Source organism: Haematobia irritans, chromosome 5, assembly GCF_050003625.1.
Source record: "Haematobia irritans isolate KBUSLIRL chromosome 5, ASM5000362v1, whole genome shotgun sequence".
NCBI classification, from domain to species: domain Eukaryota; kingdom Metazoa; phylum Arthropoda; class Insecta; order Diptera; family Muscidae; genus Haematobia; species Haematobia irritans.
The window spans coordinates 56,518,909-56,590,997 of NC_134401.1; the positions used below are offsets into that span (position 1 = coordinate 56,518,909).

The window sequence follows — 72,089 nt, forward strand, 5'->3', positions numbered from 1 at the left end:
TGAACATTTTTTCGTAATCTTCCGACCATATCTGGAATATATGTAAACAAAAAAAAACTTTTGTCGAAGCAGGGATCGAACCCACGACCCTTGGCATGCAAGTCGGAAGTGGCAACCACTGCTCCACGGTGTCCAACTAAATGTATTTTTCTGTTAAATAAACTTTGTTTAATCGGCTCGTGGGTGCCGCAAGCTATGCTATATAAATATAACTTATATGTGTAATTGTCTATTGACATAGCTCAGTGGATAGTGTGTTGGCTTACAAATTGCATGGTCCGCGGTTGATTCTCCGTCCAGGCGAAAGGTAAAAAAAAAATTTTAAATTTATAAAATCGTATAATTTCTTCTACATTGTTTGTATTACAGAAAAAGGGGCTAAGAACTAAAAAACTTCGTGGAAGTGAGAAAGATGTGAGGGAAAATGCAATTAGCCAGAAAAAAATGTTTTTGAGTTAGTCTTTATGAAATTGTTTTTACATCCTGGAAAAGAATAAACGTTTATCACAAAAAGTATATACATTTCTTCCAAATACACTTCCTTTCAACGAAAAGCAAATGAGAAACGAACTTTGTTTGTCTAAAATTTCGTTTGGGAGGAAAGAATTATTTTTTTGCGTGTAATACTTTCAAATGATTAAATTGGCCCCCTCAGAGATGTAGATTATCTAAACCTGATGAAATATTTTTTAATTCCAAATTTCTGAATTGTTCACAGCTCAATGCAGTTTTCCTATTCCAAACTATATCACACAAAATTTGTAAACTAAACGTGGCTATAAAATTCAATGGTAAAAAGTTAAAATTCTATGACTTACAAATAAGTTCAATGTAAATTGGGGCCAAAGAAAATTATAGTATGATTCGAAGAAATAGTAAGAATGAACTACGGTACGGTAGGTAAATATGGTCATAATTTGGCACCAATAATTTTTTCTTTAGTTAAAAGTTATTTTTTTAATTAAAAAGCATGCCAAGTAATTTGTCGTTTCTTATTTTAACAAGTTGTTGTGGAATCCTCAAAAAACGTACGAGGCATTTTTCCCATACGCTTCCCTATCTGTCCATAACACTGAAAAACAGTAAACTCGTCTGGAAAGAAAATTTTAGTTAAATTTAAAAAAATTATATTAATTTTAGAAAATGTTAACTAAACTATATTAGAAACACAGATGCCACACCGATTTCACAAAAATATGTAAATAATTTCCGAAAAATTAAAAAAAAATTATTAGACAAAATTATTATTTTTCACTTGATAAAGAAAATTTCGTAGTTTGTAGGAAAAAATTAGAGTTAAAAATTGCAAAAAATGTCTTTAGTGCCATACAAAGTTCGAGATGAAAGCGTCCATCGCTTTCATCTCACAAATTTTAAGAAGTTCTGAACTATTTAACTAACGTACGCAAAAAATATTAAAGTCATGGAAACTTTCCTAAAAAATATGAACTGAAATACAATTAAATCGGCTTTAGTGAAATAAAAGGTTCACTTTTTTTGAGTGAACCACTGTAATCTTGAATGGAATATGGAAAAGATAGGGGACTACACAAAAAAAAGTGAATCCTCTTTTTCACAAAGCCAATTTAACTTTATTTTAGTTCATGGAATTATTAAGTTTGGAGAAAGTTTCCTTTACTTTACACAGAAAAAAAAATTCACGAAAAAATTTCCAATAAAAATTTTAATTGAGTTTTAAAAAATATTCAATTAAAAATTTAATTGATTTAACAAATTTTTTAATTGAAACAAAAATCAATCACAAAAATTAATAGTGTCAATTTTTTTTTTTTTTTTGGATTTTTTAATTGACCTTCACTTAATTTTTAATTGATACTATCATTTCTGTGATTGAAGAATTTCAATTAAAAAATTTATTGGATCAATTAATTTCGTGATTGAACCAGAAAAAATTTTTTTTTGTGTGTAATAGTTTTTTTTTATGTTAGTTAAATGAACTAAAACACGGGGAAAATTTTGTACAAATGAATCATAACGATGTGCTAAATTCGTACTTCTCACAAAATAGTTCATTATTTCTTTAAATTTGTAAATTTTTCGGCAAATGCGCCCATCTTGAACTTCGTATGGCACTAAAGACATTCTTGCAATTTTGAACTCCAATTTTTTCCTTCGAACTACAAAATTTTCTTTAACAAGTGAAAATAAATGAATTATGTCTAATATATTTTCTTGAATTTGTCGAAAAATATTTACTTATTTTTGTGATATTGGCGTGATGTCAGCGTTTGTAATACTGTTTAGTTAAAATTGTTCAAAAAGAATCTAAATTTTCTAAAAATAACTAAAATTTTTCTTCCCGGTGGGTTCATTGTTTTTTCAGTGTAGGTTTGGTCTTTGTAATTTTACTTTAAAATCCTTTGTGCTTTAAAGATTTGTTATACCAATACTTTCAAATGATTAAATTGGCCCCCTCAGAGATGTAGGTTTAGTTTTTTTTTTGTAATACTTTTGTAATACTGTTTAGTTAAAATTGTCTAAAAATAACCAAATTTTTCTAAAATTAACTAAAATGTTTCTTCCCGGTGGGTTCATTGTTTTTTCAGTGTAGGTTTGGTCTTTGTAATTTTACTTTAAAATCCTTTGTGCTTTAAAGATTTGTTATACCAATACTTTCAAATGATTAAATTGGCCCCCTCAGAGATGTAGGTTTAGTTTTTTTTTTTTTTAACAAAACCCCCTTTATAATTTAGAATAGTTTTTTTTTACTATTACATCTAACTGCTGACCTCAAAAGACTACTTAGCGATTATGAAAACAGAAAATTCTTATCGAACATTAGAAAATGTCCAGTCTTACGTGATACGCACGTAACATGCCAGTGAATCATAAAAGTTATGAATCGTAAAAGTTATTGCAAGCATACTCCATGCATGGTTATAGTTTTTCCATATTTTTAATGACTTTTGCTAGTGGTTGGTTTGTTTGTTTTTTATTTTTTTTATTTGAAGACCTATACAAAAACTCCTTCTAATATCGTTGCATTATTTTGTGAAACTGAAGGAATTCCAGAATTTTAATGGCCATCGTTATTCATGGCAGAAGAGTAGATTGGCACGTGTGCAAAATTAATGTTGTTTAGTTCATTGGAGTAACTCAAAATTTACACTGGCCCACAAATCAAAGAAACATTTTTAAAAGGGAGGATATATAATACAAGAAGGATACTTCCAGAGAAGAAACGTGATCACAGTAATAGGATAAACTCTAGTCAAAGGAAACATTCGAATAACCCAAAAATGTTCTCATTGCGTTACGTCTAGATGGAGTGCGTGTGTATTGTCTGACAGCCCAAAATACTTAACCTATATTTTCGCAAACTAACATTCTTGTAGCATGGTGTTATCATTTGGTTGAGCTAAAATTCAAATTTATATGGTTAGTAGTTTTAGTTTCGTATGCAAAGGACCATAGTAGAATCATAAATACAGGAAAACTGCAAACTAGAAACAACAATGCCGGTAATAAGCCAAGGCAAAATATTTTCATAGCCATTCCCTTTCTTACTCCATGAATGTTATCGGCCATCAAATAAAATTCCTCAAAAGATGGCCACAATGAGCCCACGAACAACGCTCGAAAAACCCTCTTAGCTAACCATCTCAGGGTAGATGAATTTCAAAACTCCTGCCAACCTGTTTCTGTGGTGTAGTTGGTGGCTATGGGACACCATACAAAACTTTGGCAAAAGAACTAATAACTGAATTTGGAAATTTATGATTTTTGGCATCAAACAGGCAAAACATTATCGCTTGCAACTTTCCAGAAAAAAAAAACAAAAGTGCCAACAGATGTTGTCACTGTAGAATCCTATCAGCACCCTTAACGTTGACCAAACCTGAAGAGAGTTTTTCTTTCTCAATGCCATAAAGGACATGGAGAAGCAACAGCAGCTCAAGAGTTTTGTTGTTCTCTCTCTTGATTGTCTATTGCTGCAACACTCGTCCTTAACAGCAGTCATCGTGCCAAGAAAATTGTTACCAATGGTGAAAAATTGTCCTGCTGTTCCCGCATTCTTCTTAGAGAAAATGGGACAGGTCAGCGGGTGTTGGGTTATATGTCCGGAACTGCAGTAATTTTTGTGAAAAAGTGTTTTGTAATTTAACAGAATTTTCCAGCGTCAAAGGAAATAGTCTTGAACGAAAAAATTGGCACATTGCATTATTGTTGTTTCGAGATAGAATTTATTTTTCTTCTTGCCCCTAAAACTATCCATATTCTCGACATGTTTCCAAACTACAACAACATATTAATTTGGCACCCATTGAGGTGATAATATAAATGAGAACTTCCGTTTCACCATCTATTACTTGTGTGGGTTTCACGTATAGTGAAGTAAAACACCAAAAGATTGGAAATAATTTTCGTTTTTGTTCTAATATAGGATATTTAATGAAATCTTGGCAGGGGAATGTTATTATTGTTCCACAGTGTGTCGCAGGGTATAAAAACACAATGAACCCACAGGAAGAAAATTTGGGTTCATTTTAAGAAACTCAAGATTATTTTTAGAAAATTTTAACTAAACAGTATTACAGACGCTAACATTAGGCTGATATCGCAAAAATAAGTAAATATTATTCAACAAATGCAAGAAAGTTTATTAGACATAATTAATTTTTTCACTTTCACCAAATTTAAGTTCAAAATTGCAAGAATGTCTTTAGTGCCATCAAGGTGGGCGAATTTGTAGAAAAATTTACAAATTTAAAGAAATAATGAGAAGTAAGAAATTATTAAGTACGAATTTATTAAGTTTTTATGCTTCGTCTGTGTATAATTTTTTCTATAAGCGTAGGATATAAATAAATAAAAACAAATAACATAAATAAAGTTAATTTTGTTGTTTTCTTTTCTCAAGTGGCGTTCTTTTTTCGACGACGAAAAAAGTTTTTTCACAAAGATCAAAACATTTTAGATTGTGATCATGTTCTTTTAACTAGAAGAAAAACATTTTTAATGAATACCATAACATTTTAAATCGTGACCATTGTCTTTCAAACAAAATTCTTTTTATACCCTCCACCATAGGATGGGGGTATTTTAACTTTGTCATTCCGTTTGTAACACATCGAAATATTGCTCTAAGACCCCATAAAGTATATATATTCTGGGTCGTGGTGAAATTCTGAGTCGATCTGAGCATGTCCGTCCGTCCGTCTGTTGAAATCACGCTAACTTCCGAACGAAACAAGCTATCGACTTGAAACTTGGCACAAGTAGTTATTATTGATGTAGGTCAGATGGTATTGCAAATGGGACATATTGGTCCACTTTTACGTATAGCGCCCATATAAACGCACCCCAAATTTGGATTGCGATTGCTCTAAGAGAAGCAAATTTCTTCTGATTCGGCTGAAATTTGGTACATGCTGTTAGTATATGGTCTCTAATGACCATGCAAAAATTGGTCCACATCGGTCCATACTTATATATAGCCCCCATATAAACTGATCACCAGATTTGACTTCCGGAGCCTCTTGGAAGACCAAAATTCATCTGATTCAGTTGAAATTTAGTACGTGGTGTTAAAATATGGCCTCAAACACCCATGTAAAAATTGGTCGAAATCGGTCAATAATTATATATAGCCCCCATATAAATCGATCCCCAGATTTGTCCTCCGGAGCCTCTTGGAGGAGCTAAATTCATTCGATCCGGTTGAAATTTGGTACATGGTGGTAGTATATGATATTTAACAACCATGCCAAAAGTGGTCCATATCAGTCCATAATCATATATAGCCCCCATATAAACCGATCCCGAGATTTGGTTTAGGAGCCTCTTGGAGGAGCAAATTTCATCCGAGTCAGTTGAAATTTGGTACATTGTGCTAGTATATGGCCGTTAACAACCTAGTTAGCCTGGTCCATATCGGTCTATAGTTATATATAGCCCTCAGATAAATTGATCCCCAATCACACAAAAATTATTTGTAGACTTATCTATACATAACTTTTTTGCCTAATATATACCACGTATGGACTAACTCACAATTTAGAAAACGATGGTAAAAAGTTTTAAGATACCACAACCCAAGTAATTCGATTGTGGATGACAGACTTTCCTATTCTTTCTACGCAATCCATGGTGGAGGGTACATAAAATTCGGCCTGGCCGAACTTACGGCCGTATATACATAAAAAAAAATTTTCTGATTCAATCACGAAATTAATTTTTAATTGAAATGTCTTCAATCACAGAAATGATAGTATCAATTAAAAAAAAAAAAAGATTAATTGAAGGTCAATTAAAAAATTAATTGATCCAATTAAAAAATTAATTGATACTATTAATTTTAGTGATTGATTTTTGTTTCAATTAAAAAATTTGTTGATTCAATTAAATTTTTAATTGAATATTTTTTAAAACTCAATTAAAATTTTAATTGGAAAATTTTTCCTGAAATTTTTTTCTGTGTACTTGTTATCAATATAATAACATTTCAGATGAGGACATTTATATTTTTCTTAGAACCATGTTCACTGAACCAACATGGTTGCAGGTGCAAATGTTACATGGTCGCCGCAAAAATAGCTCCTATCATATTATTTTGCCCTTCAAATATGATTGTGACAATCATGTTTCTTCTCTGCGTGTATGCATATAATTTAAGTGGTCATCATTTAATGACTACAATAAAAACTTTGTACATAGGTCAAAAGCTTCATCGACTGTGGGTGTATACGATTCAAGAGGGAATATATGTTTCAGTTTCAGTAATACATTTTTAAATTTTATTATATACAAATATGTTCACGTTCAAATTAAATTACATTATTTTTTCATATTGGCAAAGGAAATTAAAATTTGTTTAAGTGGCTCCATTTTTATACCCACTACCATAGAATGGTAACGGGGGTATAATAAGTTTGTCGTTCCGTTTGTAACACATCGAAATATCGACTATATAAAGTATATATATTATTGATCAGGGAGAAATTCTAAGACGATATAACCATGTCCATCTAGCTGTCTGTCTGTTCTAATCACGCTACAGTCTTCACTAATGAAACAATCCTACTGAAATTTTGTACAAACTCGTATTTTGTCTGCAGGTCAAGTTTGAAGATGAGCTATATCGGTCCAGGTTTTGATATAGTCCCCATATAAACCGACATCCCAATTTGGGGACCTCCCGTAGTTTTTATCCAATTCACCTGACATTGGAAATCTAGAGGTATATTAGGACCATAAAGAAGTGTGCTAAAAACGGTAAGTATCGGTCCATGTTTTGGTATAGCGCCCCATATAGACCGATCTCCCGATTTTACTTCTTGGTAGATTTTATCCAATTTGCCTGAAATTGGAAATCTAGAGGTATTTTAAGACAATAAAGGGGTGTGCCAAAAATAGAGAGTATCGGTGCATGTTTTGGTATAGCCCCCATATAGACCTATGTCCCGATTTTACCTCTTTGGCTTATAGAATCCGTAGTTTTTATCCAATTTGCCTGAAATTGGAAATCTAGAGATATTTTAGGACCACAAAGAGGTGTGCTAAACATGGTATAGGTCCATGTTTTGGTATGTCCCCCATATAGACCAATCTCCACATTGTACTTCTTGGGCTTATAGAAACCGTAGTTTTTATCCAATTTGCATAACATTTGAAATCTAGAATTATTTTAGGACCATAAAGAGGTGCGCCGAAAATGGTGAGTACCGGTCAATGTTTTAGTATAGCCCCCATATAGACCGATCTTCCGATTTGACTCCTAGAAACCATAGCTTTTATCCGATTTGCCTGAAATTGTAAATATACTGGAATTTCAGATTCACAAAAACGTGTATCGGATTTAGTTTTTATCGGATAAATCCGGAATCTGAAACAGTCTTCATAGTTAAAATCTTTAAATTTATCTTCGGGAAGTGTACTATTTAAACTGCTTTGTTTGGGAGAATATCTGTCATCAAATCCCCTGCCATTTCAAAGGAAACTATAATATTTGATTCATGGTGGTGGGTATTTAAGATTCGACCCGACCGAACTTACTGCTGTATATACTTGTTTAAAATAAAAAAGTTTAGAGTATAAACAGTCATGTGATACCATAAATTCCATGTAATCATAAATAATTTGAGTCATTTGGCTTAATTCGGATATTCTACATGAATGAGTATGACACTTCAAAATGTTTGCTTTCTACAACATTTTCATAAACGTACTGTAGTGGTTTATTAGATAGGCTAAATTTTATGGAATAAATTTGCAAAATTCATATAATAATCCTATGTAGAGCTTTCCCAAAAATATTCGCAGTCTTATGTCTATTCGTCGAAAGTGCCCAGAATATGGCTCATTATTCTTCAATTTTTATGTACATTCAAGTCACAACACAATGAATAATTTATGTTTAATCAGATAAGAAAATGTGCCTGTCGCATGTCATTACGATGGATGACTGATGTAGGAGCAAATATCGATGGGCAGAGACAGGTACACAATTTCATTTGAAAGGAAACCCTAAAAAGGATGTCACATGGTTGAATTGACATAGACATAGACGAAGTAGGCTCTACTAAATATGCGACAGAATTCTAGAATATTAGGGTGAAAAACTTATTAAGCAAATGTTGCAAAGAAATATATCTGCTATTAACCTTATAGAGCCGAATTTTTATTTATCTCATAAAATAAATCAATCAGGGTTTATTACCCAAACAAGAAAAATCGATATTATAAAGTACAGAAAAAATTTCACGAAAATTTTGAATAAATATTCAATTAAAAATTTAATTGATTCAACAAATTTTTTAATTGAAACAAAAATCATCCACTGAAATTAATAGTATCAATTAATTTTTTAATTGAGTTTCAATTATTTTTTAATTAATTTTTTAATTGAAACTGTCATTTCAGACATTGAAGAATTTTCAATTAAAAATTAATTTCGTGATTGAAGACAAAAAATATTTTTTTGTGTGTAAATAAAATCTCTTGTAAACTTTGAACTATTTTTTAAAACAACTCTTGTTGTCTTAATCTGAACAAAATATTGCCGAGAGGTGAAAGACTTCTTGAAATTAACAGTTCATAAGCAGTAACAGTTCAAACCCGGTTTATCTATTATAGAAAAATTTCTTTGCATATGTGAAGGCGTCACAATTGTCCGCTTGAAAACACTATGGTTTGGGAAGGATCAAGCACTCAAAATTATAGTATCATTTCCCAGCAAAAAAATTTGGAAGTTCTTCTAAAGGCACAACTTTAAAAGCACTTCCAAAAATGTCCTCCAAAGAATGTTGTTTATTTTAACTGAACAAGAAGTTAATTTAAGTCAATTTTTTTATAACTCGCTTTTTTCGTATTTTTAATGTTTTTTATTTTATTTTATTTATTTTTTTTTTTCAAATAATATGTTAAAAACAAAATTAATAAAATGGTACGAATTATTTAAATTTACATTTTGCCAAAAAATCTAAATCCATTCTGGAAGAATTGCCAAATAGTTGATGTCAAATGCTCCAGACGCGTTAGAAATCATTAAATATTATAAAGAAATTTAAAAGTTATTTGTCAAAATATCGTAACATTTCTTAATTCACATCCAAAACACTGAATTCGCATCACACCTTAAGAAGTGATGCAAATTCAGTGCAAGGGCTGTTAAAATGATGGGCATCCGTCCGATGGCAAGGCCATGTTAAATAATCACTTCTGCGCCAATTTTGCATCACTTCCGTATCCAAAAAGAACTTTTTCACTATTTGTTGGAAAAATTGCCAAATAGTTGATGTCAAATGCTCCAGACGCGTGAGAATGCATTAAATATTATAAAAAAAAAATTAAAAATTATTTGCCAAAATATCGCAACATTTCTTAATTCACACCCAAAACACTGAATTCGCATCACACCTCAAGAAGTGATGCAAATTCAGTGCAACGGCTGTTGAAATGGTGGGCATCCGTCCTATGAGAAGGCCACGTTAAATAATCACTTCTGCGCCAATTTTGCATCACTTCCGGATCCAAAAATAACTTTTTTGTTGGAAAAGCTATTTTTGTTGGGATCTGTACCGTTAAAGGGATCCTGGATTTAAATTTATGACAACTAGTACAGGAATTAGTTAAAAAAGTCTGTTAGTGGCATAACAAAATCAGTGACACAAAATTTATAAACCTGTTATTGTAGTTTATTACCGCATAAATATGTAATATATTGTTAATTGGGCCAGGTTTGGCTTTTAGAGAATAATAAATGAAATGAAAATTGTCAATGCCTAAAAAAAGTGTACGTTAATACTGTACCCCATACCTTTCCAGGCAGTTTCGCTATATCCTAATATTTCAGCACTCTAATAATAAATCCCTTAATACATCCCAAATGTCATGCAATTTGCTAATTCTATTTCCATATATAAATATTTTTATTGTTTTGATAATTTCTCAAATTTCTATGGAAAACGTTTTATGCCAATATGAATTCAATGTTATCTTCACTATGACAACGAGATTTATTACCAAAGCTAAAAGAAGCTAAAGGAATCACAAACATATTCCGATTAAGAATGAAAATAAACATTTTAATTAAATTATATACCGAAATAAATGATTGCATAATGAAAATTTTCTCGTTATTTTTGGGAAAAAAAAGAAAACAGAAAAACAAAATCCTATTAGCTCAGTATAAACGAAATTCATATGAAAAAGGCATTCTACTGGAGTTGTCATCGATGAAATGAAATGAAATGATTGGTTCATCGATTGGTTGGCTGGCAAATCATTGGAAATTTATGAAATAGTGCAACTCAATTACATGCTTGGCTGTGTAATTTTTCCATGGAAATGTATATATTTATGCATGTCAAACGTTTTGTTGTTATTGCTGTTAATATCTTGTTACAATTTAATAGGAAAATTACGTTGTAAAACGCATTAAGTTAAATAACGATCATGAACATGCAAATGTTGTGACTTTGTTTCTGTAGATATTCGCATGCATGCAACTTTTTTGTTATTTTTTTTTTTAATAAAATTTAATTGTTGAAGGTGTCCGATTTTGTTTGCATATGCAGGATGAAACAGGGAAATAATCTATGCCCTATACTTCAAAATGAGTCCTTCAAAGCTTAAAAACAAGAACCGAGGATAATAAGTTACCTTACACCAAATTTTCAAAAGATTTTACTGTGGTTTCCTCCTACATCCTAAGTCAACTATAATAGAATAAAATTATGTTGTATCAATTAATTATTTAATTTACATTTAATTAAATACAACAAGTAAGTAAAGTCGGACGGAGCTGACTATATTATACCCTTCCCCACCGTGTAAACCAAAATTTATTGTACCATCACAAATCCAACATATGTATTGGTAGATGTATAAAGGTCTAAATTAGAATACACATGTAATTCAAAACCAATTTACACCAAATTCTCTTCAATTAAAATTTAAATCGGTCAACGTCGTGGGACGAAACTCAATGTTAGTAAAAAATATGGGAATGATTGAGACATTTTTATGTAATTTGGCAAAAGTGTATTTATGGTTTATCAGAGCATACATATGTATTAGAGGTATAGGTAAATTTGAGGCATTTTTAATTGTTTTGCTACTTAGCAATGGCGATTTTATAAGGATATGGGCTAGATCTCGCCAAGATAATTGGTCAATTGTGGGTTTTGAGCAGCGTTGCCAGAATTGTTTCACCAAAAACCGCTAGATTTGCCCCAAAAAATAGCTTAAAAAAAAGCTAAATAGTAACTAGAAAAAAAAGCTAAAAATTTATTGTACTAAAAGTATGATTTTGATTGAAATTTAAGAATCTTAAAAGCTTTGTTTTAATTAAAATGAATATTAATTTATTTATATTAATTTTAATTGTACTTCTGTAACAATATTTAAGTCATATTAGCTCCGTTTGATTTTGGTATTGATTCAGAGTCAAAATTGAATTCATTCGTTTTTCCAGCTTTTTCTTCATGAGCTATCAAATCTTTAAAAACGTGCTAACGACAATATAAATTTCCAAATTCAGACTCGACTTCACACTGAAAAATATATTGTCGTGAGGTCAAAGTTTTCATGTCTTTAAAATACGAATGCAAATTTTGCTTAGCAAAGAAGACGCATTTCTCTAAAATAAAGTTATTTTCCTTGTCCAAAAGTCGATAAACTTTTCAATGAAGTCGTATTGTCCTTATAATTAAGTGATTTGACTTAAAAATGGGTATCTTAACATGAAAGAAAAAATTTATAGGCTAAGGTCAACTTGACTTTAATAATTGATAAATTCTTTAAATTTAATGAAATTTTCTTTAAATTCGTTGTCTTTTTGCATCTTGACTACAAAGCAAAAAATCGTTCAAATATAGGACATGTTCTTCAAAACTTTATTTTAAAGAAGTTTTTTTACTTCAAACATAGCATAATTTCTACTGGAAGTCGAGTCCTAATTAGGAAATAAAGTTGCCGTTAACTCGTTTTTAAAGGACTTTGATAGCATATGAAAAAAAAGCTGAGAAAGCGAAAAATTAAAATTTGCTTCCTAGAAGTAAGTACACAAAACCTACATTTAAAAGAGAATTGTGTCTTAAAAGTATCCTTACTTGTATTCTCCGCTTCTTTGGCTCGGAATCAATACCAAATTTTTTAAAGTAAAGACAAAATCTTTAGAACCGAGTATGCTTTTTTTCAGTGCAAGTAGACATTTTTCTATGTATCAAGTAAAAACGTCTTTAAAATAAAGCGTTGAAAACCGTTCAGTGGAAAGTGTGGCATTACATTGAGTAGGATATGACAGAGAGATTAAAAATATAAGAGGACGAAACTGTGAAGCGAAACTGTGTCAGTAGGTAGGTGGCAGTCATGAGGAAAATTTCTCTAAATTTAAACCAAATTTGGCATATATGGCTAAAATGTTAATTCTACGTTCAGTACAAAATTTCAAGTAAATCGGAATGAAACTTTGGCCTCCGGTGGTCATATAAATCTATATTGGAACTATATCTAAATGTGATCCGATTTCAAACGAAGTTGTCATACTTGACGATACTATCAATTGTACTCTTTGTGCAAAATTGGAACCAAATTAAGGTGGAACTCTGACCTCTGGAGCTTTATAAGTGCACGCAAAAAAAAATAATTCTTTCCTCCCAAATGAAATTTTAGACAAGCAAAGTTCGTTTCTCATTTGCTTTTCGCTGTAAGGAAGTGTATTTGGAAGAAAAGTATATACTTTCTGTGATAAACGTTTATTCTTTTCCAGGATGTAAAAACATTTTCATAAAGACAAACTCAAAAAAAAAAACATTGTTTTCTTGCTAATTGCATTTTCCCTCACATCTTTCTCACATACACGAGGTTTTTTAGTTCTTAACACCTTTTTCTTGTAATACCAACAATGTAGAAGAAATTATACGATTTTATAAATTTTTAAAATTTGTTTACCTTTCGCCTGGACGGAGAATCGAACCGCGTGCCATGCACTTTGTAAGCCAACACACTAACCACTGAGCTATGTACCTGTTATGGTCATCAATAGATAAATATCCATATAAGTTATATTTATATAGCATAGCTTGGCACCGTGGAGCAATGGTTGCTACGTCCGACTTGCATGACAAGGGTCGTGGGTTCGATCCCTGTGTTGCTTGTAAGCCAACACACTAACCACTGAGCTATGTAAATGTTATGGTCATCAATAGATAAATATCCATATAAGTTATATTTATATAGCATAGCTTGGCACCGTGGAGCAGTGGTTGCTACGTCCGACTTGCATGACAAGGGTCGTGGGTTCGATCCCTGCTTCGGCCAAAGTTTTTTTTGTTTTTTTTTTTTACATATATTCCAGATATGTTCGGAAGATTCCGAAAAAATGTTCAACATTACATATTAAATTTTGAACTGTAAAATGTGTCTTATTAAAGACCTAAAGTCAGAAAAGAACAGTGTTTGATATAGACGAAATGGAATGTGTTGTTGTTTCAAAAAAAAAACTTTTTTTATTGAAAAAATAAAAATTTTGTAACAAACGAATTTTCTTGGTGATAAAAGTTTAAAATTTTCGAAGCAATTCAAAAAACTCTAACAAAAGAAAAACGTTTTCGGTACACGTTTTCCAAACGTTTTTTATCTTTGCGTGTGTATATCGGCGAAAAATATATATGGGACCTATATTTAAATCTGAACCGATTGCAAACAAATTTAGTTTACTTGACATACCATCAGTTATAGTCTTTGTGTAAAATATGAAGCAAATCAATGTTAAACTCTCGCCTCTGGGGCTATATAATTACATATCGGGCTAAAGATATATATGGGAGCTACGTGTAAATCTGAACCGATTTAGCTGATATTTTGCAAACTTTATGAGACTCACAAACTATTCAGATGTACGAAATTTAAAGAAGATCGGTTCATAAACCCGTCAATTGGTCCTAATTCGGTGGAAAATATATATGGTAGCTACACGGACGAAAAATACTGTTTTTCATATGTTTGGGTGTAAAAATATATGTTTGGAACTCAATTTTTTAACAAAATATTTTTAAGTACAGGCATATAATGTTCATAAACTAGCATAACATAATTAATATGTTAGAACATATTATGTTTGGGGCATAATTTTTTTTTGTAAATATAATATGCTTGGGTGCAAACATATATTAATTTAGAAATAGCCTATAAACATATATGTGTTTAGAAAGAGAGAGCTAGAGGAGAGTATTCTGCAAGTAAAAGAATGGAAGTAACCAATTGGCGCCTTAAAATATATATACACAAAGAAAATTTCATTAAAAGTTTTTTCTACCAGTAGGATAGTTTAGGTATCGTGGTAACCCGTTATTTTACGATCACTTAAACTACTATTAGTCCATTGTGATACTACAAGTGGTGAACTTTACTCTAATCAATGAATACTGGCGATTACATGATTAGCTCAATGACAAGGAACCTCCATAAAACCGGAGATGCTTTGAAACACTCAGAAATGTCTCCAGTATTATTGACAGAGCATAATCTACCACTAAACTCGTAAAATGTTGGTTTTGACTTGAAACTGGGATTGAACCCATGACCCTTCGTATGCATATACACTGAAAGAAATATTGGCCTAATATGAAAATTTACGCAGCCTAAATTTTGGGACACAATATTAAGGAAAAATTTCTTTTAAATAATACAATTTTAATAAGAATAAAGTTAATAATCTTTGTTTTAAAAAAATTTCAATTAGATTTAGGACACGCATCTTGCAAATTTCATTTCTATCCCTTCGTTAAAGTTGTATGTCTTTGAGTTAAGTAAGCTTGTTTTGAGTGTGAGTATATGTCAAGGACTTCATTTTAAAACTTTGAAATTCTTACAAATGTCACCAGCATTACTGAGACAAGATAAAACGATTAAATATTTATACACTCAAAAAACAGTTTACTTGGATCCAAAGATTTTGACCTTCCTTTAAGGATTTTGGTAGTGATTCCGATCCAAAGATCTTCTTTAAAATAAGGAATTTTTTTGCAACCTATTTGGCTTTAAATCTAGGATCTATAAAATTAAAATTGGGATACAGATCTCATTTATCGAATTTTCATTCTATTTTCAGGTATATTAATAAAATTATTCACGTACAAACAAATGCCAGTTTAAAAATCCAAACTATGACGGATACTTCGAAGTAAAAAATATTTTCTTAATTCCATAAAAACTTTAAACAAAAGATGTTAAATCCTCAAAATAAGTCTTAGCCTATATTTGAAGCGTTTTTATCTTAAATCTAAAGATTCAACATTTCAGTTAATTCTTTACTTTTGCCTTAGTTTAAAGACATGCAACTTTAACGAAGGGACGCATATTTTCAAAATATGTGTCCTAAATTTAAGAAAAAAAATTTTTTGAAGCAAAAATTATAAACTTTCTTTTGATTAAAATTTCATTATTTTAAAGAAATTTGTCCTTAATAATGTGTAAATTGCGCATCCTAAAATTGAGGTGGCGTAATCTTTAATATCACGTAAATATTTTTTTCAGTGTATGTACCTCCCATAGATATAAGACAAAACATCTTTAAATGTAGGACAAAATCGCCTTTTCTATAACACCTCACTGTCATGTTAAAGATCACCTAATCAGAAATGTTAGTTAGTATAATTAGTACGACATGATAAATTCCATACAACTCACTAAACGGCATGCCTTTATGCTCCCTATCCCTGGATGGAAACAATAAAAACCAAATAAATTTTAAATGTCCCATTTTAGATTATAATCGGATAAACATTTACAGGTGTGAGTGACAACATTTGCAGTGACTATCTTTCGTGTGAGTCATAACCGTTAGAAGGACATTCCACCCAACATCACCATAAACATTCACAAGCAGGCACACACACACACGCACACTTTCAGGATGGTAAAGCAACTTTATGGTATATGGTAAAAGGTCAATGATTTGTAAAAGCTTTGAAGCGAAAAAACCAAATTTTTCGGTTAGTGCTATATTCAATAGTGTGGAAACAAAAATTGTTAAAGAAGAATTTCTAAGCAAAAAAGAAAAAGATAGTTGTTTTATTAAAACATTTTTTATTTTTTTATTTTTGAAATTTAAACTCATGACACTTTAAGAACTTCTTGCATATATTTTTCTCCATTTTAACGGTTCATAGCTCATGCTAGTTTTAAACTGTTTTAGATTACTTTACTTTTTTTATGGGCAAAACGCTTGGGCAACTACATCAAATATTCCAGTGAAGTTAAAAGTGATTATTTATTCATTCATAGAATTTTCTTTTCATTCTCTCTCTTTCTGCTTTCTATATAAAAATTTGAATTTTTTTCTTTCACTTTATAGTTGGAGTTTAAAAAATTTGAATTTTGTGGAAGGGAAACTTCCGTAGTTTGGCACATACAAATGTGCTGGCACTCTGTTTATTTCGAAAGAATAGGCTAGAGATCTTAAAAAAAAAAAACATTTCACTTACCTTGCTATTACTCGTCCAGAATTTACAATTTTCTTTATAATTTCATGTCTTTATAGTCTTTCTTTCATTCACTTTCAGTTCTATTATGCTGCAGCATTAGAGTCACTTTAGCCCATTCATTACTTTGAATATTTTGTTGGTCTTCTATTCATGAAAATAAACACTTAGAGTCACACATACACACGCACACACACACACTAACATAAGGGAACATCTCAGGACTACATTCCCATATTTATTTGTCCATTTTTTCCAAGTCCAATATTTTTTTTTTCTTCTTTACTTGGGCCCTTTCACAAAACTAGCCAAGAAGTTCCATTAGAAACAGACACATTCACTAACACCTCTACAATTCACTGAATTAGTGAGGAGAATTTAATTTTGTAAGAGCTGTTGTAGCGTCTCCATCGGGCACGTGTCACCAACTGAACGCTGTGTGCAAATTTGTGGCTCGTCAAACTTCGCTGGAGACCAGGAATGCTCAGAGTCAGTGTTTGTTTTACGATTTACCCCATAAACTGCTGCTGCAAGCAGGATACTTTTGCTGTAAGCTTGACTATGGCAAACGAGCAAAATGACAAGGATTTCTCTTCCCTCTGTCGCAGGGTCTGGCGATGGCAAGGCACTTTGTTGGCTGCTGATTGAATGACAAAAGCAGCCACAGTGGTAGCAGCAGCAAAAGTAGCAGTTTAGCCCGGACCAAGCGCTGAAGTAGATAGTCCTTGGTAGATAGTCCTTTACACGGCCAACTCACTTGCTCGACTAAACGATGGAAGTAACGGGTTTTACATTAAAAAGCATTTTTTCTAACATCAAACAACAACAATGCGATGTGCAAAGGACCTTTGCAATGAATGTGTGCATGTGTGTGACCAGAGTGGCACACAGAAGAGGCAATAAAGTATTACTCTCTTGCTCTCATTATGCCTATGTGTGCCTGGGTCTCTTTGGACCATACACCACATTGAGAGGTTTAGTATGGTGGATTGTGTTTAGAGAGCGCATGTGTAATATGGGTAAAATAAGACCTTTAAAAGCTTTACCAGTTCCAGCTGCAGGAACAATCGTAAACATTCCCTGCACATCCTTTTTTTAGCCCTGGTTAACTGTTGAGGGATCCAAAAAACAAAGAAATAAAACACTGCACACTGTTAACTTCAAGTTTTAGTTGGTCAATGTGGCGGAATTCGCTATAGTCTTAGAAAAGTGTAATGCCATGGAACTGTGGCAGCCACCCGGGTCTTCGTCAAATGGCATAAGAAGTCCTCCTTGTCATTTGGTGTCATTTTTTCGAAGTAGTTCCCTTTCGTCTATGCAAATCATAAGCCGGTGGGCTTATAAAACTGATTTGGGCATTAAACCAGCCTGCATTGATATCAGGCTAGCACAAAAAAACTCAATTTCTTTCTTTGAATTGAAGTTACACTGCATAAATTATTGACCTAATACACGCGATTTACTTACTATTCAGGACAAAGAAATTTTAATTAAAAGAAAGTTCATAATCTTTGAAATATTGCATAATTCCATTAAAGTTGGAAGTATGCACCCTCAAAAAAATCGCTTCTGTAACATATACCCCAAACACATTTTGCTTCAAGCATATATATTTTCAGGATTGGTCCAAACAAAACATAAAGCTAGGTTAGGTGTATTGTTCAAACATATTATGTTGCACCTTAGGTATACACTGGTAGAACAAAATGTTAATAAAATTTTCATTGTGTGGATATATTTTTAAGGCGGCAATTGGTTACTTCCATTATTTTACTTACAGCATACTCTCTAGGTCTCCCTTTCTAAACACATATATATTTATAGGCTATTTGTAAATTAATATATGTTTGTATCTAAGCATATTATATTTACAAACATTTTATGTCCCAAACGTAATATGTTCTAACATATTAACATATATGTCCCAAACATGTTATGCTAGTTTATGAACATTATACGCTTGCACTTATAAATATTGTGTTAAAAAATTTGAGTTCCAAACATATAATTTTTACACCCAAAAATATGAAAAACAGTCTTTTTCGTCAATGTGGTAATATGTCTTAATGATCAGAATTGATTTAAAAATGTAATCACAAAATTATCTGAAATATTAAATTTTTGGTTTAAAGATAAAAAAGTTTCGAATACAGACTTGATTCATTTGGAGAGTTTTCCATCTTTGGTTTAAAGTTTTTATCTGTTATATTTTGAATTTTTAGCAGTGAAGATCTTTGATAACACATACGTACAAAGAAAAACGTACACAAAAAAAAAAAACAATCTTTCATAACAAAAATGAACTACCTCGTGAATAAAATTATAAACCATTTTTTGAGATTTCTAATGAAAATGTTCTTTTTGGATCCGGAAGTGGTGCAAAATTGACGCAGAAGCGATGAATTTAACATAGGCTTGTCATAGGACGGAAGTCCTCCATTTCAACAGCCGGTGCACTGAATTTGGATCACTTCTTTAGGTGTGATCCGAAATCAATGTTTTGGATGTAAATTTAACAAGTAAGGAAAGTCTAAAGTCGGGCGGGGCCCACTATATTATACCCTGCACCACTTTATAGATCTAAATTTTCGATACCATATCACATCTGTCAAATGTGTTGGGTGCTATATATAAAGGTTTGTCCCAAATACATTCATTTAAATATCACTCAATTTGGACAGAATTTGATAGACTTTTACAAAATCTATAGACTCAAAATTTAAGTCGGCTAATGGACTAGGGTGCAACACAATGTTAGTAAAAAAAAATATGGGAAACATTTAAATCTGAAGCAATCTTAAGGAAACTTCGCAAAAGTTTATTTATGATTTATCGCTCGATATGTATGTATTAGAAGTTTAAGAAAATTAGAGTCATTTTTTCAACTATTCGACTAAGCAGTGGCGATTTTACAAGGAAAATGTTGGTATTTTGACCATTTTTGTTGAAATCAGAAAAACATATATATGGGAGCTATATCTAAATCTGAACCGATTTCAACCAAATTTGGCACGCATAGCAACAATGCTAATTCTACTCCCTGTGCAAAATTTCAACTAAATCGGAGCAAAAAATTAGCCTCTGTGGTCATATGAGTGTAAATCGGGCGAAAGCTATATATGGGAGCTATATCTAAATCTGAACCGATTTCCACCAAATTTGACACGCATAGCTATAATGCTAATTATACTTCCTGTGCAAAATTTCAACTAATTCGGAGCAAAAAATTGGCCTCTGTGGTCATATGAGTGTAAATCGGGCGAAAGCTATATATGGGAGCTATATCTAAATCTGAACCGATTTCCACCAAATTTGACACGCATAGCTATAATGCTAATTCTACTCCCTGTGCAAAATTTCAACTAAATCGGAGCAAAAAATTGGCCTCTGTGGACAAAGGAGTGTAAATCGGGCGAAAGCTATATATGGGAGCTATATCTAAATCTGAACCGATTTGAATGATATTTTGCAAGTTTTTCGAGACTCATAAAATATTGGGATGTTCGGAATTTGAGGAAGATCGGTTGATATACACGCCAATTATGACCAGATCGGTGAAAAATATATATGGCAGCTATATCTAAATCTGAACCGATTTTTTCCAAAATCAATAGGGGTCGTCTTTGAGCCGAAACAGGACCCCATACCAAATTTTAGGACAATCGGACTAAGACTGCGAGCTGTACTTTGCACACAAAAATACATCAACAGACAGACAGACGGACAGACAGACAGACAGACAGACAAACAGACAGACAGACAGACGGACATCGCTAAATTGACTCAGAATTTAATTCTAAGACGATCGGTATACTAAACGATGGGTCTCAGATTTTTCCTTCTTGGCGTTACATACAAATGCACAAACTTATACCCTGTACCACAGTAGTGGTGAAGGGTATAAAAATTCTGTGATATTATGCCAAATAAATAATTTTTATAATTTTTTTTATAATTTTTAATGGATTCTAATGGATGGGCGGAAGGTCGATTTAGAAGTTGCTCTTATCACCCGATTTTCTTCCATTTTTACCTTTTCTGCCCTCTTGCAACGTCTGTTAGGATCCGTTCCCAGCTGGTTCAAATCCCTCCTTAGCTATAATTCTTAGAAGGTCGTGTATAGTTTTTACCCAGTGCACAGTAGTGGCGATAATATACCTCACTGTGGAGTTCCCAGCACAGCTTATCCTTCTGTGCTTGGCATATGGGCTGTCCAGTCGTTTACAGATCCTGGAACTAAATGTACGTAAACATATTTGAAAAGTGTGACCATGCTGACGTTGTTCGAAGCTCCCTAAAAGTCAGCACATACAGCTAGGTTAGGTTCGGTTAGGTGTATCAGGCTCACTTAGACTATTCAGTCCATTGTGATACCACAGTCATGAACTTCTCTCTTATCACTGAGTGCTGTCCGATTGTATGTTAAGCTCAATGACAAGGGACCTCCTGTTTATAGTCAAGTACGAACGGCGTTCCACATTGCAGTGAAACCACTTAGAGAAGCTTTGAAACCCTCACAAATGTCATCAGCATTACTGAGGTGGGATAACAGCGTCGTTACAGAGAAAGCCTTTTTATGGTACGTATCGCCTTACATAGGGCCTCCTCCTTGCTCGCTATACCTTAGAATTTCATCCGAAATTCCGCTTTTAAGGTGAGTATTAATTTCGAGTTTAGCCGCTAAAGTGAAAACTAAATCAGTAAAAAAGTCATAAAATTAAACATATTTGTTGCAAATTTTTTTATATTACAGCTTGATGGGGAATAGCCCAAGACATTTTTTTACAAAGTTTGTATTCCTTAAAATGGATTATTAAAGAAAAGTAATCGTGAAAAAGTTATGATAAGTTCAAGTTTAGCCGCCAAAATCGTCATTTTTTCACGATTACTTTTTTTTAATAATCCATTTTAAGGAATAGAAATTTTGTGAAAATTTACTTTGGGCTTTCCCCATCAAGTTATAAGGAAATCTGAAACAAAAATGTATAATTTTATGCCTTTTTGTACTGATTTAGTTTTCACTTTAGTGAAAAAATTACGATTTTAGCGGCTAAACTCGAACTTAATACTCACCTTAAACTCGAACTTAATACCCACCTTTACACAAAAAATGTACATAGCGAAGCGAGTATGAGCACTGATATACATGTCACTCATATAAATCATAGATTATAGACTGCATAAATGATCCGTTTCTGCCCGTATGTGTGTCAACTGCAATCTTTAATTTTATAATATTTCGTTTTCCCGCAAAAGAGTCAGTTCCAAACTGTAATTTAAAGAGCAGCTCCGCTGAAAATTGAATTTCGCAATTTTTTGAACCATTTATGTAATTTATAATCTACACTCACAAACAAGTTTACTTGGTTGCGAAGATTTTAACATTCCATTAAGGATATTGGTATTGATTCCGAGCCATTAAAATAGTTATTATTAATGATTAAAATAATTAAAAACCCAAACTAAAACAAATACTTTAAAGTAAAAAATGTTTTCTTAATTTCACAAAAAAAAAAAACTGTAAACCAAACATGCAAAATTCTCAAAATAAGCATTAGCCTATATTTAAGGCGTTTTTATCTTAAATAAATATAGCCCAATAATAATAAAGATTCAATATGTCAGTTAATTAAAAAACGATTTCTTTCAATTAAATTTTTTTCTTTGCTTTAACCCTTCTGTGCGTGATGAGGTCCCGCTGGACCTTTTTGATTTTTATTCATACATAACTTTATCTTTTATATGAATTTCAGCTTGATGGTTTATGACTTCTTGTAATGAAGTGTTTAAAGTTGAAAACTTTAAATTTTTATGTGATTGAATCATTAAATCGGTTTTTATAGGTATTTGAAAAAGTTTAGTGCGATTCTGCGTGATGAGGTCCAATGGGACCTATTACTAATTACATTAGTGGTTTTAGCACAGTTTAAAAAGCAGTGTAAAGATATTGCGATGTTCGTATCTGGAACAATTAATAACACTAACATCCTTTCAGAAAATACCTTTATTTGGAAGAATTTGTCATTTTTGAAGTTTCCATTGGTTTCGTTGCTTGGTAGTACATAATTTTATGTCTTCCGTTGATCTATCCCATATAGTGAGAGTAAAAGTGCAAAAAAAGTTATTTGAACTTCATAGGTTAAAGGTTAAAGTGGCAGCCCGATTAAGATTCAGGCTCACTTAGACTATTCAGTCCATTGTGATACAAACTTCATGGAAATCGTGGTCGAAATAAGTTTTTATATTTCAATACATTTTCCAGACCTATCGGCTCCTGGAATTGGGCAAGATGTGCATCAATTTGGACCAAGTTTGAAACAACCACTGTGCACATAATACTGCGAGCAAAACGAACGCCACTAAAAAAATCGTATTGTTTTTCCTTCAAAAATCCAGTTTGTTAAGAACATTCAACTACAAAAACAATATATTGTTGCTTGGTACGTATAAGGATACTTATAGGTACCACGCCTGCGTCAAACATCAGGGCCACTAGTATACTAATCAAAAATTTTAACATTATCTGTATCCTATTAAAAATTAAATAAAACTCTATAATTACAACCAAATGTTTATATATGCAATTTGTGCATTATAGAAGAGTCCACCTACAGTAAATGATCGAAAAATATCGTAGGGATAACCTCTCTACCATCCTTTTTTATTGTAGGTCCCACGGGACCTCATCACGCTGGTATCGCTTCCAGTGTTATCACATACACAAGGGTTAAAGAAAAATTTCCTTAGTTCAAAGATATACGATTTTAACAGAGGGACGCAAAACTCCATAATTCGTGTCCTAAATTTAATGAAAAAATTTAAGCAAACATGATAAACTATCTTTTAATTAAATTTTCATTATTTAAAAGAAAATTGTCCTTAACATTGTTTAATTGAGTGTCCTAAACTTTAGGTTGCATAATCTTTTACATTGGGTCAATATTTTTTTCAGTGTATGATTCAATTTAAAGTATTTACCAATATGAGTAAGTTTTGGGAAGTACTCTCTCGTGAACACTGTTTTTCACAGTGTTGCCAACTCCCCAAGGCCAAAAAGCACCAAAAATATATAAGTTCTAACATACCATCTTCCACCACAAAATCGAAAATTAAATGCTCTACCAAAAAAAAAAAAAAACTTCGGAAGATGTATTATAGAACTTTTACTTTTGTGAATGGCATTTTAAGAAGTTAAGGTATTAAGATCGAGTTTATCTGCTAAAATAGTAATTTTTTCACAATTACTTTTCTTTAATAATTCATTTTAAGGAATACAAACTTTGCGAAAATTTGCTTTTGGCTATTCCCCATCAAGTTATAATAAAATTTGCAGCAAATATGCATAATTTTATGCCTTTTTTAGTGATATAGTTTTCACTTTAGCGGCAAAACTCGAACTTAGTACTCACCATTATGAACCGCTATTCAAGTATACTCTTTCAAAATATTATTATATGGAAGGAGTCTATTGCTTATTTCAGTTGTGCGTGATTTTGTGAATATAATACAAACGTTTTTAATGACATCTTTACCAAATTCAAAAATTCGACACTCCTACAGAATACCCTAAATAACAATATTAATTAAAAAACAAGTATATACAGCACTAAGTTCGGCCGGGCCGAATCTTAAATACCCACCACCATGAACCAAATATTAGGGGTTCTTTTGAAATTTCAGGAGGGCTTGAGGACACTTCCCGAAGATAAATTTAAAGATTTCACCTATGAGGACTATATCAGATTCTGGATTTATAAGAACCATTTTTGTTTGAGTCTTAGAGGAATCACCAACATCTCTTGTGAGTGTGCAAGAAAATTATAAAATAATGTCTTGATTTGAAATCTTAAATCTGTAGAAGTAAAATCTGGAAATTTTACATTGAGTTTCAAGCAATTTTCATGATCAGTGCGCCTTCTACACCCTCAAGAAGTGAAGTCGGTCTATATAGAGGCATTACCAAATGGGCCGATAAAAACTTAATCCGATACACGTTTTTGTGAGCCTAAAATATCAGAATATTTACAATTTCAGGCAAATCAGATATAAACTACGGTTTCTAGAAACCCAAGGAGTTAAATCGGGAGATCGTTCTTATGGGGGCTATACTAAAATATGGACCGATACTCACCATTTTCGGCACACCTCTTTACGGTCCTAAAATAGCTCTAGATTTCCAATTTCAGACAAATTGGATACAAACTACGGTTTCTAAAAGCCCAAGAAGTAAAATCGGGAAATCGGTCTATATGGGGGCTACACCAAAATATGGACCGATACTCACAATTTTCGGCACACCTCTTTATGGTCCTAAACTAGCTCTAGATTTCCAATTTCAGACACATTGGATACAAACTACGGTTTCTATAAGCCCAAGACCCCAAATTGGGAGATCGCTCTATATGGGGGCTATACCAAAATATGGACGGATGCTCACAAATTTTGGCACACGTATTTGTGGTCCTATAGTACCTCTAGATTTCCAATTTCAGGTAAATTGAATAAAAACTGCGGTTTCTATAAGCCCAAGAAGTAAAATCGGGAGATAGGTCTATATGGGGACTATACCAAAACAAGGACCGATACTCACCATTTTTGGCACACCTCTTTATGGTCATAAAATACCTCTAGATTTCAAATTTCAGCTAAATTGAATAAAAACTGCGGTTTCTATAAGCCCAAGAAGTAAAATCGGGAGATCGGTCTATATGGGGACTATACCAAAACATGGACCGATACTCACCATTTTCGGCACACCTCTTTATGGTCATAAAATACCTCTAGATTTCAAATTTCAGGCAAATTGGATAAAAACTACGATTTCTATAAGCCCAATACCCCAAATCGGGAGGTCGGTTTATATGGGGACTATATCAAAACCTGGACCGATATAGCCCATCTTCGAACTTGGCCTGCCTGCAGACAAAAGACAAGTTTGTGCAAAATTTCAGCACGATTGCTTCATTATTGAAGACTGTAGCGTGATTACAACAGACAGACAGACAGACGGACAGACGGACATCGTTATATCGTCTTAGAATTTCTCCCTGATCAAGAATATATATACTTTATATAGTCGGAAATCGATATTTCGATGTGTTACAAACGGAATGACAAACTTATTATACCCCCGTCACCATTCTATGGTGGTGGGTATAATAATCAACACCAACTTCATAACAATCAAATTCTATATTTGGCAATAAATTTGAGTTTCTTCGGCTCTTGAAAGTCTAATCAAAATTTTTGTATCAATTAAACTTAATACTGTTCAAAATAAAAAAAGCACCAAAAGCACTAAATGAAAATGCCAGAAAGCACAAAGTTGGTGCTTTTTTGGAAAAGGCACCAAAAAGGCAATTTGGTGCTTTTTAGATATCAAAAAGCACTAAATTTGGTGTTAAAAGCACCAAATTGGCAACACTGGTTTTTCATTCTCTGATCGAAACATGGGGCCATATAGCTCATCTTGATACTAAACCTGCCTGCAGATATAACACAATTTTGTGACAATTTCAGCACGATAACTTCATTATTAAATTGTGTTGCGTATAAAAAATGCGGTATAAAATTCCCAAATTTATCTGAACCTTATTTTGTACATTGTTGTAAACAGTGTAAAGGCTGAGCTTTTGTAATTTTAAGCGTATAAGAGATTTCGTTTGGACTTCCCCTTTTTAGAAGAGATAAAACAATGTTAGGCATTAATCCTGTTAGTGGAATTGTGAAAGCTTTCATACAAAATAGTGTTGAATCTACATAGTGTCCCAGAGCACACACACATCGCGACCACTACATAACATTAACAAAATTTCCCTTTGAACATTATTCATCCAAACTGGAATTTGTGTTACCCAGAAAAGGAAGCCTATTTCGAAACAAAGAAATTCTCTGTTGTAAGGCTTCGAAGCACACTTAAAAAAAATTAACCCCTTTTTGATTACAGTTATTTGCCAATCTTCAGGCCCCATGGAGAAGCCTTCGAACATTGTCATTAATTCATTCATATGGTGTATGACTAAGTGTAAATGTGGCTGTATAGATTTGGAGGGCTGGCTGTTTTGTTTTTGGAAGATTCTTGATTTCTTTTTTTATTTTTTCATCATCACGTTCTTGTCCTTTTTTGTTGTTCGTGGTGAAGGGTATTATTTTACCCGCATTACATTTCCGCTGTACGAGCATGTTTGAACAACAACGAAAAAAATGGGAAAACTTTTTTGTGGGGTTTTGTCACTGTCATACGCACGCACACACTTGAAAAATTGCATACACTTACCCACACACATTTGGTCAATGTTATTGTAAGAGTGTGTCAACATAGCGGGGTTCCAAAATATATAGCACGTATCCTTAAACATCCTTAAATAGGTACATTTTGCACTTTGCTCGCACTCTCTTAACGGCTGTTGCTGCTGTGTGTTCTATACATTAACGCGATTGGCGTCTGAGACTGATACTTCGATGTGTATGAATATGTGGGTGTGTTCGCTAGTGGTGACCCGTGTTTGTGTATGGCTGTGTGTGTACATTTGCAGAGTATCCTGTGTGGTAGCATCCCTAAATGTGAGTGTTTAATGGAGTTTTGTATGAAATGAATTATCTTTAAATGAAATTAAATCAAATTAAAATACTTTGAATTTATTAGGTGTAAGCTATCCGTTACGTAGTAATAGAATTGAATTGTACTAGATTAAAATATGAATTGTAATAGGATAAAGAAGAAAAAACAAAAGAAAAATAGATCTGATGGCAACTCCACAATTTTGTATTCCTTTTCCTACGAGTTTGCCTTCCCATGTTATAAAGTTAATTCTCCCTCTTTCTGGATTCAGCAGTCAAAGCAGTCACACCTATTATAGAAAAATAAAATAACTCTTGTTCATCTACCCATAAACCAAACATTTTGTTATATCTGTAAGGCATTTATTACATTTCTCAATGTAAGTAATTGTGTAACACTTGGTTAGTGCTCACTCAAGAGAAGGAACCTAAGTTCCAGCATCAAATATAATATATTGGGACCTAAGTTCCTTAATTAATTTATGAAGTTTCGAAAACATTAGTTTTCCATTGAGGCTTTAGCTCAAACTTCAATCCAGTCAGGATTTATACATGGTCCTTCGAACCTACACAGTTAATCATTCTATGGATATATTCCATTTATTATTTAAACAAAAACAAAGGAAGATGTAATTTACATGAATTCATTATATTCCCAATTGAATGTACAATTCTATCTGGCAACAGCAAGTTTACTGTGAATGACTGTCAGAATAACGCCGATATAGTTGCTGTCGACTACGAACTCATACGACAAAAAAGAAAAAAAAAAAAGGCAAGAAAGCGGCAAATTTTTGGATAACCTCATCGAGAATAGAAAGAAAAAATATAAATAATAGCGTTAATATCTGCGTGGAGTAGAAAAATAAGAAGAGAGAAGAAAATATTATATTCTGATATAAAAATATATTCCGTCTGAAATTTAGGGAATGAGAAATACGTCGCAGTGAAGCTGCGAAAAGTTGTTGGCTGGATTTGTTGGAAAAAAAGGTTATTGCACGTTTCCCGATAAACCACGTTGCATTTTCTTTTAAGTGTTGGAAAAAAGGTTGTAACGTTCGTTGTTTTCTTCAAGTAGGAAGTTGTCTGCGGCTAATGATACCTACAAGCTTGGCATGGTAACGAATACCGGAATTTTTATCGTCCTCAATAAAAACTTTGTGGCGAAGCGTGTTTTAAGTAAATCAACACAGCAAAATCGTAGCTTTCATAATATTTGTACCGGTTTGTATAACACATAAATAGATTACAAAAAAAGGCGTTTATTTGAAGACATTTTGCTCATGATCCAACGCACTCCTCACTGTTACTGTTGTAGATGTTAATTCTCAATTATTTTAGGTACACGCCCAAGAAAGCTGTGACCAAATTGAAATCAAGTTAATTGGATATTTTGAAGACGACATAATTATCTGGGTTTGTAGATACATACGAAGGAAGCAATCACCTTAATCATATGAGCCTAAGATGAATTCTAGACCCAGATATTGGTCCACTCAAATTTATTTTCTACTGGCCGATATCTAACATGTTTAACAACAACATCACCACTGCATGACCGCATCAGACTCACCCACAGTCATTTCCCTCATTTCATCGATAAACAACATTTCATCATTTTCACCAGTTCATGCTCCAAATCGAAAATCGTTTCTTCGACCAAAGCTCTTAGTTTGTCACCACCAGTTTCCAGTTCATAGAACCTGATTAGCAAGTTTTTAAGCTGAGACACCCAGTAAAGCTAGAACGACATCATATTTGGTATATTTAAAGAAAAAACGACCGTGAAAATTCGGAGTGAGTACAGATTGGAACCTCGCGGATACTTTGAATATTATCCGAAGATGAACTATACGTAAGTCATTTTGCCTTTCATATGTAGTTTAGTTGGTTTGAAGTTCAACGAAACCGGAATTTAAAAAGAACTAACGACAGTTAATAAAAGGATAACAAAGTAGTCCATATAATGGAAGGTCAATGAAACGAAACGGCTTGCGTCGTGATGAAAAATATTTATTTAGCGATTACATGAACCCATCAGCCAATAGGTTGACCTATGTTAATAAATTCAATCAGAAATTCAGTCCAAGAGACTAGGGACTTTGAACACCATTATATTCTAGACACATACATTGTTTTCATTGAGATTGTTAAGGGTCGTGCATCCATATGACAAATTTGTATCGTTACCACATACACACAAAGTATTGGATAACTTCGATATTGATAATACGATACATTATGAAATGAATGGACTTAAAACCAGTATCATCTATATTGTATGTACTCATTATACGCATAATTATCTTTTATGAACTCTGTTGAAAGGATATTTTCTTCAATTGATTACGTGAACTCACATATCAAGAGTTGAATTTCCTTTTATAAGCACAATATTAAGATCAAGCTCTTGTACTGGGAAGTTTTGGTTTTTATGAGAAAATTTTAATGAAATATGAATGCAATACTGCAATTTTGTGTGAAATAAGCAGACAACGAAGAATTTCTAACCCCAATTGGAGTTTTGAGATTCATATGAGTTTAACCCGAAATCGAAAAATTGGAGGGTGTATATTTACTTAGTGTCATTTTTTGTTAATGGAATTGGGAATATATCAAAGACATGAACCCCTATTAAATATCTTGTTCCCTTTGAAATATTTTATTCTCCAATCACGAATGTTAAGAAAAAATTTGAGGCTCATTTAATCAGTTGGGGGATATTTCTCTTATTTACTTTCATTATATGTATATCCGCCGACGGGCTATTGACGGAAGTTTTGGTGACACGGTTTTGTAGTCCGCATGTCCTTGAAAAGGCGTAGTTGACTCTCCACGAATATGAGCTTTGTAGATATTTGTGTCAGATGTCTGTGTCGGTGAATTCACTTTGGTTTTGACTGGGGAACTGTCACATTTATCCTCTCCCAGAAGAAAAATGTTTTGGATGTTCACACGTTCTATATTATCTTGTTTTTCAACCTACACTATGGGAACGTAATCACCATTTGGAATATTTCACGACCAACTTGGGTATACGAGCTTTTTTGTACTTAATCTTTTCTGCAACAAATCTCATATTGCAGATTCTCATTTATATCGTACTATTTCCTCGATATTTACACGATTTCGACTCGGTTGATTGAATGTGTCGATACATTTTTAGAAGATATTTTCATAGTCACTTCAAAAGCATTTAGTGAATACTGGAAAGATAGCTGGAATTCAATTAATTACTTTTTGCTTTGCCTGAAACCAACAGATATTTTGAAGTATACTTTATATGAAATTTGCATTTTCTTGCATTTTCAATTTCTCATAGCATGTGTTCCCGTGGAACTGAAACACATATTAATCTCTATTTATATATGTATATTAGTTGAATTGAATTTGCACGTGGTATTGCGTTGGTTCCTGTGGAACTAGAACGAATACAGACTCCGGAATATTGGATATATTTACTGAGGGAAATCTTGATATCTCGTACTTGTTCCCACGGAACTGAAACATAAATAAATTTCGGGATACTTGTTTGCTCGTGTACGAGACTCGGACGTGACCAGGTGGAAGCTCTTTTCTTTGTAATTTTTTAACAGACTGGATGGTCTAAGTGATCCTGAAATATCGGGTTGCCACTATACCTTCGATTGCTCCAATCTCACCATGGAAAGCCTACAGGGTGATTTCATCTTCGATACGGATGATTTAATTATGTTCTGCGCCGGTTTCGAAAACAGACCGGGAGATGAACATACGGACTCTTCTTTACAAGTTGCACTACAAGACCTTCATGAACGGTGGACAAATGTTCAGTTGACATATAGGAAATTGTTTACCACAAAAGGGGAAAAGCTGACAGAGGAATTTGCGGCTTCGGCTAGGGAAAAGTACAGCACTTGCACCATAAGTTTTCACAATTGCAAGGCGAGAATGATGGACTTGCAGAAGGCGTTCGTTCCACCTCATGACATTTCTCGTGCAACAGTATCTTTTGAACCTTCAGACCCTTCTTCGAATTTTAGTTGTATCAAAGTGCCTCCGTGCGACACCGAAGATTTTCAGGGTGGATATGAGGAATGGCCCTCATTTCGAGATATGTTTACTGCGGTATACATAAATCACCCCAAATTATCTCCCGTGCAGAAACTTTATCATCTCCGTCTCAAGGTGAAGGGTCATGCGGCTGGTATTGTTCGAAAATATCAGCTGTGTGGTGAGAATTTTGAGTTGGCGTGGGAGGCCCTTCGAAGTAGGTATGAGAACAGGAGAATACTTGTAGACAATCAGTTAAGGATTCTCTTGAACCTAAGGTCTGTTTCTGTGGAGAGCAGTGAGGCTCTTCAAAGAATTCAATCAACCATAAATGATTGTCTGGCGGCTCTAAAGACACATAACATTTCTACTAAGGACTGGGATCCAATATTAGTACACTTGTGCTCTAGTAAATTACCTCATGAAACCTTGTCTCTCTGGGAGCAGTCCCTGAAGTCACACAAGGAGTTGCCAACCTGGACGGAAATGGACAGATTTTTATGCGATCGGTATGAAGTCGTAGAACGGCTGTATAGTATACACGGGACCAAGGGTGGTGGTAAACGACCAGAGGTTCATTCCTTTCATACCGGAGGTAAATCGGACATTGTTTGTAAACTTTGCAGCCAGGAGGCACATAGCCTTAGAAATTGCGCCAAGTTTCGCGATCTCAGCCCTACCTCTCGGAACAATTTCGTATCTCAGAACGGTATGTGTTTGAACTGTCTCTCATACAAACATCTGAGGAAGGATTGCAAGAGCAAGGTCGGTTGCATGGAGTGTAAAAGGAACCATCACACCATGTTACACTTTAAGAACAAGAAATCTCGAGCTAGCGCCTCGAATCAATCCCCACAATCTTGTAATACTACAGTTTTAGAAACCGATGGCCAGCCTTCAACACTAGAGGCACAGTCATCGTCCCAGACGGCTGAACAAGTACCCATTTCTTATACTTCTTCGCATTTTTCATCATATACCTCCAATTCCTCCCGGAATGACACTATCTTACCGACAGCCATGGTTACTTTAACCCATAATGGTGACCTTTTTAGGGCTCGTGCTTTTTTGGACCAGGGGTCGGAGAAGACTTTTATTTCGAAAAATCTCCAACAGAAATTGTTGCTTCCGACTCAACGTAGAAGCTTTCGGATTCACGGAATGGGTGGTCAAGTTGTTGCCAATTCGAATTCTTTGTGCTCTATATCGCTCTGTTCAACTATCTACAACCGTAATGTGATAATTGATGCAATTGTGGTCCCGAGAATCACTCGTCTCTTACCCAATTTTTTTGTACCTAGTACCGAATTATCTTCAGCTGATTTGAATGATCTGAATTTGGCAGATCCCGATTTTCATACTCCAGGAACCGTTGATCTGTTACTCGGTAGTGATGTCATTCCGCAAATATTGCTAAATGGAGTTAGGAACATTTGCGGATCTTTAATTGCTCAGTCGACTATCTTTGGTTGGGTTATAAGCGGACCTGTCACGGTTCCATCGATTACCTCCTTTTCTATACAGACAATTGAGATGATAAGTGATCCGATCAGTGAACAGTTGAGGAGATTTTGGGAGCAGGAAGAGATGGTCGACAAGGGTCCTCTTTCGGCTTCCGACGAATACTGCGAGAGTCTTTACCAGAGAACCACTACACGAAACGCAGATGGACGGTATGTGGTACGACTCCCCTTTAAAGAGAATTTTGAAATAGAGTCCCCATTGGGACGATCAAGGTCTAACGCACTCACGCAGTATATTAGGATGGAAAATTCCTTGAAAAAAGATCCTGGTCTCGGGAAGGCGTATCATGATGTTTTAGAAGAGTACTCGACTCTTGACCATATGCAATTGGTCTCTTCCAAGGAACTAAACGAGAATGGTTCGGTTAGATCTTTTTATTTACCGCATCACGCGGTAGTGAAGCCAGAGCGCACGAGCACCAAGGTCCGCGTGGTCTTCAATGCTTCAAGGAAAACTAGTTCAGGGAAATCTCTTAACGATATATTGCACGTAGGCCCCACACTCCAAACCGATTTAATGGCATTAATTTTACGCTGGCGTCTTTATAAATATGTTTTTACCGGCGACATAGAGAAAATGTACCGACAGATTTTAGTGCACCAGGAAGACATCAATTATCAACGAATTCTGTTCCGACGGCTCCCTAATAGTCCTATAAATGATTATGCACTGAAAACAGTTACATTTGGTGTCAACTGTGCTCCCTATCTTGCTATTCGAACTCTAATGCAACTCGCTAAAGATTCGGCTAGTGATTTCCCATATGCTGCTCAAATTCTTACGAATGATACTTATGTTGACGATATTCTATCAGGTGCACATGATTCCGAGTCCGCCATTGAAGCTCTTGCACAATTAATTGCTATGCTCAAAACCGGTGGTTTTCCTCTTAAGAAAATAACCGCAAATTATGGCCCCATTCTTTCATCCGTCCCTTCAGAAAACACTTTAGACTCAAAATTTCTCAAATTTCATGAAACAAGCAATACAAAAACCCTCGGTATACAATGGAATGCGTTGGAAGATAGGTTCTCGTATCGTATCGATCCATTTGATATTCCTATCGCTATTACTAAACGTAAAATACTCTCTAATGTGTCAAAACTGTTTGACCCCGCAGGGTGGATTTCTCCCATTATCATCACTGCCAAAATCATGCTCCAACAGCTTTGGGTGGAGGGCACAAAGTGGGATGAAAATGTGCGACCGGAGATTTTACACCAATGGAATAAGTTTGTCAGAAGTCTCAACCAAATTTCTCGTATATCGATCCCCCGATGGGTTGCCTTCAGTCCTTCGTACAACGTACAGGTACATGGGTTTTGCGATGCTTCCGAGAAAGCATATTGCGCTGCCATTTATCTCCGAATAGACTGTGTAAATGCAGTACAGTCACATTTACTCGTGTCTAAAACAAAGGTTGCCCCCCTCTACCCTGTTAGTCTCCCAAGATTGGAACTTTGCGGTGCTGTGTTATTATCTCAACTCACCAAACATGTTTTGTCAGAACTGTCCCTTAAGAATATTGAACTTTATCTTTGGTGTGATTCTTCTATTACTATTTCTTGGTTAACGAAACCACCATGTACTTGGAAGACGTATGTAGCGAATCGAGTTGCTAAGATTATAAGAAATGTTGGCAATTGTTCTTGGCGACATGTGAGGTCTGGCGATAATCCTGCAGACCTCGGATCTCGAGGATGTTACGCAGAAGATTTAATAGATAATTCTTTGTGGTGGCACGGCCCACATTGGTTGCGTCAAAATCCAGAGGATTGGCCAAAATCTCGGGTCAACGAGGAAACCCTCCCAGAAACTCGGAAAATCGAGACCCATCACCTGGTAGAAGCAGATGATGAAATTTTAAAACGGTTTTCAAGATGGGATCGGGCGGTAAGAGTCATTGCTTATATCATCCGTTTTTATAATTGTTTGAAGAAAAAGCCCCGGCCTACATCATTGGATATTTCTAATACTGAGTTTGTGGAAGTGAAAAATAATCTTATTCGTTTAACTCAACAATGCTATTATACAAAAGAATACCGATTGCTCGAGGCATCACGATCCGTACACAAAAGAAGCTCTCTGTATACCCTAAACCCGTTTCTGGATGACCAAAAACTTATTCGAACGAACGGCCGTTTAGCAAACTCTAATCTCCCTTATCACGAACGTCATCCAATTATACTTCCAGTCAAATCTCATTATTGCAAGTTACTTATTAAGTTCATCCACGAACTTCTACTGCACGCGGAAAACAGTTTAATGATGAGGACTATTCGCGCGGAATTCTATATCTCTAGACTCCGATCTGCTGTCAAAAACTATATACGTAGCTGTAAAATATGCACTATCTACAAGCAAACGGTAAAAAATCAGATAATGGCCGCGCTTCCCTTAGAAAGAAGCTCTTTTTCATTACCCTTTACATACACGGGCCTCGATTTTGCGGGACCTTTTTCAATTAAAACTTCAACCATAAGGCAGGCTCCATACCAAAAGGGATATGTCTGCGTTTTCGTATGCTTTAGCACCAAAGCGATTCATTTGGAACTTTGCTCAAGTTTATCCACCGAATCATTTCTCGCCGCTTTCACAAGATTTGTCAGTAGACGAGGACTTCCAAAGAAAATTATGTCTGATAATGGAACAAACTTTGTTGGAGCTGAAAGAACTCTTCGATATGAATTCGCTCAATTCATCAAAACAGCCGCTCAAGATGTTAACACAAAATATATCCCTCAAGGTATGCAATGGACTTTTTTACCTCCAAATGCCCCCCACATGGGTGGCTTGTGGGAAGCTGGGGTTAAATCATTCAAAATGCATTTCAAGAAAGTAACCCAGAATACTAAGTACAATTTTGAGGAATTCATAACTCTCCTCACTCGAATCGAGGCTGTCCTGAACTCACGCCCTCTATCTCCAATCACCGAAAATTCAACAGATCTTTTGGCGTTAACACCAGGCCACTTTTTAAAAGGTGCACCACTCGTGGCCTTTCCGGAGAATTTGCCAGACAACTTATCCTTTCCCGATCGCTGGGAACGTTTAAAAGTTCAGCAACACTTATTTGCCAGACGCTGGAAAGATGAATACCTGAAAGAGCTACAAAAACGATATAAGTGGCAAACCCCTCAAGAAAACATTAAAATCGGACAACTGGTGGTGATAAAAGATGACCAGATGCCGCCCTGTGACTGGAGGCTCGGCAGAGTAACTAAGACTCACCCAAGTTCTGATGGATTTGTGAGGATTGTAGACGTTCGTACTGCCCGTGGACCCATAACACGCGATATTACTAAATTATGTCCCCTTTTCACTCAATCCTAATTTCTCTTATTTTTTACAACATTCCTAGTATACGGTTCCCTCTCTCGTTTCAAAATTAAAAGTGTCGTTGGTATTCTGGTCATTGTCTTCTTTCTCTTAAAAAAAAAAAAAAAAAACTTAATTTTACTTATTTTCACAGGGCCCCTAGCAATATTCATCAATGTCTTCTCTGCAAGCGTTATCATCCACTCCGGTTTTGCAGACAATTTCTCAACATGGATGTCGGAAGTCGCCGTAGGGAAGTTAGGAGACTCGGATATTGCGTAAATTGCCTGGCTCGTTCTCACCGGACATACGAATGCACCTCTGAAATTGCCTGTCGACATTGCAGAGAGGAACATCACACTCTACTGCACATTGCCGCACTTCCTCGAGTGACGTTGGATGAAATAGAAAGAGGACGTGTTCATTCTGATGTAAGACACCTCATCACAAGCCGTCGTGTCCAAGAAAATATTCTACGAGAAGCAATAGATCGCCAACGGATTCGCGACAATGTTAAGGTAAAACAGAATAGACAGATGCGACTAGTTGACGTGAAACGAAAAGGAACTCGAGTGTCAAGAACCTCCCCACGTCGTGAAATTTTGAGGACCGCCATGGAAGCACTGCAGCGATTAAAAGATGCCCTCGAACAATAAATAATTGGCCTGTCTGGCCAAGGCCGGGAGGATGTTTAATGGAGTTTTGTATGAAATGAATTATCTTTAAATGAAATTAAATCAAATTAAAATACTTTGAATTTATTAGGTGTAAGCTATCCGTTACGTAGTAATAGAATTGAATTGTACTAGATTAAAATATGAATTGTAATAGGATAAAGAAGAAAAAACAAAAGAAAAATAGATCTGATGGCAACTCCACAATTTTGTATTCCTTTTCCTACGAGTTTGCCTTCCCATGTTATAAAGTTAATTCTCCCTCTTTCTGGATTCAGCAGTCAAAGCAGTCACACCTATTATAGAAAAATAAAATAACTCTTGTTCATCTACCCATAAACCAAACATTTTGTTATATCTGTAAGGCATTTATTACATTTCTCAATGTAAGTAATTGTGTAACACTTGGTTAGTGCTCACTCAAGAGAAGGAACCTAAGTTCCAGCATCAAATATAATATATTGGGACCTAAGTTCCTTAATTAATTTATGAAGTTTCGAAAACATTAGTTTTCCATTGAGGCTTTAGCTCAAACTTCAATCCAGTCAGGATTTATACAGTGAGAAATCATGTTTGCCCTGGGAAATTAAATGTTCTTTAAATCTGTTAAAGTACTCACATTACAGCATGGATTTATTGGCATAATCTCTTGTTTTAGGCAACTTTATACCATCATCGCTGTTATCATCATGTTGTCGTTATTGCTGTTTTTTTCGAATTTTGTTTTTCGAATCGACAACAATTTTACATGAATTTCGTACTCAATATCTGTCATGTGAAATTTAATCCTAACATTCTCAATTACCAGTTCGATAAATGCCATGGGTTTTGGATGCATTATCTTTCACTTAAATTTGCATGGTAGCCAATTGTGTTTATCATTCTGGAGAAGTTTAGAAGTAAAGTCATTAAATATGATAAATTGTTTGTGTTATACCTGATGGATTAGAATTGGACGAAATTACGAAGCATCTTATAGAAAGCTTATATATTTTATTTATCCATACGGTAATTGTATTATATTGTATTATCCATACGGTAATTGTATTATAAAAAATTTAAGGGATGCTACACTAAAAAATAATTATTCTAATACAATTTACACACTAGTAAGGCCAAATTTCATTAAAATAATGGAATTTTAATTAAAGGAAAGTTTATATACATACTTTGCTTCTAAAAATTTTTCATTAAATTTAGGACCTCTGTAAAAGTCGTATACCTTTGAAATAAAGCAAATTTTCCTTAAAGTAAAGAACAACATTTATAATTCAAAGAAATCGACTTTAAATCAACTGATATATTGAATCTTTATGTTTAAGATAAAAACTCTTAAAACGTATGCTAAAACTTATTAAAGATTTTGCATCTTTGGTTTAAAGTTTTTTTTTTTTTGAATTAAGAAAATCTTTTTAATTTGAAGTATCTGTTGTAATTTGATATTTATACCCTTCACCACTACTGTGGTACAAGTTATAATAAGTTTGTGCATATGTATGTAACGCCGAGAAGGAGTAGACATAGACCCATCTTTTAGTATACCGATCGGCTTAGAATTAAATTCTGAGTCGATTTGGCGTCCGTCCGTCTGTCTGTCTGTCAGTTGATGTATTTTTGTGTGCAAAGTCCAGCTTGCAGTTTAAGTCCGACCGTCCTCAAATTTGGCATAGGGTCCTTTTCCGGCTCAAAGACGATCTCTATTGATTTTGGAAAAAATCGGTTCAGATTTAGATATAGCTGTCATATATATTTATAACCGATCTGGTCATAAATTACTTATTTATCAACCGATCTTCCAATTTCGTATAATCGTGAGTCTCGTAAATTTTGCAAAATATCAGTCAAATCGGTTCAGATTCAGATATAGCTCTCATATATAGCTTTCGCCCGATTTACACTCCTATGGTCTCAGATGCAAATATTTTGTTCCGATTTACGTGAAATTTGGCACAGTAGAATTAACATTATAAATAAGCGTTCTGAATTTGGTTGAAATCGGTTCAGATTTAGATATAGCTCCCATATATAGCTTTCGCGCAATTTAAACTCCTATGGCCCCAGAGGCCAAAGTTTTACCCCGATTTACGTAAAATTTTGCACAAGGAGTAGAAGTAACATTATAAATATGCATACCGAATTTGGTTGAAATCGGTTCAGATTTAGATATAGCTCCCATATATATCTCTCGTCCGATTTACAGATATGACCACCGTAGATCAAAATGTTCCTCCGATTTACTTAAAATTGTGCATAGAGAATGGAAATAACATTTTTACTATGCATGCCAAATTTAGTTGAAATCGGTTCAAATTTAGATATAGCTGCTATATATATCTTTCGTCCGATACGCACTTATATGACCCCAGAGTTCAAAATTGCACTTCGATGTACTTGACATTTTGCACAGAGATTAGGAGTAACATTCTTGCAACACATGCGAAATTTGGTTAAAATCGGTTCAGATTTAGATATAACTCCCATATTCATATGACCACGGAGGCCAAAGTTTCATTTCGAAATTTTGCACTGAGACTGCAATTAAAATTTTAGACATTTTGTGAAAGTTTAAAAAATGTTGTCCAAATCGGTTCATACTATTTGTATATGGGAATATAAACCTTTATATAGCTCCTACCAAATCTGAAGGTAGGAGCTATATATGATATAGTCGGCCCCGCCCGACTTTAGACTTTCCGTACTTGTTTTTTAACTGGCACTTGTTTGTACATGAATAGCTTTAATAATATATCACAAAAATGATTTTTTGAATTTTATTGATCCTAGATTTAAAGCCTACCTTGTATTTCACTAAAACCAAATTAACTATATTTTAGTTCATGGTACAATTATATTTTGAAAAAGTTTTCTTGTCTTTAGTATTTTTGCGAACGTTTGTTAAATTAACTTAAAATGGGGAAAAATTATACACAAATGAAGCAGAAAGATTTACTAAATTCATGTCTCCCACAAAATAGTTAAGAATTTCTTAAAATTTTTAAATTTTACCAATACTGCGCCCATCTTGAACTTCGTACAAAACTAAAGATATTTTCGCAAATTTAACTTCAACTTTTACCTTCACACTACGAAATTTTCTTTACAAGTGAAAAAAATAAATAATTGTGTCTAATTTATTGTCGAAAACTATTTACTTATTTTGTTAAATCGGTGTGACATCTGCGTTCATAATATAGTTTAGTTAAGATTTTCTAAAATTAACCTATATTTTTCTAGAATTAAGGAAAATTTTCCTTTCTGGTGCGGTCACTGTTTTTTTCAGTGTATATTTAAAATAGTCAGGATACAAAAAGTTATTCAAAATTATTTCATTAATTTTCAAGAACTTTTCACAATTACCTTAGTTAAACAAAATTTTCATTCATGTAAAATATAAGGACACAACGACTTCATTGAAAAGTTTATCGATTTCGGATAAAGAAACAAGTATATACGGCCGTAAGTTCGGCCAAGCCGAATCTTATGTACCCTCCACCATGGATTGCATAGAAACTTGTACTAAAGACTGTCATCCACAATTACTTGGGTTGCGGTAACACTTGTCGATGGCATGGTATCTTAAAACTTCTTAACACCGTCCACTCAATTGTAAGTTAGTCCATACGGAGTATAGATAAACAAAAAAGGTCGATTAAATACTATTTAATTCAGTTTGACAAAATTTTCTATAGAAATAAAATTTTGACAAAATTTTCTATAGAAATAAAATTTTTACATAATTTTCTGTAGAAATAAAATCTTGACAAAAATTTCTATAGTAATAAAATTTTGACAAAATTTTCTATAGAAATAAAATTTTAACAAAATTTTCTATCGAAATAAAATGTTGACAAAATTTTCTATAGTAATAAAATTTTGACAAAATTTTCTATAGAAATAAAATTTTGCTAGATTACTTTTGGGGATCGGCTATAAATAACTATAGACGGATATGGACCAATTTTGGCATGGTTGTTAGCGGCCATATACTGCACAATGTACAAAATTTCACCACGTACCAAATCTTAACCGCATCCGATGAATTTTGGTCCTCTAAGAGCGGCATGGACCAATTTTTGCATGGTTGTTAGAGACCATATACTAACACCACGTACCAAATTTCAACCGGATTGGGTGAATTTTGCTCTTCCAAGGGGCTCCGGAGGTCAAATCTGGGGATCGGTTTATATGCACGCTCACAAAAAATCGCTTCTGTAACATATACTCCCAAACATATTTTGCTTCAAGCATATACATTTTTGGGTATTGCCCAAACATTTATATGTTTGATCTCTTCCAATATATAATATGTTTGAAAGCATATTAGTCTAAACAAAATATGTTTGGGTAGTCTAAGTTCCAAACATTTTGTATTTTTGCATCCAAATTCAATAATGTTGTCTTTCAAAAAACAATATGTTATTATATGAACATATAATATGTTTGGAAGCATTTTGCACCCAAAACTATTATATGCTTAAAAAAAAATTCTCAAAATTTTATTTATTTATTTACAATCATAATGAATTATGAAAATAAACAGGTAATATAGGTGCTAACAACATAGGTTTTCGACCTGAATGCTCAAAATTTTGTTTCTGCCTAATTGTATATTCCCTTCACATCTCACTTCCACGAGATTTTTTAGTTCTTAGCACCTTTTTCTGTAATACAAACATTGTAGAAGAAATTATTCAATTTTATGATTTTTTTTATTTTAATTTTACCTTTTGCCGGACGGGGATTCGAACAGCGGACCACACAGTTTATAAGGATCAAAGAAGTAGCTGATCAATTGCCCAAGGGGAAATAAAATGTTAATTTTGTAATAACAAGCAACAACCACCAACTTAATTCAATATCGCTCCCTGTTAAATAGCGCTCCAAGCTACTAAACACATATATGTTTATAGGCTATTTCTAAATTAATATATGTTTGCATCCAAGCATATTATATTTACAAACATTTTATGTCCCAAACATAATATGTTCTAACATATTAACATATATGTCCCAAACATGTTATGCTAGTTTATGAACATTATATGCTTGCAATCAAGAATATTGTGTTTAAAAATTTGTGTTCCAAACATATAATGTTCATAGCCAAACATATGAAAAACAGTCTTTTTCATCCGTGTGGGGGCTATATATAATTATGGACTGATATGAACCAATTCATGCATGCACTCTTAGAAAAATATTCTTTTCATATGTTCCAATATAAACAAAATGTGTTTCGGGCACAATTTTAACACACAATATATTTAAGTGCAAACATGTAATGTTCCTAAACTAACACTAAATGTTTGGGACATCTATGTTAGTATGTTAGAATATATTATGTTTGGGGCATGAATGTTTCATATAAATCATATGTGTGAATGCAAACATATATAAATTTACAAATTTCGACTAAACATACATATGTTGTGATATTTTATTCAAAGCGACAGAGAGAGTATAGAGAAATAAATAGAGATGGGAACCGGGAGAGTTGACAAAAGATATCAACATAACACAGCGAAAGAATGTTGTATGTTGTTTCGGAAAACTGTTTTATGATAAGGCCAAAAATGTGATATGCTTAAGTCTAAATATTATTTAATTTGAATAAAGAGAATGGACATTCGGAACCAAGAGAATAGACATTTGAAAAACAAACAGCATATGTTTTCGCCTTGAGAGCAGCATTTTATGTATGTGTGGACATGTGTTTTGTTTATCATTTTGGCATTATGGGCACAATTTTTTTCTTGGTTCGTTAAAAGAAATCAGGGGTCTTCATAAAAATAAAGAAAGGGCACTATACTCTTTTTAGAGTTGGGACAGTAAAATGAAATAAGGAGGAAATAGTGAAAAATTACACAGTAAAATATATAAAAACAAAGTTTAGTTCCTCTTTATTAATAAGTAGTCCACGAGGAGTTGACGGACACCTTCAAATATAAAAGCGGGCATTAAGTTCGACTTTTGCAGCTAAAACAATTTAAAAAGTTTATTTTCTTTAAAATGAATTATTAACGAAAAATAAAAGGCATTTTAGAGCGATGGTGTTAAATGCTAGTAAAAAACTGTTCACGCCTAAATAAATTTATTTTTATACCCTCCATCATAGGATGGGGGTATATTAACTTTGTCATTCTGTTTGTAACACATCGAAATATTGCTCTAAGACCCCATAAAGTATACATATTCTGGGTCGTGGTGAAATTCTGAGTCGATCTAAGCTTGTCCGTCCGTCCGTCCGTCCGTCTGTTGAAATCACGCTAACTTCCGAACGAAATAAGCTATTGACTTGAAACTTGGCACAAGTAGTTGTTATCGATGTAGGTCGGATGGTATTGAAAATGGGCCATATCGGTCCACTTTTACGTATAGCCCCCATATAAAGGGACCCTCAGATTTGGCTTGTGGAGCCTCTAACAGAAGCACATTTCATCCGATCCGGCTGAAATTTGGTACATGGTGTTGGTATATGGTCTCTAACAACCATGCAAAAATTGGTCCACATCGGTCCATAATTATATATAGCCCCCATATAAACCGATCCTCAGATTTGGCTTGCGGAGCCTAGGTTAGGTTAGGTTAGGTTAAAGTGGCAGCCCGATTAAATTTCAGGCTCACTTAGACTTTTCAGTCCATTGTGATACCACATTTAACTAAAAGTACCTATTACATATGGGCACTTCTAGTCTTAACCACTGAACCTTCTATATTATTTACTAAAAGAGAAGCAAATTTCATCCGATCCGGCTGAAATTTGGTTCATGGTGTTAGTATATGGTCTCCAACAAACATGCAAAAATTGGTCCACATCGGTCTATAATTATATATAGTCCCCATATAAACCGATCCCCAGCTTTGGCTTGCGGAGCCTCAAAGAGAAGAAGATTTCATCCGATCCGGCTGAAATTTGGTACATGATGTTGGTATATGCACGCTCATAAAAAATCGCTTCTGTAACATATACTCCCAAACATATTTTGCTTCAAGCATATACATTTTTGGGTATTGCCCAAACATTTATATGTTTGATCTCTTCCAATATATAATATGTTTGAAAGCATATTGGTCTAAACAATATATGTTATCCAAATTCAATAATGTTGTCTTCCAAAAACAATATGTTATTATGTGAACATATAATATGTTTGGAAGCATTTTGCACCCAAAAATATTATATGCTTAAAAAAAATTCTCCCAAATTTTTTAGTTCTTAGCACCTTTTTCTGTAATACAAACATTGTAGAAGAAATTATCCAATTGTATGATTTTTTTATTTTAATTTTACCTTTTGCCGGACGGGGATTCGAACAGCGGACCACACAGTTTGTAAGGATCAAAGAAGTAGCTGATCAATTGCCCAAGGAAAAATAAAATGTTAATTTTGTAATAACAAGCAACAACCACCAACTTAATTCAATATCGCTCCCTGTTAAATAGCGCTCCAAGCAACTAAACACATATATGTTTATAGGCAATTTCTAAATTAATATATGTTTGCATCCAAGCATATTATATTTACAAACATTTTATGTCCCAAACATAATATGTTCTAACATATTAACATATATGTCCCAAACATGTTATGCTAGTTTATGAACATTATATGCTTGCACTCAAAAATATTGTGTTTAAAAATTTGTGTTCCAAACATATAATGTTTATAGCCAAACATATGAAAAACAGTCTTTTTCATCCGTGTGGTCTCTAACAATCATGCAAAAATTGGTCAATATCGGTCCTTAATTATATATAGCCCCCATATAAACCGATCCCCAGATTTGGCTTGTGGAGCCTCTAAGAGAAGCATATTTCATCCGATCCTGCTGAAATTTGGTACATGGTGTTGGTGTATGGTCTCTAACAATCATGCAAAAATTGGTCCACATCGGTCCATAATTATATATAGCCCCCATATAAACCTCAAAGAGAAGCAAATTTCATCCGATCCGGCTGAAATTCGGTACATGATGTTGGTATATGGTCTCTAACAACCATGCAAAAATTGGTCCACATCGGTCCATAATTATATATAGACCCCATATAAACCGATCTCCAGATTTGGCTTGCGAAGCCTCAAAGAGAAGCAAATTGCATCCGATCCGGCTGAAATTTGCTACATGGTGTTTGTATATGGTCTCTAACAACCGTGCAAAAATTGGTTCACATCGGTCCATAATTACATATAGCGCCCATATAAACCGATCCCCAGATTTGGGTTGAGGAGCATCAAAGAGAAGCAAATTTCATCCGATCCGCCTGAAATTTGGTACATGATATTGGTATATGGTCTCTAACAACCATGCAAAAATTGGTCCACATCGGTCCATAATTATATATAGCCCCCATATAAACCGATCCCCAGATTTGGATTGCGAAGTCTCCAAGAGAAGCAAATTTCATCCAATCCGGTTGTAATTTGCAACATGGTGTTAGTATATGATCTTTAACAAGTGTGCCAGAATTGGTCCATAATTATATATAGCCCCCATATAAAACCTTCTCCAGATTTGACCTCCGGAGCCTCTTGGAGGAGCAAAATTCATCCGATCCGGTTCAAATTAGGAACGTGGTGTTAGTATATGGTCGCTAACAACCATACCAAAATTGGTCCAATCACACAAAAATTGGTCCATATCGGTTCATAATCATGGTTGCCACTAGAGCCAAAAATAGTCTACCAAAATTTTACTTCTATAGAAAATTTTGTCAAAATTTTATTTCTGTAGAAAATTTTGTTAAAATTTTATTTCTGTAGACATTTTTGTCGAAATTTTCTTTCTATAGAAAATTTTGTTAAAATTTTATTTCTATAGAAAATTTTGTTAAAATTTTATTCCTGTAGACATTTTTGTCGAAATTTTATTTCTATAGAAAATTTTGTCAAAATTTGTATTTCTATAGAAAATTTTGTCAAAATTTGTATTTCTATAGAAAATTTTGTGAAAATTTTATTTCTATAGAAAATTTTGTTAAAATTTTATTTCTGTAGAAAATTTTGTCAAAATTTTATGTCTACTTTGTCAAACTGAATTATATACGTATTGGATCGATCTTTTTATACCCTCCATCATAGGGTGGGGGTATATTAACTTTGTCATTCCGTTTGTAACACATCGAAATATTGCTCTAAGACCCCATAAAGTATATATATTCTGGGTCGTGGTGAAATTCTGAGTCGATCTAAGCATGTCCGTCCGTCCGTCTTTTGAAATCACGCTAACTTCCGAACGAAACAAGCTATCGACTTGAAACTTGGCACAAGTCGTTGTTATCGATGTAGGTCGGATGGTACTGAAAATGGGCCATATCGGTCCACTTTTACGTATAGCCCCCATATAAAGGGACCCTCAGATTTGGCTTGTGGAGCCTCTAACAGAAGCATATTTCATCCGATCCGGCTGAAATTTGGTACACGGTGTTGGTATATGGTCTCTAACAACCATGCAAAAATTGGTCCACATCGGTCCATAATTATATATAGCCCCCATATAAACCGATCCACAGATTTGGCTTGCGGAGCCTAAAAGAGAAGAAAATTTCATCCGATCCGGCTGAAATTTGGTACATGATGTTGGTATATGGTCTCTAACAACCATGCAAAAATTGGTCCATATCGGTTTTTAATTATATATAGCCCCCATATAAACCGATCCCCAGATTTGGCTTGTGGAGCCTCTAAGAGAAGCATATTTCATCCGATCCGGCTGAAATTTGGTACATGGTGTTGGTATATGGTCTCTAACAATCATGCAAAAATTGGTTCACATCGGTTCATAATTATATATAGCCCCCATATAAACCGATCCCCAGATTTGGCTTGCGGAGCCTCAAAGAGAAGCAAATTTCATCCGATCCGGCTGAAATTCGGTACATGATGTTGGTATATGGTCTCTAACAACCATGCAAAAATTGGTCCACATCGGTTCATAATTATATATAGCCCCCATATAAACCGATCCCCAGATTTGGCTTGCGAAGTCTCCAAGAGAAGCAAATTTCATCCAATCCGGTTGTAATTTGGAACATGGTGTTAGTATATGATCTTTAACAAGCGTGCCAGAATTGGTCCATATCGGTCCATAATTGTATATAGAGCCCCCATATAAAACGTTCTCCAGATTTGACCTCCGGAACCTCTTGGAGGAGCAAAATTCATCCGATCCGGTTCAAATTAGGAACGTGGTGTTAGTATATGGTCGCTAACAACCATACCAAAATTGGTCCAATCACACAAAAATTGGTCCATATCGGTTCATTATCATGGTTGCCACTAGAGCAAAAAATAGTTTACCAAAATTTTATTTCTATAGAAAATTTTGTCAAAATTTTATTTCTATAGAAAATTTTGTCAAAATTTTATTTCTAGAGAAAATTTTGTTAAAATTTTATTCGGTTCATAATAAAATTTTCAATTGCCAAAATTTTATTTCTATAGAAAATTTTGTTCAAATTTTATTCGGTTCATAATCATGGTTGCAACTCGAGCCAAAAATAATCTACCAAGATTTTATTTCTATAGAAAATGTTGTCAAAAGTTTATTTCTATAGAAAATTTTGTGAAAATTTTATTTCTATAGAAAATTTTGTTAAAATTTTATTTCTGTAGAAAATTTTGTCAAAATTTTATGTCTACTTTGTCAAACGGAATTATATACGTATTGGATCGATCTTTTTTGATTTAATATATACCACGTATGGACTTACATACAATTTGAAGATGGTGTTAGGAGGTTTTAAGATACCTTGCCATCGGCAAGCGTTACCGCAACTTAAGTAATTCGATTGTGGATGGCAGTGTTTAGAAGTTTCTACGCAATCCATGATGGTGGGTACATAAGCTTCGGCCTGGCCGAACTTACGGCCGTATATACTTGTTTGATTTAATATATACCACGTATGGACTTACATACAATTTAAAAGATGGTGTTAGGAGGTTTTAAGGTACCTTGCCATCGGCAAGCGTTACCGCAACTTAAGTAATTCGATTGTGGATGGCAGTGTTTAGAAGAAAGAAGTTTCTACGCAATCCATGATGGAGGGTACATAAGCTTCGGCCTGGCCGAACTTACGGCCGTATATACTTGTTATATTATAAAATTACTTATGTATGTTTATACTCGACTCCACGTTCTTCTTTTGTTAGAGTTTTTGAATACCAAATTTTAAAGTTTTGTACCAAAAACAGTTTTTTGTTACAAAATTGTTATTTTTGCTTTAAAAAAATAATATTTTATCCAAAAATCAGTCAATTTCGTTTATATCAAGCACTGTTACTGACTATAAATCTTTAATAACCCACATTTCAAAGTTTTAAAGTTAAATTAAAAAAAAGTGTTCGGTCGGAGCAGGGATTGAACCCACGACCCTTTGCATGCAAGGCAGACATGCTAACCACTGCTCCACGTGGCAAACAATTGTATGTTTCTGTTAAATAATGTTATGTTTGCATGGGCTCGTGGGCGCTGCAAACTATGCTATATAAATGTAACTCATAACGATAATTATTTGCTGGTGACTATAACAGCTACGTAGCCCAGTGGATAGTGTGTTGGCTTACAAACTGTATGGTCCTCGGTTCGATTCTCCGTGCAGGCCAAAGGTAAAATTTAAAAAAATTATAAAAGTGAATAATTTCTTCAACATTATTTGTATTACAGAAAAAGGTGCCAAGAACTAAAATATTTGGTGGAAGTTAAAATTACGACTATGTTAGGGAATGAGCACAATCGTCTTTGGGAAAAATTCTTCCAAGCATACAACATTTTTGGGCTCAAAATGCTTCCAAACATATAATATGTTCACATAAAACAAACATATTAATGTTTCGGCTGTATCCAATAATATATATGCTTCCTGCAAAATATGTTTGGAACATATGTTAAAGAAGCGATTTTTTTTTGAGGGTGTGTTTGTTGGATTCCATATACTAACATCACGTACCAAATTTCAACCGAATCCGATGAATTTTGCTCTTCCAAGGGGCTCCAGAGGTCAAATGTGGGGATCATTTTATATAGGTGCTATATATAATTGGACCGATTTCGACCAATTTTTGCATAGTGGTTAGAGACCATATACTGACACCATGTACCAAATGTCAGTCGGATCATGTGAAATTTTCTTCTCTTAAAGGCTCCGCAAGCCAAATCTGGGGATCGGTTTATATGGGGTCTATATATAATTATGGACCGATATGGACCAATTTTTGCACGGTTGTTGGAGACCATATACTAACACCATGTACCAAATTTCAGCCGGATCGGATGAAATTTGCTTCTCTTAGAGGCCTCGCAAGCCAAATCGCGGAATCGGTTTATATGGGGGCTATATATAATTATGGACCGATGTGGACGAATTTTTGCATGGTTGTTAGAGACCATATACTAACACCATGTACCATGTACCAAATATGGACCAATTTTTGCACGGTTGTTGGAGACCATATACTAACACCATGTACCAAATTTCAGCCGAATCGGATGAAATTTGCTTCTCTTAGAGGCCTCGCAAGCCAAATCGGGGGATCGGTTTATATGGGGGCTATATATAATTATGGACCGATGTGGACGAATTTTTGCATGGTTGTTAGAGACCAAATACTAACACCATGTACCAAATTTCAGCCGGATCGGATGAAATTTGCTTCTCTTAGAGGCCTCGCAAGCCAAATCGGGGGATCGGTTTATATGGGGGCTATATATAATTATGAACCGATGTGGACCAATTTTTGCATGGTTGTTAGAGACCATATACTAACACCCTGTACCAAATTTCAGCCCGATTTGCTTCTCTTAGAGGCCTCGCAAGCCAAATTTGGGGGGTCCGTTTATATGGGGGCTATACGTAAAAGTGGACCGATATGGCCCATTTGCAATACCATCCGACCTACATCAATAACAACTACTTGTACCAAGTTTCAAGTCGATAGCTTGTTTCGTTCGGAAGTTTGCGTGATTTCAACAGACGGACGGACGGACGGACTGACGGACGGACATGCTCAGATCGACTCAGAATTTCACCACGACCCAGAATATATATACTTTATGGGGTCTTAGAGCAATATTTCGATGTGTTACAAACGGAATGACAAAGTTAATATACACCCCATCCTATGGTGGAGGGTATAAAAAGGCCGATTAAATACGTAAATAATTCAGTTTGACAAAATTTTCTATAAAAATAAAATTTTGATAGAAATAAAATTTTGACAAAAATTTTCTGTAGCAATAAAATTTTGACATAATTTTCTATAGAAATAAAATTTTGGTAGATTATTTTTGGGGATCGGCTATATATAACTATAGACCGATATGGACCAATTTTGGCATGGTCGTTAGCGGCCATATACTAGCGCAATATACCAAATTTCACCACGTACCAAATTTCGGATGAACTTTGCTCCTCCAATAGTTCCGGAGGTCAAATCTGGGGATCGGCTTAAATGGGGGTTATATATAATTAAGACCGGTGTGGACCAATTTTTGCATGGTTGTTAGAGACCATATATTAACACCACGTACCAAATTTCAAACGGATCGGGTGAATTTTGCTCTTCCAAGGGACTCCGGAGGTCAAATCTGGATTTCGTTTATATGGGGGCTATATATAATTATTGACCGATATGAACCAATTTTTGCATGTTTGTTAGAGACCATATACTAGCACCATGTACCTAATTTCAGCCGGATCGGCTAAAATTTGTATCTTTTAGAGGCTCCGCAAGCCAAATCTGGCGATCGGTTTATATGGGGTCTATATATAATTATGGACCGATTTGGACCAAATATTGCATGGTTGGATCAGATGAATCCAAGGGGCTCCGCAAGCCAAATCTGAGCGTCGGTTTATATGGGGGCTATACGTAAAAGTGGTCCGATATGGCCCATTTTCAATACCATACGACCTACATCAAAAACAACTACTTGTGCCAAGTTTCAAGTTGATAGCTTGTTTCGTTCGGAAGTTAGCGTGATTTCAACAGACGGACGGATATGCTTAGATCGACTCAGAATTTCACCACGACCAAGCAAATATATACTTTATGGGGTCTTAGAACAATATTTCGATGTGTTACAAACGGAATGACAAAGTTAATATACCCCCCATCCTATGGTGGAGGGTATAAAAAATCTTTATATTAGAGAAAAGCGTCATCCATTGCTAAGCGAACCTCGCATTCGTATTTAAAGGACAAGAAATATTTGGTCTCACGACAATATTTTTTTTCATTGTACCATGGCCTTCGAAATATCGATTTACGATCCTACACAGAAATAAAGCCCACCGTTAAACTGAGACTAAAATTATATTATGTTTGTTACAAAAAATTATTTTGTTTTGGTTTATTTTTAAAATTTTTTTAAGAAATTTCCTACAGGAAAACGTTTTTGCAATATGATACCACTGTGGTGCAATGGTTAGCATGCCCGCCTTGCATACACAAGGTCGTGGGTTCGATTCCTGCTACGACCGAACACCAAAAAGTTTTTCAGCGATGGATTAACCCACCTCAGTAATGCTGGTGACATTTCTGAGAGTTCCAAAGCTTCTCTAAGTGGTTTCACTGGAATGTGGAACGCCGTTCGGACTCGGCTATAAAAAGGAGGTCCCTTGTCGTTAATCGGAATCGGGCAGCACTCAGTGATAAGAGAGAAGTTCACCACTGTGGTATCACAATGGACTAAATAGTCTAAGTGAGCCTGATACATCGGGCTGCCACATAACCTAACCTAACCTAACCTAATATGATACCACTACACTAAAAAAAATGTCATGAGTCCAAAGATTTAATGTCTTTATCAAAATGTTTTTGGGCTAAGGTTAATTTGTCTTTAATAATTCTGAAAAATACTTCAAAATCAAAAAAAAATCGCCTTTTAATGATTTTTGGTATATTGGCTACAAAGCTAAAAATCGTTTAAAAATAGTAGATGTTTTTCAACACTTTCAAAGACGTTTATTACTTGAAACAAAGCTTACTTTCTACTTGAGTTGAGTCTGAATTTGGAAATTGAAGTTTTCATTAACATGCTTCTGATTCTGATATCATATGAGGAAAGAAGCAGAAAAAAACGAATAAATTCAAATTTATATCCTAGTATCATGTACGCAAAACTAAAATTTAAAACAGAATTACGAAAAGTACTTTGAAGTCCCTTCAATTATCCGCTTCTTTGCACTGCAAAAAAAAAACATGCCCGGCTCAAATGATTTAGCTCTTAAACTAATGATATTTGTTTTGACTCCGAGCCAAAGAAGCGGAGAATTAAAGTAAGTACAAATTTAAGGCATAATGCTCATTTAAATTCAAGTTTTGCGTCCTTGAGTTCACCAATGTGGTATCACAATGGACTGAATAGTCTAAGTGAGCATGATACATCTGGCTATGGTAAGCAAAATTCGGATTCCAGTTTTAATGATATGAAATCTATGGCCTCACAACAATATATTTTTCCGACTAAAGCATTGGTCTAAATATAGAATCTTTAGCACCGGTCAAGCTTTGTTGAAGTGTATTTGCAAAACTAATTTTAATAATTGTATTTCAGTAAATACTTACTTCCAATAATATTTTAATATAAAGAGAGTATAGAATTTAAAATTTTATGTATAGGAAAATGTTCAAATTGACTGCGGCAATTGGCAGCCTCAGGTCTCGTGCTGGGTTTTCTGGCATCCATTCTTTTTTCTTGTCATATCTTTCTCTTCGACAATGAGCTCAACCAAGCTCAGTCTTCTTGTATGCAGCAAAGTTCATTTCAATAAATTTGTATTTAAAATTCAAATTAAACTAGGTGTTAATTTTTCAATCCAACTGAAAACTCTGTAAGTTGAGGTTTTTCTGATACGGGCTCAGCAAACTCCCCTCTATCTACAGCTATGGTTTTATGCAACCTCAAAATATATGTCTGTCCTAATATACTCTACTCAATAATAACGGCAAGACCAAAGAAATTATTCCGAAAAATGTCCAAATATTGTCCATTAAATCACATAGACAAAGAGCTCTAGATATTACCACCACAATTCTTGATTGATTTCTATGCAATTTTATTTAGTGCAAATGTATAGAGAAATATGCCTTGCCACGTAATCGATTGAAATCAATTGATTAAATAAATAAAGATAAATCCTATTGCATTAAGTTTTTACCTTGGCTCATTGGGTCCTCTACGAGTATTGTATGGTAAAATGAAACCTCAAGAAATGTGTTTCTGGTATTCGGTGTAAGTCAAATAGACCAATCACAATTGACGTTGTGATATATAGCAACAGATAAAGAATCCTAAAGTCCTCATGCATCGATGCAATGTGAAAATTAGTACTGAATATATGAAGTTAGATTATACACTGAAAAAACTATTTACGATTTTAAGATTACACGACATAAAATTTTGAAAGCGCAATTTACAAAATTTTAAGGACAAATTTCTTTAAAATAATGAATAGGAAATTTGTAGCAAATTTTTAGTAATTTGAAGTCGCTGAATCCAAATCTGCACTTGGTTTTTTTCCATCAGCTCGACTTCTCGAGATATACCGTTATGTTCAAAATTAAGGCACTTCCGCCATATATATTGGAATAACTTGAAAACGGTTCACTTTAGTAAATTAAAAAAAAAAAAAAACAAGTATATACGTCCGTAAGTTAGGCCAGGCCGAAGCTTATGTACCCTCCATCATGGATTGCGTAGAAACTTCTAAACACTGCCATCCACAATCGAATTACTTAAGTTGCGGTAACGCTTGCCGATGGCAAGGTATCTTAAAACCTCCTAACACCATCTTCTAAATTGTATGTAAGTCCATACGTGGTATATATTAAATCAAAAAAGATCGATCCAATATGTATATAATTCAGTTTGACAAAGTAGACATAAAATTTTGACAAAATTTTCTACAGAAATAAAATTTTAACAAAATTTTCTATAGAAATAAAATTTTCACAAAATTTTCTATAGAAATAAACTTTTGACAAAATTTTCTATAGAAATAAAATCTTGGTAGATTATTTTTGGCTCTAGTGGCAACCATGATTATGAACCGATATGGACCAATTTTTGTGTGATTGGACCAATTTTGGTATGGTTGTTAGCGACCATATACTAACACCACGTTCCTAATTTGAACCGGATCGGATGAATTTTGCTCCTCCAAGAGGTTCCGGAGGTCAAATATGGAGAACGTTTTATATGGGGGCTATATATAATTATGGACCGATATGGACCAATTCTGGCACGCTTGTTAAAGATCATATACTAACACCATGTTCCAAATTACAACCGGATTGGATGAAATTTGCTTCTCTTGGAGACTTCGCAAGCCAAATCTGGGGATCGGTTTATATGGGGGCTATATATAATTATGAACCGATGTGGACCAATTTTTGCATGGTTGTTAGAGACCATATACCAATATCATGTACCAAATTTCAGGCGTATCGGATGAAATTTGCTTCTCTTTGAGGCTCCGGGACCCAAATCTGGGGATCGGTTTATATGGGCGCTATATATAATCATGGACCGATGTGGACCAATTTTTGCACGGTTGTTAGAGACCATATGCCAACACCATGTACCAAATTTCAGCCGGATCGGATGCAATTTGCTTCTCTTTGAGGCTTCGCAAGCCAAATCTGGGGATCGGTTTATATGGGGGCTATATATAATTATGGACCGATGTGGACCAATTTTTGCATGATTGTTAGAGACCATATACCAACACCATGTACCAAATTTCAGGCGGATCGGATGAAATATGCTTCTCTTAGAGGCTCCACAAGCCAAGTATGGGGATCGGTTTATATGGGGGCTATATATAATTATGGACCGATGTGGACCAATTTTTGCATGGTTGTTAGAGACCATATACCAACATCATGTACCAAATTTCAGCCGGATCGGATGAAATTTTCTTCTCTTTTAGGCTCCGCAAGCCAAATCTGGGGATCGGTTTATATGGGGGCTATATATAATTAAGGACCGATGTGGACCAATTTTTGCATGGTTGTTAGAGTCCATATACCAACACCATGTACCAAATTTCAGCCGGATCGGATGAAATATGCTTCTGTTAGAGGCTCCACAAGCCAAATCTGAGGGTCCCTTTATATGGGGGCTATACGTAAAAGTGGACCGATATGGCCCATTTTCAATACCATCCGACCTACATCGATAACAACGACTTGTGCCAAGTTTCAAGTCGATAGCTTGTTTCGTTCGGAAGTTAGCGTGATTTCAACAGACGGACGGACGGACGGACATGCTCAGATCGACTCAGAATTTCACCACGACCCAGAATATATATACTTTATGGGGTCTTAGAGCAATATTTCGATGTGATACAAACGGAATGACAAAGTTAATATACCCCCATCCTATGATGGAGGGTATAAAAATGCGAAACTCCCAAACAATATTCTCTTTAAGCCGTACTTACATTGTTTTTCAATTTTCCAAGTTGTTTTGGAGATATCGTCATTTAGGTCATACTCATCTTATCCCGTCGCTGTTACTAAACCAGGAACATCTAAACAATAAACAGTATCCGTTCTAATTTTGATTTTTATACCCTTCACCACTACTGTGGTACAGGTATATGTAATTTTGTGCACAAAGTACAGCTCGCAATTTAAGACCGATCGTCCTCAAATTTGGCATAGAGCCGTTTCTTGGGACAGAGACAATCGCTATTGGTTTTGGAAAAAATCGGTTCAGATTTAGATATAGCTGCCATATATATTTATCGTCGATTTGGTCATAGTTAGCGTGTTTATTAACCGATTTTCTTGAAATACCGTGCATCCAAATATTTTATGAATCTCGAAAATCTTGCAAAATATCAGCCAAATCGGTTCAGATTTAGATATAGCTCCCATATATATCTTTCGTCCGATTTAGACTCATATGACCACAGAGGCCAAAGTTTACTACCGATCTTCGTGAAATTTTGCACAGTGGGTAGAATTGACATTCTACCAATGCTTGGTAAATTTGATTGAAATCGGTTCAAATTTAGATAAAGCTCCCATATATATCTTTCGTCCGATTTGAACTTATATGGCCACAAAAGCCAGATTTTTGCCCTGACTTACTTCAAATTTTGCACAAGCGGTACTTTTAACGATACTATTGTATGTGCCAAACATGGTCCAAATCGATTCAGATTTGGATATAGCTCCCATATATATCTTTCGTCCGATTTGAACTTATATGGCCTCAAAATCCAGGGTTTTGCCGTGATTTGCTGCAAATTTCGCACAAGGAGTACGTTTAGTAGTATCGGTAATTGTGCCAAATTTGGTTGAAATATATCTTTCGTCCCATATATATCTTCCGTCCGATTTGCACTCATATGACCAGGGGGACAAAGTTATACTCCCATTTACGTGAAATTTCGCATAGATAGCAGAATTATTATTCTAACTATACATGTCATAGCTCCCATATATACACCAGAGTTGGGGAAATATGGTAGACTGTTACACATTTTAGACCCATTTTCAATGGAAGTTTCCTCCAATTAACTGGATAGCGTTAGCCGATTTAAATTTTAATTATAGAGATTTTGTAGAAGTAAAAAAATTGTCTCCTTTATATAGCTTCCAGCAAATGTGAAGTAGTTGAGATGGTAACACAAATTTTGACCTACATAGGGGTGAAGGGTATAATATAGTCGGCCCCGCCCGACTTTAGACTTTACTTACTTGTTAAGCTGGAATTTGTTTGCACGTAAATAGCTTTATTAATATACACTCAAAAAAAAGGTTATTTGGATCCAATGATTTTGACCTTCCATTAAGGATTTTGATATTGATTCCGAGCCAAAGATGCGACTTCTTTAAAACAAAGAAATTTTTTTGCGACCTATCTGGCTGTAAATCTAGAACCAATAAAATTAAAATTAAGATACAGATCTCATTTATCAAATTTTCATTCCCTTTTCGCGGTTTATTACTAAAGGTACTCACGTACAAACAAATGCCTGTTTAAAAATCCAAATTATAACGGATACTTCAAAGTAAAAAGTGTCTTCTTAATTCCAAAAAAACTTTAAACCAAAAACGCTAAAAATAAGACTTAGCCTATATTTGAAGCGTTTTTATCTTAAATCTAAAGTTTCAATGTTTCAGTTAATTTAAGGACAATTTCTTTAAATCGAAAATGTGTTTCTTTACTCTAAGGAAAATTAGCCTTAGTTGAAAGACATGGGACTTTAATGGACGGACGCATATTTACAAAATTTGTGTCCCAAATTTAATGAAAACAAGTTTTAAAGCAAAGATTGTAAACTTTAATTTAATTAAATTTTCATTATTTTGAAGAAATTTTTCCTTAATATTTTGTAAATTTCGCATCCCAAAATTTAAGTTGCGTAATCTTTAATATCACGTAAATAATTTGTTCAGTGTACCGCGATAAGAGAATGAAAATCCGATAAATGAGATCTGTATTCTAATTTTAATTTTATTGATCCTAGATTTAAAGCCGGATAGGTCTCTTCTTTGGCGCGTAATCAATACCGAAATTCCTAAGGTAAGGTCAAAATCTTTGGATCCAACTAAACTTTGCTTTGAGTGTGAAGCCAATACTATGTTCAGTTTTTTGCTTAAAATATTCGCGGTAATGGATTAAGTTTAAAGTTCTACTGCAGACTCTCTTGTAGATTGTATGTTAGTCCATATAGAGTCTATGTTAGATACAAAAAGACAGATTTAAATTCCATACGGGAAAAAGATCAAACCCAGGACCGGTTCAGGAATAGTCCCTGGTGTGTATGGACCAGTTCCAGTTCTGGTCAAAACGTATGGAAATGACCGGTCACTTTAACATGGGTTTGTCATTGACAGGGTAAATTTACTCTTCTGGCCAGAACTTCGACTCATTCCAAGGGACACTGGTACAGTTTAGCAGGACCATAGCCGGATCCCCAAGTCACGCACGCTAAAAAAAAATTTAACTAGCCATTGAGTCATATGTTACGCTTGAAGTTTACTGTTGAGAGTGCGTAAGTACCAATAAAAGTTGAAAACTTTCGTGGAAGAGAATAATATGATACTCGTTATTGAATAAAGGGACAATACTAGAAATGTATGAGTAATTTTCCTGGAAAACATGATTGATTAAAATCGAGAGTGTTCTTAATCTCCTAACATTATACACATAACGAATATTTCATTAAAATTGAGCCAACGAAAATGTTTCATTGATATAACGAAACATTTCTATTAAGACAATGAAAATGTTTGTTAATGGAACCAAACGTTTCGTTGATGAAAAGAAATTTCATTACAATAACGAGTAAATTTGCTTTATTAAAGAATTTGTTTCATTGGCTCAATTGTAACGAAGTTTTTCTGTCAGTGTAGCGTGATTTCAACAGACGAACGGAGAACAACTATAAATGTATATATCGGGGTGTAAGGCCAATATTTCGATGTGTTAAGACGAAATGAAAATGTTAATACATATATCCCAAGGTTTCTACGTATATGTGCATTTAGGATAGTTAAGGTTTATGAGTGACAATTAAAATAAAATTAAGAAGGCATTACATGTTCAGTCGCGACTGATAACGCACCAATGTGCTGCACATTCTTGGCCATAAAACCTTTTCTAAAGGATATAATACCAAATAATGTTGTAAAAGTATACCCTCAGAAAAAGTCGCGTCTGTAACATATACTCCCAAACACAATCTGCTTCAATCATATATATTTTCAAGATTTGTCCAAACAAAATAGTGTTTGTATTGTTCAAACATATTATGTTTCAGTTTAGGCATATATATTTTAAGGTGCCAATTGGTTACCTGTAGCAAAATGCCATACTTGTGTTGGATTACAAATATATATATATATATATATATATATATATATATATATATATATATATATATATATATATATATATATATATATATATATATATATATATATATATATATATATATATATATATATATATATATATATATATATATATATATATATATATATATATATATATATATATATATATATATATTTATAATTTATTTGAATGTTATACTCCATTCGTCATTCCACAGTCGAACTGAACGGACGTGTTTTTTTAATAGCGGATTATTTCATCCTAATAAGTACCTATTACGAATTTCAAATGTGGTGGTAAATTAAGCCATCATGCAGCGACATTCATTCATCCACTTGGTTGCTAACTTCAAGGCTCAGTGCACGGGTATGAAGCTGGAAAAAGGGAACGATCACTAGATGAGGTGCCATCCTCCGAAAGGGATCAAAGATCGTTTGCCTCAGTTGCTAAAGACAGCCTTGTTATGGCTATCACCAATAAAGGAGCATTGGACGATATGGTTCCAAAGCAGAAATGGGGGAAATTGAGAACGCAATGTCTGGTGTTTACTCAGAGGTGCGAAAACAGTTTCCCGGGTCAAGTCCTCAACGACAAGATGCTGGATGGTATCAAGTACGATATAAGTTAATCGTATTTGCGGACCAGAGGTCTGTGGATTGCTTTAAAGCTGCTTTGATGCTAATTGGTGAAGTTTGGGAAGGAGCCGCTTTGGAGTTAGTCGAGAAAAAAGACATACCGGCTAAACCTAGAGCACATGCATGGATTCCTGCAAACCCTCCTGATCCTGAGTCAATATTAAACAGACTAAAGGAATGTACCCAGATCTTCCAATATTTACCTAATATGGGTGCCTGGCCATAGGAACATACGGTGGAACTGCGAAGCGGATGAGTTAGCAAGGCTAGAGACTACCTTACATATTCCAGGACAACCCGGCAAAAAAAAATTGGAAGTTCTTCCAAAGGCACAACTTTAAAAGCACTTCCAGAAGATGCACTCCCAATGATGGTTGTTGAACTCCGTTCAACAATTGTCTTTTTTGTTTATATTATAATCACTCTGAATTCAATGAATTACTGTATTGTGTTGTGAATTACTAGATTGAATTATGAATAAGATATTGTTAAGAGATATGTTGAGTTTATTAATGCAAGTATGGCAACTCTAATAGCTTTCCCTGTTTATCAGAGAAAGCTTTCACTCAATTCTATTAAATTATTAGATATTTGTCCTTTTCTGTATTGAATTCATTTATCTACCAATTTGTTATTATGTTCTAAAACACTATGTCGGAATTGACCTTTGATTTCTAACTTCACTTGTGTTTTGTCAGTCAAACTGGTAAGCAGCCGCCATCCACAATAAACCTAAATTTTATAACGCTTATACTGAAACTGCCTCTTTTTATTTACTTTCTGTTTTTCATACTGACTTACGATTCTGGGAGATTATTAAACTATACAGTCCATTCCAGTCTAAGCCGTCTCGGAATTGTACAATGGTCTTTATTTTAACTACCCAAGAAGTTCTTTTTATTCAATTTTTATAATTTGTTTTTTTTTTTTATATTTTTAATGGGTAATTTTAACTTTTTTTGTTTCAAATAGGTTAAAAACAGAGAAGAATTCATAAAATGGTACAAATCATTTAAATTTTGTCGAAAAAAATGCCAAATCCAATATGAAAAAATTGTGAATTTTTAAAAATATTTCAGGTCAAACGTTTCCAACAAACGTTAGAATCCATTAAAAATTATAAAAACTTTTAAAAAATATTTATTCGACAAAATATTACAGAATTTTTTAATTTTCATCCAAAACATTGAATTCGGTTCACATCTAAAAAAGTGATGCAAATTTAGTCCAACGGTTGTTGAAATGGAGGACTTCCGTCCTATGACAAGCCCATGTTAAATTCATCGCTTCTGCGTCAATTTTGCATCACTTCCGGATCCAAAAAGAACATTTTCATTACTTTTTTGGGGACGCTTTTTTTGCTGGGAAGTAGAATATGTTGGGATGCCTCTGGCTACCTGCAAGCTCTTACTGCGTGGGAAGGCTGTTATAATGGCAAATGTTCGATGGGAGAATTGCAAGGGTTGTAACGACACCAGTCAAATATGGCCCAATTTAAACTTAAACCGTTCACTAGATATGCAAGTGTTCTCAAGACGACAGATATCACTCCTGATATCTGCTATAACGGGTCGCTGCCTGATAGGCGATTTTGCAAAAACTATTGGTGCGAAGTATAATGACTATTGTATGATCTGTCATGATGCGGAGGAAAAGGAATCGATTAAACACCTCTTCTGTGAGTGTTCTGCATTTTGAGTAAGGCGTAAGGGAATTTTAGGGGCATATAGCTTTAGATTACTGGCGGACCTGGAAAACGTTAACTTAAGCAGCCTGTTTTTGGAACAATCTGGTTGGTTCAACAGAAGAAAATAATCGAGAAGGTTCAGCGGTTAAAACTAGAAGTGCCCGTATGTAATAGGTACTTTTAGTTAATGTGGTATTACAATGGACTGAATAGCAACTTTAATAACCTATAATCCAAATATCTATTTATATACAAAATATAAAGGCATCTAGCAATCACGAATATTTACATTTCACATATTCCTTCATGTTGGACTTTTACCCTCACTGTGTGGTGTTGATGTCTTTCGTTATATCTCCCATTCGTCATCTTTAGTTTTTCTTTATACTTTTTCGGTCCCTCCTTCTAAACACTTCTTGAGAATATAGAAGGCCTTGCAACTTGCTCAAAATATGAAGAAAATGGAAAAAACTTTGAAACTTTATCATTGTGATGTTTAGGTTTTCTATAACAATGCCAAATGATTTAAAATCATGATGGAGACAGTACGTATGGGCTGTGCGCCGATCGAGCTACCAAAATTCATTCATGTTTTACACCGAAAAAATTTCTGTAGTTAGACTAACGCTACTTAACTTATTTTTATTGCAAAAAAAAATATTTTATTGTTTTTTTTTTTTTCGAAATTTTCCCCAGCGTACTGAAATATTCTTTTTTATACCCTCCACCATAGGATGGGGGTATATTAACTTTGTTATTCCGTTTCTAACACATCGAAGTATTGCTCTAAGACCCCATAAAGTATATATATTCTGGGTCGTGGTGAAATTCGATCTGAGCATATCAGTCCGTCCGTCTGTTCAAATTAAGCTAACTTCCGAACGAAACAAGCAAGGCCGTATTCAGGGGGGGGGGATGAGGGGGATCAAACCCCCCCCGAAATGAATGAATGTTTTTATATAAATAAATAAATAAATATATATTTTTAGCTGATAGAAAAATCTTATCGAAGATGTTGAAGAAAAGCTGAAGGTTTTATTTTGAAAAACGCTTACCTATAAAACTTGCACAAATCATAGAATACTAGTTGAAAAGCCCGTCAAACGACGGTCGAAAAAAACAAATTGTTTTTGTTCTCACACCACAAATTTCATTTTTGGAAAATGTCTTTCTGGTTTTTATGTGTGTTTGTTGTTCTTTTTGTGAACATGACTCGCTTTGTTTGGCCATAGCAACAACAACGAAACAGTCAAACACACATGTGTAAATGAAATGGCGCAAAACTGCGAAAAGAACCTGCCTAATTCAGCGATGGAAGCACTTGGAGAGTGCAATAAAGGGATATTTGCAAAAATTTTGGTCACTTTGCCAGTTACTCAGGGATGGAAACTACAATTTTTAAGAAATTTAAGATTATTGTCAAGAGACAGATTTTTAAAGAAAATAAAATTTTGCAAAAATTTTCTATAGAAATAAAATTTTGCAAAAAATTTTACAGAAACAAAATTTTGCAAAATTTTTTCTATAGAAATAAAATTTTGCAAAAATTTCCCATAGAAATAAAATTTTTACAAAAATTTCAATTGAAATAAAATGTTGACAAAATTTTCTATAAAAATAAAATTCCCGTGTAAAAATCGGTGGATCTGATCATATATAATTATATCAAAGTCTATCTAATTATATCTGATCATATATGGTTACAGATATAATTAGATCTACATAGATATGACACATATTGTGTTATATATGATTAGATATAATGCCAGATCTCAGCATATATATTGTTATATCTAATTATATAAACAATATCTAATAAGATATAAATGTATATATTTATATATGGCATCATATCTAATTGCATCTAGCATATATTGGACCATATCTAATCGTACATGTATGACAATAAATCAAACACTAGTATTGGAAATAGCAAACATTTTTTTTATTTTTCACATTTATATGTCATACAATGTTTTCCATATAATTTCTCAAATTATTTAACAAAGTACTTTAATAGCACATCGGTATCTTTCAAAGTCTTATTTGAGATTTTTCGCAAAAGTAAATTGTTTAAACATACTACAAGCAAAATCCAATGTTGATAATACTCTTCTGGCAGTATGGAGGAAAGCGTTGGTATTGAGTAAAAAAGTATCCAATAATAAATTTCAGTTGCCTTGATAATATTTAGAATTTCAGAGGGGTTCAACCAGTTTATCCAGTACGCTTCCCGAAGATAAGTTTAAAGATTCTACGTATGTATGAAATAACGCCTTGATTTGAAATCAAAAATCTGTAGATTTTTACCACCATTACTCAAATGATTACGAAAAGTAAAATCTGGAAATTTTTGCTTTCAGTTTCAAGCAATTTTCATACTCAGTGCGCCTTCTATACCCTCAGGAATGTCGTATTACAAAAACATTTTGTCCATATTTTGACAAAAACGAAAAGAAGTGATTAAGTATATATATATTTTTTTATTTAATTTTATTAAAATTAATTGTTTTTTTTTTTTCATTTAAAGAAATATTAACAAATGATTGTTATTTATAATTTGTTATTAAGTACTAAGTATTTTAATTAAAATAATTATAATACAAATATTAATATTAAATATTTATATTAATAAAAAAACACGTATTATTAATTAAAGGGAAAGGGTTCAGAAAACCGACTCAAAAATGTACTTAGAAGAGTCATTTGCGATTAGAAATATGACTATTAAATGACTCATAAATAGAGTAATATGTGGTCAATTAAAGACTCGTAAGGGATTATAATCATAATTGAAAAACGACTCGGAAAAGAATCGCAGATGAGGTATATTAAGACTAAAACTGATCAAAAAACGATTCAAAAAAGACTTTAATGCTACTAAAAAATGAGTCGAAAAAGACTGTAAAATAATATAGAAGAAGACTCATAAATGATTTATAAAGAAGAGTCGCGGGTAGTCACGTTTTTCTCCCGACAAAAGAGTCTTTTATGTTCATAAAATGAGCTCATATTCTGCCTTTTTAATCGCCAAGTAGACTCGAAAAAGACTCGAAAGTGCTTAAAAAACGACAAAAATGCTAGCTGCACCGAAAGAATTCTCTTCGTTAATTTTACGAAGAATTCTTCATTAACTTTTCTTCCTGAATTCTTCATTAAAATAACGAAATTTTCATTCATTTTCGTAAATTTTACGAAGAACATTTTACGAATATACGAAACTTCTGCGAAACATTCTACATTAACTTTTCTTCGTAAAAAGTTCGTACTTTTAACGAAACTTTCTTCACATTTCATGAGTTTTGTGAAGAAGTTTTTACGAATATTTTACGAAACATTCTGCGTTAAAATTTCTTCATAAAAAGTACGAAACATTTTCTTTGAAATAACGAAGAAGTTTCATTGAAGTTGTAAAATTTCCGTTCGCGGCATTAAATTGTCTTTTATAATGTGCTTGAGTGTATTCCTTTATTCTATTTTTTTATGCAAGTCTATGCTACTTCTCATTTGGGTGATAGCGCGCTATGAATAAAAGTGAAGCAATAAAACTAAACATTATTCAAAAACTTAAGATGTAAAGTAGTGATGTCATTTTTCACACTTGCAACTACAACCAAATGCACTTTCGACTATAAATTTTTTTTTCTAAAAGTTCGTACATTTTTCAGAAAAAAGTACGAAATTTTTTCATAAAAAGTACGAAAATTTTTCATAAAAACTACGAAAATTTTTCATAAAAAGTACGAAACAATTTCATAAAAAGAACGAAATTGTTTCATAAAAAGTACGACGATTTTTCATAAAAAGTTCGAAGATTCTTCATAAAAAGTACGAAGATTCTTCATAAAAAGTACGAATTTTTTTCTTACAAACTACGAAAATTTTGGAAGAACTTTTCTTCGTAAAAAGTACGAAATATTTCGTACTTTTAATGAAAAGTTTCTTTGGTTGTAAAACAATGACAAATTTCGTACTTTTAACGAAAATTTTCGTTCTTTTTACGAAGAAAATTCTTTCGGTGTGGGTAGTGCTGACTTTAAACAATTTAGACTTTTATGTTTTCGTTTTTGTTTTTTTTTTATTATTGAATTGTCACAATTTAGTTCCTAATCATCTATGAAATGTATGATGATCTCAGTTTTATCATTATTAATGTAAATCATAATATAGTACATTATATAATATAGTTCGTTTTATTAGATATATTAACATCTAATTATATCAAATTAGATATAATTAGATGTGGGCCAAATTTGAGATCTGGTCAGATCTAATTCCTTTAGAATTAGATCTGATCAGATATTACCATTTTTCGGATCTGACCAGATCTGCCTACATATACCACCATATCTAACCAGATATGGCAGGAGATCTAATAATATATGGTCAGATCTACCAATTTTTATTTTGAAAAAATTTTTGAAAAAATTCTATATAGAAATAAAATTTTGACAACATTTTCTACCGAAATAAAAAATCGATAATATAGAATCGCATTCTTTTTTCGACTAAAACATTCTTGAAGTTCAATAAAATCCTGTTTTTGACTATATCTTTTACAAAATCGAGATTTTCTTCCCATATGAACATGTCTGTTTTGCCATATTTGTAAAAGACTATTAGCAAATATGGTTGATAAAGACTTTTTCAAAATATTAAAATATTTTGTCAAAGCTATTGTACCATAAATCTCATATCGATTCAAAAATGTCTACACAAAAGGTACTTAATCCTTCGCGGGGGTACTACGGTACTGACCGGGGTGAAAAAGTATTGCATTTTCCATCCATGCAGTTACTACGTGCTCATCCGAACGTTCATTTTCAACAATGAAGAGATTAAAGACGTATCTTAGAAATTCGACTAGCGAGAGTAGACTCAATGGATTGGCATTAATGTCGGTTCATCGCCGAATAAATGTGCCGACTGAAGAAGTCATTGATTTATTTGCTGCCCAAAAAGCCCGTCGGCTCAATTTTATATTATAAAACAAGTAAGTAAAGTCTAAAGTCGGGCGGGCCGAATATTATACCCTTCACCACCATGTAGACCAACATTTGTGTTACAACTACTTCAAATTTGCTGGGAGCTATATAAAGGTTTGCATTTCCAGATACAAATACTTATAATGGAGACAATTTTTTGTACTTCTACAAAATCTCTAGAATTAAAATTGAAATCGGCTAACGCCCTGGAATGAAACACAATGTTAGTAAACACATATAGGAAATATGAAGCGAGAGCAATTTTAATGTAATTATACAAAGAGCATTTACGATTTATCAGGCGATACTTATGTATTCGAGATATAGGACAATTTGAGTAACATTTACAATTTTTGTTATTCAGCAGTGATGATTTTACAAGGATATTGGTTAGATCTTGCCAAGATATGTGGTCAAGTATGGGTTGTGATATATTATTTGGTCAAGTCGGGCGACTTGGAGCCTTATTTAAAACTCAACCGTTCTGTGGAAAGTCTGACATTACAGTGTGTAGGATATGATTAAGATATGGGGAAATTATCACAGAATTTTGTGTAAAGTGTGGGAATTTTGGCCATATTTGTATAAACCGGAAAAACGAAAATATGGAAGCTTTATCTAATTCTGAACCAAATTAGATCAAACTTGACACACTTAAATATCATATTAAATTTATTCTCCGTGGAAACTATGCAGTCAATAGGAGGAAAATCCCATTGAAAATGGGTCTAAAATATGAAATAGTCTACCATATTTCCCAACTCTGGTGTACATATAACGCGAGCTATATATATTCTGAACCGATTTCGACTAAATTTGACATGCATAGTTAGAATAATAATTCTGTTATCTCTGCAAAATTTCACGTAAGTGGGAGTTTAACTTTGGCCCCCGTCATTTGAGTATAAATCGGGCGAAAGATATATATGGGAGCTATATCTAAATCTGAACCGATTTCAACCAAATTTGGCACACTTACCGATACTGTTAAACGTACTCCTTGTGCAAAATTTGAACCAAATCACGGCAAAACTCTGGCTTTTGAGACCATATAAGTTCAAATCGGACGAAAGATATATATGGGAGCTATATCTAAATTTGAACCGATTTCAATCAAATTTACCAAGCATTGGTAGAATGCCAATTCTACTCTTTATGCAAAATTTCACGAAAATCGGTAGTAACCTTTGGCCTCTGTGGTCATATGAGTCTAAATCGGACGAAAGATATATATGGGAGCTATATCTAAATCTGAACCGATTTAGCTGATATTTTACAAGTTTTTCGCGACTCATAAAATATTCGGATGTACTGAATTTGAAGAACATCGGTTGATAACCACGCCAATTATGACCAGATCGGGGATAAATATGTATGGCAGCTATATCTAAATCTGAACCGATTTTTTCCAAAATCAATAGTGATTGTCTTTGTCCCAAAAAACGACCCTATGCCAAATTTGAGGACGATCGCACTTAAACTGCGACCTGTACTTTGCGCACAAAAATACATGAACAGATAGACAGACGGACGGACAGACAGACAGACGGACATCTCTAAATCGACTCAGAATTTAATTGTAAGACGATCGATATACTAAACGATGGGTCTCAGACATTTCCTTCTTGGCGTTACATACAAATGCACAAACTTATTATACCCTGTACCACAGTAGTGGTGAAGGGTATAAATATTGTATACATACCTATGCATAAATAAAATTTTCTACACATGAGATTATATGAATATTTTTTTTTTTAAATTGAACCCCCCCCGAATTAAAATCCTGGCTACGGCCTTGGAAACAAGCTATCGACTTGAAACTTGGCACAAGTAGTTCTTATTGATGTAGGTCGGATGGTATTGCAAATGGGCCATATCGGTCCACTTTTACGTATAGCCCCCATATAAACGGACTCTCAGATTTGGCTTGCGCAGCCTCAACGAGAAGCAAATTTCATCCGATCCGGCTGAACCTGGTACATGATGTTGGTGTATGGTCTCTAACAACCATGCACAAATTGGTCCACATCGGTTCATAATTATATATAGCCCCCATATAAACCGAGCCACCGTGGTGCAATGGTTAGTTGCCCGCCTTGCATACATAAGGTCGTGGGTTCGATTCCTGCTTCGACCGAACGCCGAAGGCTTGTGGAGCCTGTAAGAGAAGCAAATTTCATCCGATCCGGTTGAAATTTGGAACATGGTGTTAGCATATGTTCTATAACAACCGTGCCATAATTGGTCCATATCGGTCCATAATTATATGTAGCCTCCATATAAACCGTTCTCCAGATTTGACCTCCGGAGCCTCTTGGAGGAGCAAAATTCATCCGATCCGGTTCAAATTCGGAACGTGGTGTTAGTATATAGCCGCTAACAACCATTCCAAAATTGGTCCATATCGGTCAAGAGTTAATATAGCCTATCCCCAATCACACAAAAATTCGTCCATATCGGTTCATAATCATGGTTGCCACTAGAGCCAAAAATAATCTACCAAAATTTTATTTCTATGAAAATTTTGTTAAAAATTTATTTTTATAGAAAATTTTGTTAAAATTTCATTTATATAAAAAATTTTGTCAAAACTTTATTTCTATAGATAATTTTGTCAAAATGTTATTTCTATAGAAAATTTTGTCAAAATTTTATTTCTATAGAAAAGTTTGTTAAAATTTTATTTCTATAGAAAATTTTGTCAAACTGAATTATATACATTTTTTTTGATATAATATATACCACGTATGGACTTACTTACAATTTAGAAGACGGTGTTAGGAGATTTTAAGATAACTTGCCATCGGCAAGCGTTCCGCATTCCAAGTAATTCGATTGTGGATGTCAGTGTTTACAAGAAGTTTCTACGCAATCCATGGTGGAGGGTGCATAAGCTTCGGCCTGGCCGAACTTACGGCCGTATATACTTGTTTTTTTTTTTAAGAATGTCTCAAACATTTTATGAACTACAATTCAATGACCGTACCCATAAGTTCAATATGAACTAAAGCAAAAGCAAATTTTCGTACGATTCCCAAAAATAGAAAGAATGAACTACGGTTTGGTTAAAATGGTCATGATATGGCGCCAATGATTTTGTTCTTTATATTTAGTTCACGATTTCTTCTATGCGATGGTGTAGTTTCGTAAGTTGAAGTTGGAAAGTACACCAAGGCATTATATTTTCCTGGTTTTAATAACGCTTTGTAGAAATCTCAAAATGTGTAGTATAATTTAGTTCAATTTTCGTACGACGTAGTTCATTCTTGCTATGTTTTTTGTTTTTTCTGTGTATTCCTTGTCTTACAGTTTCGTATCAGAATGTAGCTGGTTGAATGCATTTGAAAAATCCTTTGGTATTTACAGATTTTAAGTAATTAAACAACAATTAATAGGAATGTTACGTTTTTTGCATATTGCAAAATATTGATGATGCACCTCTTGCGAAATGTTACCTTCCTTCCGTCGGTTATTGGTTGGTGGTCTTCTTGCTTGATGTTCATGTTGCTTGGGTTTTGTCTTGCATACCAACAAGGATAATGTCCAACAGCAGCAAATACAACAATGCATAATCATTATGTCGATGACCAACAACTTGCAAAGTTATTCCATAGAGTTTTCTTTTGCCAGGAACATTAAGGACCTCCTGCTTGTAATGCATGACTTCACCCAGTAACTATTGGACTATCTGTTCAAATGACATTCTGGACGACTTACCGACTTGACTAACCCATAGCTTGCTTTGCTTTGGGGTTGGTTTGTGGAAATACCAAAGGGAAATGCAAAAGAGGGCTAAAATTACGATAAAACAAAATCGTGTAGGTGCAGCACACTGAACCTACACTAGGCCAGCCAAGCCCACTGTGCTACCCCATTAAGTCCAAGCATCCAATAGAGCTTCAAATGAAAACTCATTAAATATTTAATTTTATATTGGTTTCACTACAATGCTTAATTAAAAACCTTTTCCCCAGCCTCTTCGCAGTAGTTCTATACGGTTGACCTGTGTTGCATCACGTTTCGATATCAGCTGTATGGTGTGAATGAAGCCACTCTCATTGGTGCAAACAAATTACAGGAAGGTGGCGTACTATGTAACGGAAAACCATCCATAAGGATAACTACCACATACTGTTTGAGGTAATTAAGGAAATTGTGCAACACCTATTACACAACAGAAATCAGGAAACATATTTCAATACTCTCAGGATACTTTGCTTCAAATGCCACTATGTAAAAATGAGAACATAGGGAATTGGTAAATCAGTTTAGACCTATAAGTACCGCATTAAAAATAGGTCGAAAGATCGATTGGACAAATTGGCATATTAAAGATCCTAAAGGAATGTATTCGGAAGTAAAGAGTGCGTGAAATTTGGCTGAAAAGAAGCTTCAATGCGAAGGTTTGTTGAATAAACTAAAACAAGTAAAGAAAGTCGGGCGAAGCCGACTATATTATATTCTACACCGCCCTCCATGTCAATGTCTCATTTTACAAGTTCAAGCGCTTGAATAATTACAGGGAGATTTACGGGGACACTTTTCATCAGAATAAGTCAATGCTACTACAATGACCCAAATATTCATACGCTGTGCCACACAGTGGACCAGTGTAAGCCCATATGGAGTCTATGATAGATAACAAAGTCAGATAAAATACCTATATAAGCCGGTGATTGGTTTATATCAGTTTTGCCAGATTGGGGATTTTCCCGCCAAAATTGGAGGATTTTTGGTCGTAGAAAAATATCTCAGGTCATATAAAGTGTAACAATTGTTAACCAAATTTGGAACAATTATGGGATGAATTTGGAGAAAAGAAGATGCGAGAAGACGTCGCAAGTAGTGTTGACGTTACTGGCTCTAAAGAGACAAATTGGCTCTTTCTTGAAATGCTGGCCCTTTTCTAATTTTTTCTCATTTTAACTTTTCTGCCTCCTTTTTAAATATTTCCCAATTATGTTAAATTTTTTTTCTGATTTTAACTTTTCTGCCTGATAAAAAAGGTGGCATACGCAGATGATGTGGCGCTAGCAGTCAGGGGAAAATTCCCATCAACAGTAAGAGATATTATACAGAGAGCCCTCCGGATGACTGAGAAATGGGCGAAAGGTAATGGTCTTGGGGTAAATCCTGCAAAGACAGAACTAGTCATGTACTGCAAAAACTCTCACGGTTAGGCCCATTTCCTTAGGGGGTATTGAAATTCCCTTTGGCGAGTGTCAAAATACCTTGGCGTTATTTTGGACAGGAAGCTGAACTTTAGGCTTAATATTAAAGAAAGGGCGAGAAAAGCCACGGTAGCTTTGTACTCGTGCAAAAAGGCAATAGGGAAAAAGCGGGGACTAAAACCAAAAATTTTGCATTGGCTATATACGGCAGTGGTTAGACCTATAATGCTTTATGGTGTTGTAGTCTGGTGGCCGGCACTTCAGAAACCGACTTGTTTAGATAAAGTTCAGCGTATGGCGAGCTTATGTATCTCAGGCGCATTTAGTAAAACAGGAACAGACTCCCTTAATGTCATGCTGCATCTATTGCCTTTAGACATTTTGGCCAAACAGTCAGCTGCAACAACGGCTGTGCGGTTGCGCGAGCTATCGCTGTGGTCTGAAAAAATGTACGGTTACAATTCGGTCCTCCAAAAAATGCCAGTGTTAGCGCAAAATAAGGTTTGCTCTCCTCGATACTTATCATAGGTCTCTTGGATTGAAGGATTGTATAAAGGAGAACATGAGCTGTTTTTATACCCACCACCATAGAATGGTGACGGGGGTATAATAAGTTTGTCATTCCGTTTGGACTATAAAGAGGTGTGCTAAAAATGGTGAGCATCGGTTCAGGTTTTGGTATATCCCCCTTATA

General features: G+C 34.1%; 1 protein-coding gene across 5 annotated transcripts; it reads left to right on the forward strand.

The window, feature by feature from the left end:
* The first annotated feature begins 27,524 nt into the window (after positions 1-27,524).
* On the forward strand, positions 27,525-37,402 carry LOC142241316 (uncharacterized). 5 transcript variants are annotated; one of them, XM_075313078.1, is made up of 4 exons: positions 28,299-28,499; positions 28,588-28,733; positions 28,851-29,364; positions 36,538-37,402. In XM_075313078.1, the coding sequence occupies exons 3-4, from the start codon at positions 29,354-29,356 to the stop codon at positions 37,037-37,039; spliced, it is 513 nt and encodes a 170-aa protein (XP_075169193.1). In that variant the 5' UTR covers positions 28,299-28,499; positions 28,588-28,733; positions 28,851-29,353; the 3' UTR covers positions 37,040-37,402. The 5 variants fall into 5 exon arrangements, with proteins under 5 accessions (XP_075169195.1, XP_075169196.1, XP_075169193.1 ...); XM_075313079.1 differs by having other exon boundaries at positions 28,588-28,688; XM_075313080.1 differs by lacking the exons at positions 28,299-28,499; positions 28,588-28,733 and adding an exon at positions 27,525-27,889.
* Positions 37,403-72,089: the final 34,687 nt, after the last annotated feature.